Here is a 72,089-nt window from a genome sequence, read left to right as displayed (position 1 = left end):
GAGAAAAAGGAGACACACCAAAATACAAACGCTTAACAATAGAGAACAAATGGATGGTTACCAGAGAGGAGGTGGATAGAGGGAAATAGATGAAGGGGATTAAGAGGACACTTTTCTTGATGACCACTGAGTAATATAGAGAATTACTGAATCACTCTATTGTACATCTGAAAGGAATGCAACACTGTATGTTAGCTCTAGTGGAATTAAAATAAATTTTTAAAAAAGATTTTTCATTCTGGAACCTCTTTGAAAAAGCTTTTCCTGTGCAATGTGCATAAGCCCTACTTGGGAGGATTCACTCCACAATAATTATTCACTCCATGCTTCAAATTCAGATTTCACTGAGTTCTTAATGTGGATCCCAGCCCACGGGAGCCATGGTCCTTTTCTGTCCAGGCTCAGCACCTATGCATTCAAGATTGGAAGTAGAGACACATGTCACTTCACAGTCCAGAAAGCTATTATTGTTTCTGTTTCAGTGTGAGAGAGTCCCAGACTTTGGGAAAGGTTTCAGAGAAGGTTTATTATGGATCCTGGATCTCTACTTCAATGTTCATTGCCTGGATCCATTTGGCTAATAGGTTCCCTGTGGATGGGCTTGATTCCAAGCACATACATGGAAGATGCAAAGGTGGGTGGGCTTGGTGCTGGACAGGAAGAAGATCAAAAACAGACAAGGGTCCGACCCCTCCCCTGATCCAGGAACTGCTACGGGAGAGGGTACGGGAGGTAGAATCCATGCGAAACTCCAAGGTCACCAGCTGAACACAGGAGGCATAGGTCAAGGGGTCTGGAGATGCAGGGGTTGAAGGCTGCTCTGAGCTACCTCTGGGAGGAAGGGAGGGAAGGAATGAGAAGGAGAAACTGCCTTACCCTGGCCCATGCCAGCTGCCCACAGCTCCGACACGCATCAGTCTATGAGCTGACACAGCCTGGGCTCAGGATGGGCTGGCTCGGGTCCCTCAATCCTCAGTGGGACAGCTGGACCCAGGGCTCAGAGACATGCTGAGGGAGATGAGAGGGAAAGCTGCCCCACCAAGGTCATCCCATCGTTGAGCAGACAGCCCTTCAGAACTTCTAAAAAAACCCCACTAACGGGGTTGAAAGACATGCCATGGATGAACTAAGGCATAGAGATATGTAAAATGACATTCATTTTTAAGTTCAGAGCTGCCATCTCAGGGAGTGGGGAGAGCTTCCCTAAGAAGACTGAGGGGAGGGCAGGCCATGCTGAAAAGGGAGACATGGCTGTCCTGATTGGGGACCTGCAGCCCCCTTCCGGGGCAGGGCATCACCCTCGCATTACACAAGATCCATGGAAGTGTTCCATCAGGGCCAGATGTTTGTCTCGAGAAGGCTACCCTGGCATCAGACTGCACAGGGCACCAGGGACGAGGGCCAGATGGAGGACGGACAATGCCCCGGAGGCCATGGGGCAAGAGCAGAGGCACATGACCTTGAAGATGATGACGAAAAGCAGGAGGTGGCAGCATGGAGCCGGCACAAAAGTACCATGGCAGCAGTGTCCACAGCTACACTGACTGGGTGCCTTCTGTGCCAGGTGTGGCTGACTTCAGTGGACTCCAGACTAGTCCTGACCACAAGTCTAGGAAGTGTGCACCACCCCCGCCTCCTCTCCCCTTGCAGGTGCTAGGAATCAGGGTCACAGACCCTAGACAGGAAGTGTGCACCACCCCCGGCCTCCTCTCCCCTTGCAGCTGCTAGGAATCACGGTCACAGACCCAGGTCAGGAAAATAAGATAACAGATTCCTGTCTCATATCAAAATCAAAAGAACTCTTCAACTTTGGCCACAACAACTTCTTGCAAGCCAGATCTCTAAAGGCAAAGGAAATAAAAGCAAAAATGAATTATTGGCACTTCATCAGGATAAAAAGCCTCCGCTCGGCAAAGGAAACGATCAACAAAACAAAAAGGCAACTTATGGAATCGAAGAAGATATCTGCAAATGATATTACAGATAAAGGGCTGGTATCCAAGATCTATAAAGAACTCCTCAAACTCGACACCCAAGAAATGGGCAGAAGACACAAGGAGATACTTCTCCGGAGAAGACATACAAATGGCCAACAGACACATGAAAAAAGGCTCCATTCACTTGCCATCAGGCAAATACAAATCAAAACGACAATGAGATACCACCTTACACCAGTTAGAATGGTTAAAATTAACAAGGCAGGGGGCACCTGGGTGGCACAGTGGTTCAGTGCCTGCCTTCGGCTCAGGGCGTGATCCTGGCATTATGGGATCGAGCCCCACATCAGGCTCCTCCGCTATGAGCCTGCTTCTTCCTCTTCCACTCCCCCTGCTTGTGTTCCCTCTCTCACTGGCTGTCTCTATCTCTGTGGAATAAATAGATAAAATCTAGAAAAAAAATTAACAAGACAGGAAATTACAAAAAGTCAGAGAGGATGTGGAGAATGGGGAGCCCTCTTACACTACTCGTGAGAATTCAAGCTGGTACAGCCACTTTTGAAAACAATATGGAGGTTCCTCAAGACGTTAAACACAGAGCTATCCTACAACCCACCAATTGAACTACTGGGTATTTACCCCATAGACACAGAGTAATGAAAAGAAGGGGCACCTGTATCCCAATGTTCATAGCAGCAATGTCCATAATAGCCAAACTGTGGAAGGAACCAAGATGTCCTTCAGCAGATGAATGGACAAAGAAGATGTGGTTCATCTATACAATGGAATATTATTCAGTCATCAGAAAGGATGAATACCCACCATTTGCACCAACGTGGATGGACCAGGAGGGGATTATGCTAAGTGAAATTAAGTCAGGCAGAGAAAGACAATTATCATATGGTTTCTCTCCTATGTGGAATGGAAGGAATAGCATGGAGGAAATTAGAAGAAGGAAGGGAAAAGTGAAGGGGGGAATGAGAGGGGGACATGAACCATGAGAGACTACTGACACTGGGAAACAATCTGAAGGTTGCAGAAAGGGAGGGGAAGGGGAATGGGTTATCCTGGTGATGGGTATTAAGGAGGGCACGTGTTGGGGTGCCTGGGTGGCACAGTGGTTAAGCTTCTGCCTTCGGCTCAGGGCGTGATCCAGGCCTTATGGGATCGAGCCCCACAACAGGCTCCTCCGCGGTGAGCCTGCTTCTTCCTCTCCCACTCCCCCTGCTTGTTTTCCCTCTCTCGCTGGCTGTCTCTATATCTGTCGAATAAATAAATAAATTGTTTCTAAAAAAAGGAGGGTACATGTCATAAAGAGCACTAGGTATTATATGCAAACAATGAAGCATGGAACACTACATCTAAAACAAATGAAGTACTGCAGGATGACTAACATCATTTTAAAAAAAGAAAAGTTATGAAATCCATACAGGAAAACTGTCACTATTTGCAAATGACATGAAATCCCAAAGGATTCCAAACACACACACACACAAATACTGTTAGAATAAACAAATTCAAGAAAGCTGCAGCATATAAAGTCAATATAAAGACCTGTTGTCTTTATTTTTTTCAGATTTTATTTATTTATTTGACAGGAAGAGAAAAAGCATGAGCAGGGGGAGTGTCAGAAAGAGGGAAAAGCAGACCCTCGCTAAGCAGGGAGACCAACACAGGGCTCGATCCCAGAACTCTGGGATCATGACCTGAGCTAAAGGTAGACGCTTCACCTATGGGGCCACCCAGATGACCCAACTTCTTGCATTTCTTTATACTGATGACCCACTTTCGTACTGAGAAATTGAAAACGCAACGCCATTTACAATTGCATAAAAATCTAGAAATAAAAGTAACCAAGAATGAGAAAGACACAGTACACTCAACACATGGCAGAAAAGAAATGAAAAATATGTGTGTCGAGGGGGGGCAGAATGTATGGGTCAAAGACTTGGAAGGCAACACAAACAAATGGAAACATACGCCATGCTCCTTAACTTGAAGAGATAATTATGTGAACATGTCCATCGTACCCAAAGCAATTGACAGATGTGATGAAATCCCTATCTGAATTCCAGTGGCATTATTCCAGGAAATAGAAAACAGTCCTCAAACTTGTATGGAATCACAAAAGACCCCAAATACCCAAAGCAACCTGGACAAAGAAAGGTGCAGACAACACACTCCTGGATTTCAAGCTAGATTACAAAGCTGTTGTCATCAAAACAGGACGGTAATGGCATAAACACAGACACCAGGTCAGTGGAACAGAACAGAAAGCTCAGAAACTTACCCACACGTAGATGATCCTAACTTACGACACAGCAGCAGAAGATATGCCATGAGGGAAGGACTGCCTCTTCAGTGAGCGGTAACAGGCAAACTGGACACTAAATGCAGAAGAATATAACTGGGTCACTTTCTTACACCACACACAAAAGTTTTAATGGATGAATGATTTGAACATAAGACCTGAATCCATAAACCTCCAAGAAGGCACAGGTACTAAGTCTCTCGACATTGCTTTTGGCAAAGAGTCTTCAGATCAGACACCAAATGCAAAGGCAACAAAAGCAAAAATAAAGAAGTGGAACAACATCAAACTGAAATCTTCCACACGGCAAAAGAAACCAGCAAAAACTTAAAAGGCCACTGACCCAATAAGAAAAAAATATCTGCGAATCATACGTGTGAGAAGAGGCTAATATCCAAAACACACACAACACTCATACAAATCAAAACAAAAACAAAAACAACAACAACAACAACAACAACAAATATATATATATATATATATATAAAATGGGGGGAATATGTGAATAGATACTTTCCAAAGATGGCACACAGGTGCCAACAGACAGAAAAAGTTGTTCGACTTCACTAATCATCGTCAGGGAAACATCAGTCAAACCCACAATCGGCTATCCTCTCACAACTGTTGGAATAGCAATTGTCCGAGAGACAGACACCAAGTGGGGTCAAGGGTGTGCAGACGAGGAGACACTGTGCACTGTTGGTGGGAATGGAAATTGGTGCAGCCACTGTGACAAACAGTATGGAGGTTCCTGAAAAAATAAATACAACTACCCTATGATCCAGTAATGGCTCTACTGAGTATTGATTTGGAGAACACAAAAATACTGCCTCAAAAAGACAGATGCACTCCCACGTTCACTGCAGCATTATTCTCAAGAACCAGACATGGAAACATAGACCTTGGGGGCCTTATGCCAAGTAACTCAGACACAGAAAGACCAATACCAGATGCTCTCATGTATATTCCACGTGGAATAAGCAAATACTGAATGCATAGATAATGAGAGCAGATTGGTAGGTGCCTGATTTTGGGATGGGGTGGTAGAAACGGGTGAAGGTGGTCAAAGTCTCAATGTTTGAGTGAGAAAATCCGACAGTCATGAAATGTTCTATACAGCATGGAGACTAAAACTAACCCTGCAGCATGGAGACTAAAACTAACCCTGCAGCATGGGGTATAGGTTTCCCTGCTCTTTGAAAGTACAGGGCTTCTGAGAAACCTTGCACAGCAGAAATGGTGTCAAGAAGGAATGGCCATTAATTTACACGAACAATTAGACAGTTTGTTCAGACTCCAAAATTCCTTCTCTTTGGCTTTTCATAGGCCTCAGCACACAAGTTTCTAACTGAGGCCCAGCATAAATGAAGATAAAGCACTGCAGAGGCTCACAGACACAATTCAAAGTGCTGGTGGCTGGATGCGGAGAGCAGTTCCCAGCGGAAGGAGCTGGCTGGGGTGCACGTCGCCTCTGTCGTGCTTCTCCCCAAAACAGATGCTGAACACCATTCTCACTGTTCACCTTTTTTTCATAAGAGGGAAATCCTCTTCAGGTCTCTTCCTCTTACTGAAGATGGGTAATAACGTAGTTCTTTCAAGAAAGCCCAGTGTCTTACTGTGAACGTTTAAAAACTGGGGGATACTTGTACCTGAGCATTGCTGAGGGAGGAGATGTGAAAGGTCCTCCCAGACACAAACCTCAGCAGATCCACTGGGAAAGGCACCTTCCTCAGCATGCAGAACACGGACTACCTCCTACCCCCTGAGAAACCCTCTCCTTCCCCTTGATCAGGACAACCCACAACAGTTGGGAGTTACCCCAACTCCTCCGTTCTCCTGCTCTTAATAGCTAACCCATCAGCAAATCCTGTGAGCTCCATCTTCAAAATGGACCCAGAATAAGTCTAACCACTCCATCCAAGGCCACCTGTCTGGTCCACAGTGCCTGAGTTCCTGGAAAAGCTTCGTCATTGACCTGCCTTGCCATCTTCAACCCTCTGTCATCTGTTCTCAACGCTGTAGCCACGATGGCCCAGTGAAACAGGGTCTCATGGGGTTATAGCCCTGGAATGGCTTTCTGTCACCCTCTGTCACCTCTCTGAGCTCATGTCCTAAGCTGTCTCCTGTGGCCACAAGGCCTTCTTGCTGCTCCTGGATATACCTGGAATTCTCCTGCCCAGAACCTTTGCACATGCTTTTCCTTCTGTTTTGAATGCTCTTGATGTGTTCTCACTCACCTTCGGAGAAGTCTGAATTGGAGTGACAGGGACAGAAGATGAGGCTGTGTGTGTTGGGTGAGGCTGGTGGCCCAGAAGAAGGTGCTCTGCCAGCTCTCCACCTGTGCCTCACTTGACCTCAGCCGGGAACTTGCACACAGCCCTCACCTGTGACAACTCTCACCCAGGAGACCAAAGCCACCCATGGAGCACACCCTGCCCACACCTTGCTGCAGAACGCATTCAGCTCTCCTCTGCGACCCCTGTCAGCTTTACCCAGTCCTCGAACTTCCCCGTCTCCTGCAAAGCTCCCAGATTCCTCCTCTTCCTCCAAAATCACACTGGCGCAAGGCTTTCATGAGAAAGCTATAACGCTAACTAATGAAAGGTTCACACCTACTTTCCCCTTCTGTTGCCTTTTTCTCCACCGTTCTTTCCTACCTGTGCAAACTGTAACATATCATTGGAACATGAACATGCTCTGAGACCTGAATCTTTCATTGCAGCTTTCTGAGGACTCCTTATGTGATAAGAAACCAGTGTATCCTACAACAGGGTGTTTTACAACTCTCATCTATAGAATAGTACAGCCCAATTCACTACAATTTTACCTCACTCTTCATGAAGCAGAACACTTTTTCCTTTCTTCTTTTACTTAAATTCCAGTTAGTTCACATGCCATGGAATATTCGCTTCAGGGGTAGGATTTAGTGATTCCTCACCTGCATACAGTACCCGGTGCTCATCACAAGTGCCCTCCTTAATACCCCTCACCGTTTTAATTCTTCCCCCCACAACTTTGTACTGCAGCAACACTCAGTTTGTTCTCCAAGGTTGAGTCTATTTCCTTGTTTGCCTCTCTCATCACCCCTCCACTCTGTTCATCTGTTTTCTTTCTGAAATTCCTCAAGCGTGAGAGCATAGGATATTTGTCTTTCCTCACTGATTTTGCTTAGCTTAATACACTCTAGATCCATGCACATCCTTGCGAATGGTAAGATTTCATTCTTTTTGAAGCTGGGTCATATTCCGTTATATATATGTATCCCACATCTGCTTTATCCGTTCATCAGTGTATGGATTTTGGGGTTCTCTCCATAGTTTGGCTACTGTAGACATTACCGCCATAAACATCATGGTGCATGGACCCACTTCAAATCTGCATTTCTGTATCCTTTGGGTAAGTACCTAGGAGAGCAATTGCTGGATCATGTGGTTGTTCAATGTTTAACTTTTTGAGGAACCCCCACGATGTTTCCCAGACTGGCTGCACCACTTTGCGTTCCCACCAACAGGATGGGAGGGTTCCCCTTTAAGCAGAACATTATCTACCGGCAATTTCATAAGAGGAAACAAAACCTCTGGGAGATGCACCCAGGGTCAGGCAAGCAGTTGCAGACTTCACCCCAAGGCTCCTGACGCCAAGCCCCTTGAAGCCACCAGCATGCCACTATCCAAAAGAGTTCTCAGACTCTCCTTCTGACTCCACCACCAAAGAAACTACAGAGAGAATATGGCACCTCAAAATATCGAGATAATACATTTAGTAAAACTAGAAAGTCAAGCTCAACTTTTAAACAGGAACAGGCCGCTTTGGATAATTTTCAATTTTCCCTCCACCCTAATTTTAACTCTTCTGATGAATAAACTAATCAATGATGAAACATCACCTTTGTCAAATGACATCATCCAAGTCTGTATCAGATGAAAAAAAAGCCACCTAACTCTAGATGCTGGCCACTCAACCATATCTTAGGCCCAATTGAATAAACACTGTTAGATGAAGGAACAAATTAGATGTTACAAACAGGCACAGAGTGCATCTCACCTTCCCTTTCTAATAAAAGAGTGTTCCTAGGAAACAGATAGTCAAAATACATTTGTAAGCAATAAATCGACAGAGAAATTGTGATCCCCTGCAAAGTTCTACTTGCAGGTAACTAAGTAATTCTTGCACCAAACCCAGAATGCTGACAGCTACTTCAATTTTACTTTGTGGCTCAACTAGAGAAAAGAGAAAAGCCCAGGAGGTTTTGGGATAATGAGAGGTTTTACCTCCAGCCCTGAAATAGATAGGACATTTTGCCAAACATACCTCTGCTTTCTCTGAACACTGGCGTCCTGTGACAAACTGCCTCGCTGACTCCAATGCTGACATTCAAAACCTCGGGTGTCTTGGAGGCAGAGCAGAGAAGTGCTGTCAGTTGTGGAGAAGAAGGCACCGCTGACCTAAAGCTTGCACACCTGCTTCGGTTTCTGGGTGAAGGGGTAACACATACTTGTTGTTTAGCAGTAATTATCTTCATTCTCAATAGACCAATGACCTTGCCTTTTCTGGAAGGCAGACTTACTCTTCTAAAGAAACCCTCAATTCGTCTATTCCCAATGCAACTAGAGTGGAACATTTATTTCTCACTTAAATAGAAAACACTGTTATTGTCGACATTGCGTGAATGAACTTTTAAAAACATTTTAGAGAGAAAGGAAGAGACCTTTATTCAAACCCAAGTCAGGACAGCTGCCTGGGAGACACAATCTTCACCAAGAAGCGAGTGCTCCGGGGAAGGAACATTTGGGGCAGGGTTATATACTTTTTTTCTGTTTTGTTTTACCTACAGAGTTACACACCACAATGAGGATCTTCTTAGATTCCAGAAAGTGACAGACTCTTATATTTTCAGTATGTACATGTCAGTATGATTTTAATCTTATGGGAGCCAAAGATGTTCTTTATTTTTTCTTATATATATTTTGGCATTTTTTGGTTATTGTTTTCTTCTCAAAGCAGATGTACAACATGCGCTTGGGGCAGAAGTAGGACCCATGCTTTGAGGTTTTGCCCAGTCATTTTGAGCTGGGTAAAATGTTAAAGGATAGCTTCCCTGGGAGCCCAGGATCAGGGCCCACAGATGATATAAGTTAAAAAATTCCTTTTATCATCATAATTACTCCTAAATGGAGGAATTTGAGACAAAAGCACCTTTCACAAGAGTACCAAGAAATCAAAATGATGCCCACGGAAGGCTGCCTGCTCCATGGTCAGCACAGGTAACAGAAGTGTTCACAGTCTCTGGACTCCTGCCCTTCTCCTGCCCAAATCGCTGAAGCACACAGACCACTTAAAATCAGAATTGTAGAACTGCTAGATACCTCAGAGATGTCTGGCACCATTCTCTTGGACTGCAGAATAAAACACAGTAGCTCGTTGTCAACAACTAATTTCAACATGAAGTGCCCCCTGGATGCACTAAGTTCGTTCTCTGCAAATGTTGACTAATGTAAGTCACAGTCATAGCATATAAACACTACGATGGCTGGGAAGTCATCGTAGGTAAGGGAATATTTTAGCGATGTTTATAAGCATTGGTTCACGTTGTAGAAGAGGCTGAGCTGAGTGTTTTTAAATACTATTTCAGACCTGTTTTACAGCACCCTCTGAACATACCAGAGCCTGAATCGACTAAAAGAGATAGTTGGTTTCAGTAACTTTAATACCAGGTAAATATTATACTGTCTGTATTCCTAAGGATCTTTGAGTATCTTACCCAGAGGTCCTCCACTGAGATAATGATCTTAATGATCACCATGGGCAGATGTGAAAAGGCCCGCTGAATTCGTTCCAGTTTTCCACATGACAAGAAAATCCTGATACTTGATAGGTTTCCAGATCGAGACGACCAGAGATAAGAGGGAAATAGTACCCTGTATGGAACAACAAGGGATTTGGAGTCAATTTGGGGATCCCACTTAGGTTTCTGACACTAAAATCCTCTGTGACTCATATCATCTGAGTCCCTGTCTAACCACCTGAACATGTGCCTAAAAATATCTACACCCTAGTTGAGAAGTTTAAGAGGCAGAATGCTGCAAAGAGCCAGTATGATGTCTCTCAGGAACAGGCGCTCAGGAAGCCATAATTGCTATTGGGTCTATTTCTTTTCCAGAAGAAAGAACACATGTTGAATCCATATTCCTAAAAGATGACTCACCAGATGATTTTCAAACCTGAAGGAAGGCCAAGAAGTCGCTCTTGTGTCATATTTCACTCAGAAATCATGTTGTTGGACTGGTGAGGACGATACGATAGCAACGTCATCACTAAGAGTGGGGAGCTTCGAATTTCCATATGGCCATGTTGACCACCTTAGCTCAGGGTCACCATAAAGGACAGCTGAGGGGGACCACAGGCCAAGGCTGACAAGTATGGCTGGGGCAGGCAGAACTCTGACTTAAGGCTCAACCCCTGTCTAGGTTATTATAATGCTCTTCACAAAGAAAGTGCCATTGTGTGTGAGCCCTCATGTAGAAAAGGTTCAGAATTTCCATTGAGATTCCCTCTCTGACCTTTAGGATATGTAGCAAGTTCCATTTAATTTTTAAACATTGAAAGACTTCCTGGTTTTCTTTTCGCTATGACTGTGGCTCAATTCCCCTGTGGTCTAAGAATAGAATCTAGTTAATTTCAGGGTTTAACATTTGTAGCCTTCATTCGTGGCCTCACCTATCATCTATTTGGGTAAAGAGACTATGACCACTTGAAAATAATGTATTCTGCACTTATTATGGAATGTTCCCTATATGTAAATTAGGTCATATTTGTTACCAATGTTTTGTCTGCTTTTTCTGTCAGATATTGAGAAAGGTATATTAAAATCTTCAAACAATGCTGCTCTATTCAACGTGGCATCAGAGAATCTACCAGTGTTAGAAGGCAAGAGAAACAAAAACTATCAGAATTGAGGGGATAATTGTGACTATTCACAGATAATACGATTGTGTACATAGAAAATCCAAACCAGTCTATAAATACCCTATTAGAATTAAAAATGTAATTTATAAATTTGAGATGGATTGTAGCTTCCCATTGGGCAGTTTCTGAAAGAAAACGTAGAACCTGTCAATCTTGGGGTAGGACATAGGGTGCACTAACCATTTAAAAGAATTCAGTGGGACTTCATACAAATGTGACATTTCTCCTTATCTTATGACCATAAGAAAATGAAAAAGTGAACCGCAGGCTGGGAAGTAAAGATTTGCAATACAAACACTGACAAAGACTTGTCCATAAAGAATTCCTGCTCTTCAACCATAAAAAGTCTATTTATAAACAAATACTTCAGAAAAGATTGACTGATGGTTAATAAGAACAGGAAAGGGTGGTCTACAGTATTATTTTCAGGCACAGCAAGGCCTTTGCTAAAATGAAAACATACACACAAACCAGTATTCCCTAGATGGATGGCGTCCTTATTTCTGAGGACAGCTTGAAGAACAGACTAGCATCAAAGTAAAGTGATGGAATTCCTGACACTCAGAAGATGGACAATTGACCTCAAACTGCAGTACAATTTCTAGGCATCATTCGGTCCTCTGAAGGCAGACAACTACCACACCACTTCCTACACCACACAGGTTGCTTCCCAACCCCTACCATAAAAGAAGAAGATGAGAAACAGGACTAATAGGAAATAGCAAAAATCACATGTGGGGATTATCCTGAAACACACTGATCACATAACTAGTGTAAGGAAGTGTAGGGAACTGACAAGGACAGAGCCTCAAGAGGTACCTCTTTGGGAAATGCTGTCTGAAATCGTCACACCTTGGTACCAGCTAATGAGGGCTCTGAGCATACCGTAGGGTTTGCTCACAAGGGTCTGCAACACCAAGGCTGAGGACTGAAACTCTTCAAGACCTCAAAGCTTGCCTGATTGACTATTGGACTAAGAGATTCCCATGTTCTGAAAACAGATACCAACTCATTGAAAGGTTCCCCTGGGCTCTCTTGGAGGCCCTACAAGAAGCTGAACCATTCACTGAAAATCAATTACACACACACAAACACACACACACACACACACACACACACACACACACACATACACACACACACACACCTGTCACTTCAGCAATTACTTAAACATTCAAGGTTCTTCCTACCTTTTCTTTTTCACATTGATATTTATACTCACATGAAATGTCATCATTTCTAATGAACACTGATGTCAAAATAGAGATCCATTGACACAATATTCACAAAATGGAACTTCCCTGCTCTAATTTTCAATATAGTGTTTTTTTAAAGTTCATACATATTTTAGGTTTTTGGTAACTGATACAGGAGAAGATCAGCATTGACAAACTCTAAATACTGACAATGAGTTTTAAGCCTAGAGAACAAAAATTGTCCCATTTCATAGATAATAAGGAACCAAAGGGAAAGCATGGAAGCTGTAGTCGAATAATTTTACACATGTGCATCCTCTATTATTCTACTACTGACGGGCGTGTTTTATTACCACTATACATGCATCAGTTATTTTCCACACGCACCTGCCCAGGTATAATGAATTACTACAGTAGAATGAAATGTCTGGGAACTACTTAGCGGCATCTATAATGAACAATTCAATTTCGATCTTATATTTGGTGAACTTCCACTTTTTGTCTCGTTAGACAATGGACCCTAAACAGAAGGGGGAATGAACCACGAGATACTATGGACTCTGGGAAACAAACTGAGGGCTTCAGAGGGGAGAGGGGTGGGGGATTGGGATGGGCCAGTGATGGGTATTAAGGAAGGTACATATTGAATGGAGCACTGGGTGTTATATGCAAATAATGAATCACGGAACACTACATCAAAAACTAAGGAAATACTGTATAGTGACTAACATATCATAATAAAAAATTGTTATTAGAAAAAAATTAAAGGTAAAAAAAAAACCAATACAGCTTTTCTGTTTCAAGAACAATCACAATTGAGAAAAAACTAACTTCCAAACCCTAAAGCAAAACACAGACCAAGTTCCATTTCACTCCCCTTTATTCACATTCTCTGTGGGTTCTAAGCTATTTCCCTACCTCCTTTTCTGCTGAGCAGGGAGCCCGGGCTCGATCCCAGAACCCTGCGATCATAACCTGAGCCAAAGGCACGTGTTTAACTGGCTGAGACAGCCAGGAGTCCCAGCCATGTTTTTCTTAAGCAAAAGGACACTTTCTCTCAATGCCTTCACATGATTTCACATGGTACCAGAGACCTGCATTTGCCTCTAGGAGGTTGCAGATGAAGGCAATTGCAAACTCTTACAGTGGTTTATCAAATACAATGACCTGCCTGGTGACAGTGAAACTCTTATGAGCCCACGAGAGGGTGCTGTGACACTCAGCTGTGGCTGGGCTGGCACAGAGAACCAAATCCATTTCCCTGCCTGATGTCTGTGAGGAACAGATGCCCTCACTGTGAATGAGACCCTGCCACGGAGCTGTCCAGAGATGGCCATCCTCACGGAGGATGAGGATAAAGGACAATGCCTGAGGAGACCTCATCTGTCTCTTTTATCTTTTCATATTTTTGACAGTGGACAAATCACTGCCTAGAAGTCCCCAACTACCTTAGTCTCATCTGTGAATGGCCAAGAGGTTTTACAAAACACTTCAGATTTTGACCTCACAAATGCCCACAACCACTTACCATAGGGATTCAACATTAAGCAAAGATACTGTTCATTGGAAGAGAGGTCCTGCCCACTGTTGTTTCTCACTTATATGCTCATCTTCCTTACCTCATGGTAACATAACCACCTTGATTCCTGCTTCCGTCTTCAGGAAGGCTGATGTGACTTGAAGGGCATTACCCTGACATCGTTCTTTCTTAGCAATAAGATGTGGACATTTCCCTAGTCCTACACCCCCAAAGTTGAATCGGAATCAGGATTGAGGAGGCTGATGAGAGTTGAAGGTGTTTTCCTGTACAGGGTGGTTTATTACCAATAAGGATGGGTCAGAGTCCTCGAAATTCCAGAACCTTTTCATTAATGCTTCCTACTCGTGAAAGATGATGTACATTGGTCTTTCCCTGTATAGTGTGGTGACTCAGAGAAAAGTGCTTAGCCCTTTCGTCAGACTTCCACGACCACTTTGGGGCTGCCTTCCATATTCACAAAGGATGATGTTAGGGCTAAGAGGGTTCCTGTACACTGTTATTTCTTACAGATAAGTGTATGGCATTTTTGTTACATTGCCAGAACCACTTAGCGCGGGCTTGCCGGCCTCCTGGGGACGAACCCTAACCCTAGGTCGGACACCGAGGGGCCCCTCCCAAGGGGCCTGGCGCCACAACGCCGGAGATTGGGGACCCCCGAGCCCAGCGCTGGAGTCACCCTGCCGCCCCGCAGCAACCCAGGCTGCTAGCGGCGCCGCCAGTCTTTCAGGGTGAGAGAGCGGGCAGGGCCCTCCAAGCACCTGGCAACTTTCGAAAGCCCCCCGCGCCAAAACGCTTGGGGCCACACTCCCTCTCGCCAGTGCCCTCACCTCGGGCTGCCCCTCCTCCTGCCGCAGAGCTGGCGGAACAGGCCTGCTGGACTCCTGGGGGCTAACACTTACCCTAGGTCGGCCCCCGAGGGGCCCCTCCCAATGAGCCTGGCACTGCAATGCAGGGGATTTGGGACCCCCGAGCCCCAGTGCTGGACTCACTCTGCCACCCCACAAGCACCCAGGGCGCTAGGGGCTTTGCAGTCATTCAGGAAGGGAGAATGGGCAGGGCCCTCCGATCCCCCTGTGACCTTCGAAGGCCCCCCATGCAAAAACTCTGGCTCCCACGCTCCTGCTCGCCAGCTCCCTAACCTCGGCCCACCCCTCCGCTCGCTGCAGAGCCTGCGGATTGGGCCTGCTGGCTTCCTGGGGACTAACCCTATCCCTAGGTCGCCCCGAAGGGGCCCCTCCCAAGTGGCCTGGCGCCGCATGCCAGGGATTGGGGACCCCCAAGTCCCAGCGCCGGACGCACCCTGCCGCCCCACTGCCACATGGGGTGTTAGGGGCGTTGCCAGTCCTTCAGGGCGACAGAACAGGCAGGACCCTCCGAGCCACCTGCGACCTTCGAAGGCACCCCGAGCCAAAGCCAAATGCTCTGGCCCACGCTCCCGATCGCCAGCTACCTCACCTCGACCCAAACATCCATTCACTGCACATGGGCGGAATGAGCCTGCCAGTGTTCTGGGGGCTAACCCTAACCCTAGGTCAGCCCCTGAGGGGCCCGCCCCAAGGGCCTGGTGCCGCAACCCCGGGTATTAGGGACCCCTGAGCCCCAGCGCCGGACTCATCCTGCTGCCCCGCCGCCAGCCGGGCCGCTAGGGATGCCCCTGGTCATTCAGTGCGGGAGAACGGGCAGGGCCCTCCGAGCCCAAGGCGACCTTTGAAGGCCCCCCATGAAAAACGCTTGAGCCCACGCTCCCGCTCCTCAGCGCCCTCACCTCGGCTCGCTCCTCCGCTCGCTGCAGAGCTGGTTGATGAGGCCTGCCCTTCTCCTGGGGCTACCCATAACCCGAGGTTGGCCCCTGAGGGGCCCCGCCAAAGGGGCCTGGCACCGCAATGCCTGGGATTGGGCACCCCCGAGCCCCAGCGCCGGACTCACCGTGTTGTCCCGCCACCACCCGGGCCACTAGGAACACTGTTGGTCATTCAGGGAGGGAGAAGGCGCAGATCCCTCCAATCCCCTGGCGACCTTCGAAGGCCCCCCACGCCAAAACGCTTGGGCCCATGCTCCCGCTCGCCTGTGCCCTCACCTCGGTCCGCCCCTCCGCTCGCTGCACAGCCTGTGGATCTGGACTGCCAGCCTCCTGGGTGTTACCCTAACCTTTGGTGGGCCCCCGAGGGGCCCATCCCAGGTTCCTATTGCCGCAACACCGGGGATTGGGGACTCCCGAGCTCCAGGGCCCAACTCACCCTCCCACCCTACCGCCACCTGGGCTGCTAGGGGCGCCGCCATTCATTCAGGGAGGGAGAATGGCAAGGGCCCTCCAAGTCACCAGCCACCTTCGAAGGCCCCCCGCACCAAAACGCTTGGGCCAACGCTCCCGCTGGCTAGCGCCCTTACCTCAGCCCTCCCCTCCACTCCCGCACAGCTGGCGGATCTTGACTGCTGGCCTTCTGGGGGCTAAGCCAAATGCTAGGTCGGCCCCCTAGTGGCCCCTCCCTAGGGGCCTGGCGCCTCAACGACAGGGATTGGGGACTCCTGAGCCCCAGCGGTGGACTCACCATGCCCCCCACCGCCACCCGGGCCACAAGGGGCACCCCCGGTCATTCAGGGCGGGAGAACGGGCAGGACCCTCTGAGCCCCTGGTGACCTTCGAAGGCCCCTCGCTCCAAAATTTTGGGGCCACGTTCCCGCACGCCATCGCCCTCATCTCAACCTGCCCCTCCGCTCACCGCACAGCCGGCAGATCGGGCCTACTGGCCTCCTGGGGGTAACCCTAACCCTAGGTCGGCACCCGAGGGGGCCCTCTCAAGGGGCCTGGGGCCGCAATGCCAGGGATTGGTGACCCCCGAGCCGCAGCGCCGGACTCACTTTGCTGCTCCACTGCCACTGGGGCCGCTAGGGGCCCCTATGGTCATTTAAAGTGGTAGAACGGGCAGGGCCCTCTGAGCCCCCGGCAACCTTCGAAAGCCCCCCAGGCAAAACGCTTCGGCCAACACTTCCGTTAACCAGTGCCCTCACCTTGGCCCGCCCCTCCGCTTGCCGCACAGCCTGCGGATCAGGCCTCCCAGCCTCCTGGGGGCTAACACTAACCCTAGGTAGGCCCCCTAGCGGCCCATCCCAAGGGGCCTGGCTCTGCAACGACGGGGATTGGGGACCCTGGAGCCCCAGTGCTGGACTCACACTGCCGCTACACTGCCCCCAGGGCTGCTAGGGGCACTGCCGGTCATTCAGAGCGGGAGAATGGGCAGTGCCCTCCGAGCCATGGCAACTTTCGAAGGGTTCCCTCGCCAAAACGCTTGGGCCCACGCTTCCACTCTCCAGCGCCCTCACCTCGGCCTGCCATTCTGCACGCCGCACAGCCTGCAGATCGGGCCTCCCAGCCTCCTGGGGGCTAACACTAACCCTAGGTAGGTCCCCTAGGGCCCCATCCCAAGTGGCCTGGCGCTGCAACGCCTGGGATTGGGGACCCCTGAGGAGCAGCGCCAGACTCACCCTGCCGCCCCGCCGCCACGTGGGCCGCTAGGGGCGCCGCCGGGCATTCAGGGCGGGATAACCGGCAGGGCCCTCCGAGCCTCCGGTGAAATAAGAAGGCCCCCCACGCCAAAACGCTGGGTACCACGCTATTGCTCGACTTCGCCCTACCACAGTCAATCCCTCCGCTCCCTGCGCAGCCGGAGGATCGGGACTGCTGGCCTCCTGGGGGTTAACCTAACCCTAGGACAGTCCCCGAGTGGCCCCTCCCAAGGGGCCTGGCGCCGCAACGCTGGGGATTGGGGAAACCCAAGCACCAGTGCCGGACTGACCCTGCCACCGCGCTGCCACCCAGGGAGCTAGGGGTGTCGCCGGTCCTTCATGGCGGGAGAATGAGCAGGGCCCTCCGAGCCCCCGGCGACCATCGAAGGCCCTAGCCCCAAAATGCTTGGGCCCACATACCCGCTCCCCAGCACCCTCACCTCGGCCCACCTCTCCACTCCCCACACAGTTGGCGGATCGGGCCTGCAGGCCTCCTGGGGACTAACCCTAACAGTAGGTCAGTCCCCGAGGGCCCCTCCAAAGGGGCCTGGCATTGCCACGCCAGGGATTGGGGACTCCCGAGCCCCAGCGCCGGACGCACCCTGCCGCCCCACCGCCACCCGGGCCACTAGGGACGCCGCCGGTCATTCAGGGCGGTAGAACGGGCAGGGCCCTCAGAGCTCCTGGCGACCTTCGAAGGCCCCCAGCGCCAAAACGCTTGGGCCCACGAACCCTGTCGCCAGCGCCCTCACCTCGGCCCGCCACTCCGCTCGCTGCACACCTGGCAGATCGGGCCTGCCGACCTCCTTTGGTCTAACCCTAACACCAGGTCGGCCCATGAAGGCCTCTCCCAAGGTGCCTGGCGCAAAACACGCCAGGATTTGGGGATCCCCTACCCCAGCACCGGAATCACCCTGCAGCCCCACCGCCACTCTGGCCGCTAGGGGTGCCGCCGGTCATTCAGGGCGGGAGAACGTGCAGTGCCCTCCGAGCCCCCAGCGAACATCGAAGGCCCACGCGCAAAAACTCTTGGGCCCACGCTCCCGCTCGTCAGCGTCCTCACCTCGGCCAGCACCTCCGTACGCCTGCAGGCCTCCTGGGGCTAACCCAAACCCTACTTCAGCACCCAAGGGGCCTGGCACCGCCACGCCGGGTTTTGGGGACCCCCGAGCACCAGCGCCGGATTCACCCTGTCGCCCCGCCGCGACCCGGACCGATAGGGGCACTGTCCTCATTCAGGATGGAAGAACGGGCATGGCCCTCCGAGCCCCCGGCGACATTTGAAGGCCCGCCACGCCAAAACGCTTGGGCTCTCGCTCCCGCTCGCCAGCACCCTCAACTTGGCCTGCCTCTCCGCTCGCCACACACCTGGCTGATCGGGCCTGCCGGCCACCTGGGACTAACCGTAACCCTAGGTCGGTCCTCGAGGGGCCCATCCCAAGGGGCCTGGAGCAGCAACGCCTGGGATTGGGGACCCCCAAGCTCCAGCACTGGACTCACCCGGCTGCCCCACTGCCACCCGGGGTGCTAGGGGTGCCGCCGGTTATTCAGGGCGGTAGAACGGGCAGGGCCCTCCAAGACTTCGACGACCTTCGAAGGCCCACTTTGCAAAATGCTTGGAGCCATGCTCCCACTCGCCAGCGGCCTCACCTCGGCCCACCCCACCGTATGCCACACAGCCTGCGGATTGGGCCTGCTGGCCTCCTGGGGCTAACCCTAAACCCAGGTCCCCCTCGAGGGGCCCCTTTCAAGGGGCCTAGCGCCACAACGCCAGGGATTGAGGACACCCAAGCCCCTGCGCGGGACTCACCCTGCCTTCCCGCCGCCACCTGGACCGCTAGGGGCACCGCGGTCATTCAGGGCGGGAGAACGGGCAGGGGCTTCCAAGCCCCCGGCAACATTCGAAGGCCCCCCGCACCAAAACGCTTGGGGTCACACTCCTGTTTGTCAGCGCCCTCTTCTCAGGCCGCCCTTCCGCTCGCCAAAAGCTAGCGGTTCGGGCCGGCCTGCTTCCTGGGGGCTAACCCTAACCCTAGGTCGGACCCCGAGGGGCCCCTTCCAAAGGCCTGGCGCCACAATGCCGGGGATTGGGAACCCCCGAGCCCTAGCGCTGGACTCACTCTACCGCCCCTCCCCTACCGGCCCCTAGGGGCGCCACCGGTCATTCAGGGCGGGATACCGGTAGGGCGCTCTGGGCCCCCAGCGACTTTCAAATGCCCCCAGCGCCAAAACGCTTAGGCCCACGCTCCCGCTCGCCAGTGCCATCACCTCTGTATGCCACTTCGCTCGCCGCACACCCGGCCGATCAGGCCTGCCAGCCTCCTGGGGGCTAACCCTAACCCAAGCTCGGCACCCAAGGGGCCCCTCCAAGTGGCCTGGCGCCGCAACGCCAGGGAATGGGGACCCCCAAGCCCCATTGCCAGTCTCATCCTGCTGCGGCACCACCACCCAGGCCTCTAGGGGTGCCGCTGGTCATTCAGGGAGGGAGAATGGGCACGGCCTCCAAGCCCCCGGTGACCTTCGAAGGCCCCCCACGGCAAAACCTTTGGGCCCATGCTCCCGCTCGCCAGGGCCCTCACCTCTGTCCGCCCCTCCGCTCACCTCACAGCCGGCAGTAAGGGCCTGCCGGCGTCCTGGGGGTTAACCCTAACCCTAGGTCGGCACCCAAGGGGCCCCTCCCAAAGGGCCTGGCACAGCAACCCCAGGGATTGGGGACCCCCGAGCCCCAAGGCCGGACTCAACCTGCCGACCTGCCGCCACCCGGGCCACTAGGGGAGCCGCCGGTCATTCAGGGTGGGAGAACAGGAAGGGCCCTCCGAACCCCTGATGACTTTTTAAGGCCCCCCGCGCCAAAACGCTTGAGCCCACGCTCTTGCTCTCAAGCGCCCTCACCTGGGCCCACGCCTCCACTCGCCGCACAGCTGGCGGATCGGGCCTACTGGCCTCCTGGGGGCTAACAATAACCCTTGGTTGGCCCCAGAGGGGCCCATCCCAAGGGCCCTGGATCCGCAACGCCTGGGATTGGGGACCCCCGAGCCCCAGCACCGGACTCACCCTGCCGCCCCTCTGCAACCCGCACCGCTAGGTGCGCCGTCGGGCATTCAGTGCGGTAGAACGGGAAGGGCGCTCTGAGCCCCCAGCGACTTTTGAATGCCCCCCACGCCAAAACTCTTGGGCCCACGATTCCGCTCAACAGCGCCCTCACCTTGGCCCGCCCCTCTGCTCGCCACACAGCTGGCAGATCGGGTCTGCTGGCCTCCTGGGGGCTAATAGTAATGCTTGGTCGGCCCCCTAGAGCCCTTCCGAAGGGGCCTGGTGCCCCAAAGCCGAGGATTGGGGACCCCGAGCCCCAGCGCCTGACTCACCATACCGCCCGTCCTCTACCAGGGCTGCTAGGGTAGCCGCCGGTCATTCAGGGCGGAAGAACGTGCAGGGCCCTCTGAGCATCCGGCGACTTTTGAAGGACCCCCACGCCAAAACGCCTGGGCCCATGCTCCCGCTCGCCAGTGGCCTCACCTCTGCCCGACCCTCCGTTCGCCATACAACTGGTGGATCGGGCCTGCCGGCCTCCTGGAGGCTAACCCAAACCCTATGTCAGCCCCCGAGGGGCCCCTCCCAAGGGGTCTGGTGCTGCAATGCTGGGGATTAGGGATCCCCGAACCCCAGCACCGTACTCACCCTGCCGCCCCTCCGCAACCCGAGCCGCTAGGTACGCTGTCGGGCTTTCAGTGAGGTAGAACGGGAAGTGCGCTCTTAACCCCCGGTGACTTTCGAATGCCCCCACGCCAAAATGCTTGGGCCCACGCTCCCGCTCGACAGCGCCCTCACCTCGGCCTGTCCCTCTGCTCGCTACACAGCTGGCGGATCAGGCCTGCCAGCTTCCTGGGGGCTAACCCTAAACCTAGGTCGGCCCCCGATGGGCCCCTCCCAACGAGCCTGGAGCTGAAAGGCCTGGGATTGGGGACCCCTGAGCCCCAGTGCCGGACTCATACAGCCGCCCCACCGCAACCCGGGGCGCTAGGGGCGCCGCCGGTTATTCAGGGCAGAACGGGCAGGGCCCTCCAAGCCCCCGCCGACTTTTGAAGGCCCCCCACACCAAAACGCTTGGGCCCACGCTCCCGCTCCCCAGCGCCCCCACCTTGGCCCGCCCCTCCGCTCGCTGCACAGCTGGCAGATAGGGCCTGCCGGCCGCCTGGAGCAAACCATAACCCTAGCTTGGCTCCTGAGGGGCCCATCCCAAGGGACCTGGCGCCGCCACGCCGGAGATTGGGGACCCCCAAAGCAAACTTCCAGACGCACCTTGATGCCCCGCCGCCACCCGCGCCGCTAGGGGCGCCGCCGGTCATCTGGGTTGGAGAATGGGCAGGGCCCTCCGAGCCTCCGGTGACATTTGAAGTCCTCCCATGCCAAAATGCTTTCGCCCACGCTTCCGCTCACCAGCGCCCTCACCTCGGCCAGCCCCTCCGCAAGCCGCAGAACCGGCGGATTGGGCCTGCCAGGCTCCTGGGGTCTAACAGTAGGTTGGCTGTCGAGGGGCCCCTCCCAGGGGTCTGGCACCACCATGCCAGGGATTGGGGACCCCCGAGCACCAGCGCCGGACTCACTCTGCCGCCCTGCCACGACCCGGCCCGCTAGGGGCGCCGTCCTCATTCACAGTGGTAGAACGGGCAGGGCCCTCCGAGTCCCCTGAGACCTTCGAAGGCAACCCGCACCAAAACGCTAGGTCCCACGCTCCCGCTCACCATTGCCCTCACCTCGGTCCACCCCTCCGTTCACCACACAGCTGGCGGATCAGGCCTGCCAGCCTCCTGGGGGCTAACCCTAACCCTAGGTCGGTCCCTGAGGAGCCCCTCCCAAGGGGACTGGCACCGCCATGCCGGGGATTGGGGACCCTCGAGCCCCAGCGCCGGACTTACACTGCCACACCGCCGCCAACTGGGTGGCTAGGGACACGGCCGGTCCTTCGGGGCGGGAGAACGGACAGGGATCTCCGAGCCCCCGGAGACCTTCGAAGGCCCCCCGCGCCAAAACGCTTGGGCCCACGCTCCCGATCACCAGCGCCCTAACCTTGGCCCACCACTCTGCTCGCTGCACAGCCGGCGGATCTGGCCTGCCGGCCTCCTTTGGGCTAACCATAACTGTACGTCAGCCGAGAGGGACCCCTCCCAAGGGGCCTGGTGATGCCACGCCGGGGATTGGGGATCCCTGAGCCCCAGCTCCGGGCTCACCCTACTGCCCCGCCGCCACGCGGGCCGCTAGGGCACCGCTGGTCATTCAGGGTGGGAGAACTTGCTGGGCCCTCTGAGTCCCCGGTGACTTTCGAAGGCACCCCGCGCCAAAACGCTTGTGCTCACCTTCCCACTCGCCAGCGCCCTCAACTCAGCGAGCCCCTCCGCACACCGCATAGCCGCGGATCAGGCCCACCTGCCTCCTGGGGGTTAAACCAAACCCTAAGTCAGCCCCCGAGGAGCCCCTCACCTCGGCCCAACTCGCCGCTCGACGCACAGGTGGTGTATCGGACCTACCGGACTCCTGGGGGCTAACCCTAACCATAGGTCGGCCCCCCTGGGGCCCTTCCCAAGGGGCCTGGCGTCGCAATGCTGGTGATGGGGACACCGAGCCCAAGTGCCGGACTCACCCTGCTGCCCATCAGCCACCCGAGCCGCTAGGGGCCCACCGTTCAATCAGGGCAAGAAAACGGTTAGGGCCCTCCGAGCACCCGCTGACATTCAAAGGCCCCCCATGCTAAAACGCTTGGGCTCATGCTCAGGCTCGCCAGTGCCCTCACCTCGGCCCAACCCTTCGCGTGTTGCACAGCCGCTGATCGGGTCCACTGGCCTTCTGGGGGCTAACCGTAACCCTAGATTGACCCCCGAGGGGCCCCTCCCAAGGGGCCTGGCGCTCCAACGCCGGAGATTGGGGATCCTGAGCCTCAGCACCTGACTCACCCTGCCACCCAGCCGCCACCCGGTGGCTTGGGGTGCTGCCGTTCATTCAGGGCGGGAGAATGGGCAGGGCCCTCCAAGACACGGCAACCTTCAAAAGCCCCCCGCGCCAAAACACCCGAGCCCACGCTCCCGCTCACCAGCGCCCTCACCTCGGTCCGACACTCCAGTCTCCACACAGCTGGCAAATAGGGCCTACTGGCCTCCTAGGGGCTAAACCTAACCCTAGGTTGGCCCCCGAGGGGCCCATCCCAAGGGGCCTGGCACCGCAACACCGGGGATTGGGGATACCCGAGCCGCAGCACCTGACTCACCCTCCCACCCCGCCACCACCTGGGCAGCTAGGGGCACTGCCGGTCACTCAGGGAGGAGAATGGGCACAGCCCGCCGAGTCCCCGGAAACATTCGAAGGCCCCTGGAGCCAAAACGCTTGGGCCCAAGCTCCCTCTCGACAGAGACCTCACCTCTACCCACCCCTCCATTCGCCGCACAGCTGGCGGATTGAGCCTGCTGGCATCCTGGGGGCTGACCCTAACCTAGGTCAGCCCCCGAGGGGCCCCTCCCCAAGGGCCTGGAGCCGCAACACGGTGGATTGGGGACCACTGAACCCTAGCGCCGGACTCACCTGCTGCCACGTCACCACCCGGGCCGCTAGGGGCGCCGCGAGTCATTCAGGGTGGGAGAACTGGCAGGGCGTTCTGTTTCCCCTGTGACCTTCGAAGGACCCTTGCGCAAAAAGGTGGCTCCCACGCTCCTGCTCCCCAGCGCCCTCACCTTGGCCCGCCCCTCCGGTTGCTGCAGAGATGGTGGATAAGACCTGCTGGGCTCCTGGGGGCTAACCGAAACCCTAGGTCGGCCCTATCGGGGACATCCCAAGGGGCCTGGATCTGCAACGCTGGGGTTTGGTGACTCAGAGCCTTAGAGCCAGACTCACCCTGCCACACTGTCGCCACCCGGGCCGCTAGGGACGCCACAGGTCATTCAGGGCGAGAGAAGGGGCAGGGCCTTCCGAGCCCCTGGTGACTTTCAAGGGCTCCCTGGGCCAAAACGCTGGTGCCCAGGCTCCTGCTCCCCATGCCCTCACCTTGGCTTGCCCCTCAGCTCTCAGCACAGCAGGCGGATCGGGCCTGCGGCCTCCTGGGTCTTAACCCTAACCCTAGGTCGGCCCCTCAGGAGCCCCTCCCAAGGGTCCTTGTGCTGCTACACTGGGGATCGGGGACCCCAAGCCCCAGAGCCAGACTCACCCTGCCTCAACGCCGCCACCCGGGCCGATAGGGGCGCCGCCGGTCATTCAGGGCGGGAGAACGACAGGGCCCTGGAGAAACCAGCAACATTTGAAGCCTCCCACACCAAAATGCAGGGGCCCACACTCCCGCTCAGCAGCGCCTTTACCTCTGCCCGCCCACCTCTCGCCACCCAGCCAGAGGATTGGGCCTGCCAGCCTCCTGGGGGCTAACTCTAACCCTAGGTCAGCCCACGAGGAGCTCCTCCCAAGGGGCCTGCCCCCGCAATGCCGGGGATTGGGGATCCCCGAGCCGCAGTGCAGGACTCACCCTGCTGCCCCACCGCCAACAGAGCCACTAGGGGCGCCGCTGGTTATTCAGGGCAGGAGAAAGGGCAGGGCCCTCCGAGCCATGACAACATTGCAAGGCCCAGGGCGCCAAAACCCTGGGGCCCACGCTCCCGCTCGCCATTGCCCTCAACTCGGCCCGCACCTCTGCCCATCTCACAGCCAGCAGATCTGTCCTGCCGGCCTCCTGGGCGCTAACCCTAACCCTAGGACAGCCCCTGAGGGTCCCTTCCTAAACGTGCCGCTAGGGGCGCCACCATTCATTCAGTGTTGGAGAACTGGCAGGGCCCTCCGAACTCCCTCCAGCCTTCGAAGGCGCCAGGAACCAAAACGCTTCAGCCCAGGCTCATGTTCACCAGCACCCCCTCCTTGGCCCACCACTCTGCTCGCCACACATGTGGTGTATCGGGCCTGCCGGCCTCCTGGGGACTAACCCTAATTGTAGGTCAGCCCCCGAGAGGCACTTCCCGTGTGGCGTGGCTCTGCAACACCGAGGATGGGGACCCGGAGCCCATGTGCCGGACTCACCCTGCTGCCCATCAGCAACCCGAGCCGCTAGGGGCCCCGCTACTCATTCAGAGCGGGAGAACGGGCAAGGCACTCTGAGCCCCCGGTGACTTTCTAAGGCCCTCCTGCACAAAATGGTTGGGCCCATGCTGTCGCTCACCAACGCCTTCACATCGGCCCACTCCTCCGCTCGCCGCACAGCCGTCGCATCGGTCCTGCTGGCCTACTGGGGTCTAATCTTAACCCTAAACACTAACCCCTAACCTTAAACCCTAAACCTTAACCCCTAACCCCAACCCTAACCCTATCACTAACCCCTAACCCTTACCCTAACCCTAACCCTACCCTTAACCTAACAATAAACCCTAATCCTTAAATCCTAATCCCTAACATTAACACTAAACCCTAAATCCTAACCCCTAACCCTAATCCCGAAACCCTAAACACTAAACTGTAACCTTAACCACTAACCCAAACCCCAAACCCTAACCCTAAACTCTAACCCTACCCCGACCCCTACCATATCCCTAACACTACCCCTAAACCTACCCCTTCAGCTAACCCTACCCCTAACCTGTAACCTAACCCTAAACCTTACCCTAACCCATACTCTAACCCTAACTCTAACCCGTACCCTAACCCGAACCCTAACCTGTACCCTAACCCTAACACGTACTCTAACGCATACCCTAACCTGTACCCTAACCCTAACCCTAAACTGTACCCTAACCCGTAACTTAAACCGTACCCTAAACCAAACCTTAACCCTAACAAGTACCCTAACCCATACCCTAACCTTAACCCTAAACCCTGACCCTAACCCATAGCCTAACTCGTACCATAACCCGTACCCTAACCTTACCCGTACCCTAACCCTAACCCATACACTAACCGTAACCCTAAACCTTAAACCGTAACCCGTACCCTAACCCTAACCAGTACCCTTACCTTAACCTTAACCCATACCCTAACCTGTACCCTATCCCTAACCCGGACCCTAACCCATTCCCTAACCCATACCTGCCCTAACCTGTACCCTAACCCATACTGTAACCCATACCCTAACCCTAAACCGTACCCTATCCCTATCCCTAACCCGTTCCCTAACCCGTACCCTAACCCTAACCCTAAACCGTAACCTAACCTGTACCATAACCCTAAACTGTACCCTAACCCTAACCCGTACCCTAACCCTAACCCGTACCCTAAACCGTACCCTAATGCGTACCCTAACCCGTACCCTAACCCTAACCCATACCCTAAACCTAACACGTACTCCAACCCTAACCCTAACCCTAAACCCAAACCCTAAACCCTAACCCATACCCTAAACCCTAATCTGTACACTAACCCATAACCTCTAACCTGTAACCCCTAAACCCAACCCTAACCCATACCCTCTCATTACCCTAACCCTAACCCCTACCCTCCCCCATACCCTAACCGTAACCCATACCCTAACCTTAACCCGTACCCTAATCCGTACCCTAACCCCGGGGATTGGCTACCCCTGGACCCCACCACGGGACTCAGCTTGCCACCCCTCAGGAAACCATGCCCCTTGGGACGCCGCAGAGCATCCCGTGCAGGAGAACTGGTAGGGCCCCCCTGAGCCCCCAGCGATCCTCGGCGGCCCCCTACACCCCAACCCTGAGGCCCACGCTCATCCCGCCCCACGCCTTCCCTTCAGCTTGCCACCGAGCTCGTCGCAGAGCCGGCAGATCAGGCCTGCCGGGTTCCTGCGGCCTAGACCTGACCCTAGGTCGGCTGGGTAGGGCCCCTCCCCTGGGGCCCGGTGCTGCAGCCCCAGGGACTGGGGACACCTGAGCCACACTGCAGGATAAAGCCTACCAGGCCTCAGGAAACCGTGCCCCTTGGGAGGCTGTAGAGCATTCAGGGCGGGAGAACCAGGAGGGCCCACAGAGCCCCCGGCGAAATTCAGCAATCCCTAAACCCAAGCTTGAAGCCCATGCTCACCCCACCCCGCACCTTCACCTCAGCCCTCGGCGGAGCTTGCCACATAGTGGGCAGATCTGGCCTGCGGGTTTCCTGGGCCCCAACACTAACCCTAGTTCATCTGTGGAGGGGCCCCTCCCCAGGAGCCTGGAGCCACAGCTGTGGGGATTCGGAACACCTGAGCCCCACAGCAGGATTCAGTCTGCCACCCCGCAGGAAACCGTGCGCCTTGGGAGGCCATAGAGCATTCAGGGCGGGAGAACCAGGAGGGCCCTCCTGAGCCACCAGTGAAAGTCGGCGGCCTCCCGCACCCCAACCCTGAAGCCCACGCTCACCCTCCTGACACCCTCACCTCAGCCCGTGTAGCTCGCCATACAGCCAGCAGATAGGGCCTGCGGGGCTCCTGGGGCCTAACCCTAGCCCTAGGTCGGCCGCAGGTGTGGGGGACTCCCCAGGAGCCTTACACCACAGCCCCGGGGAATTGGGATACCTGTGCCCCACCGCAGGACTCAGCTTGCCACCCGAAAGGAAACTGGGCCACTTGGGGCTCTACGGAGCCTACAGGGCACGAGAACATGGGGAGGCCCCCGGGGCCCATCCCCACCTTTGGCAGCACCCCGTGCCCCAACCCTGAGGCCCATGTTCACCCTCCCCCATGGCCTCCTCTCAGCCCTCCACGGAGCTCGCTGAACAGCCTGCCGATTGTCCCTGCCGGGCTCCTGGACCCTAACCCTTACACTAGGTTAGCCACAGAGGGGGCCCTCCCCAGGGTCCTGGACCCTACTCCGGGGGATTTGGGACACCCAAGCCCCACCGTAGGACTCAGCCTGCAGCCCACAGGAAACTGTACCGTTTTGGGGCACAACACAGCATTCAGGGCAAGAGAATTGGGGCACCCCTGAGAGCCCCTTCTGCTGAACCCCGACCTTTGTGGGCCCTTCCGGATGAAACCCCAAGGCTCACACTCACCCGCCCTTGTGCCCTCATCTCACTCGGCCTGGGAGTTCTCTGAGCACTGGGGAGTTCAGACCTGCTGTCTCTTGAGGCCTAACCTAACCCTGGGTCTTCTGCTGAGGGTCCCTCCCTGTTTGCCTGCCTCCAAGGCACCAGGCATTGGGCTCACCTCTGCACGACTAGAGGACTCAGCCTGCCCCACAGCAGGAAACTGTCATTTGGGGCTGCAGCAAGGATTCATAGGAAAATCGGAGGGCCCTCCTCAGCCCATTGCAGGCAACCCCCACTTTCAGAGATGTCCTCGGATCCAATTAGAAGCTTCACACTGACCTTTAAACTTGCTCTCCACGGAGATCTTTTGAAATTCTCCACACTTCCAACCGATGGCATCATCCAGCTTCAGTGCCTTACCCAGCTTTAGGTCCTGAGATGGATTAAAATGGGAAGTCACTTCACTGATGACGACGTACTGGTGACCAAAAGATACATGCATAAATGCTTCATATCACTTGGCTTCAGGGAAATGCAAATCTAAAACCCTATAGATGCCATATCACACGAGGCCGAGTATCTACAAATAAGAAGACATGAAACTATACATGTTGGAGAGGATGTGGAGAAATGGGAACCCTCTTACACCCCTGTACAAATGCAGTCCGGCACAGCCACTCTTGAAAATGGTACGGAGTTTCCTCAAGAAGTTATAAATAAAGCTACCCTATGTCCCAGCAATTGCACTACTGAGTATTTACCCCAAAGAGACAGAGGTAGTGAAGACGGGACAAATACACCACAGTGTTCATAGCAGCAATATCCATAATAGACAAGCTGTGGAAGGAGTGCAGATGACCATGGATAGATGAATGGATAAAGAAGATGTGGATGATATATATAATGGAATATTACGCAGCCATCACAAAGGATGAATACTTACCATCACACCTATCTGGGAGGAGCTCGAGGGTATTATGACGAGTGGAATAAGTCAATGCAAGAAAGACAATGATCATATGCTTTCACTCCTATGTAGAATATCACAAACAAGGAAGAAGACCATACGGGAAGGAAGGGAAAATAGAATGGGAAGTCATTAGAGAGGGAGAAAACCCATAATGGAATCTTAACTATCGCAAGAAACTGATGATTGCTGGAGGAGAAGTTTGGTGGGGGCTAACTGGGTGAGTAGCATTAAGGAGGTTACAGGATACAATGAGCCCTGGGTGTTACACACAACTGAAAATTCATTGAAGACTACATCTGAAACTAATGATGTACTGTAAGTTGGCTAACTGAATTTAAATTAAAGAACAGAAGACATCGAATACACAATCCTAAACATTTGTATGGAACCACTAAAGATTCTGAACAGACAGTGCAATGTGGAAAAGAAAAACAAAGCTGGAGGACTCACATTTTCGGATTTCAGGTTATACTACAAAGCTGCAGTCATCCTAACAAGACAGTACGGCACAAAAATAGACACAGCGAGCAAAGGAACAGGATACAAGTCCAGACAGAAACCCACAATTATGTGGTCCATGAATCTTCCACAAAGCAAGCAACGATATCAAAAGGGAAAAGGACAGTCTCTACAACAAATGGTGTTGGGAAAACTAGACAGCTACGCACAAAAGAATGAAATTAGACTGCTTTCATACACAATACAGACAAACACAAAACAGTTTCAAGACCTCAATATGAGACCTGAATCCATAAAAATCCTACAGGAGGGAAGACAGTAACTTCTTGACATGGACCATATTAACGTTTTTCTAGACTGTCTTCCGAGGCAAAGGAAATGAAAGCAAAAATAAACTTTTGGGAATACAGCAAAATAAAAAGTTTCCACATGGCAGAAGAACAATGAAAACGTAAAAATAATAAGACAACTTACTCAAAGGGAGAAGATATTTGCAAAGATCATATGCAATAAAGGGATAGTGTCCAAAATATATACAACTGATACTACTCGACCCCCAAAAAACAAATAATCCAGTTAAAAAGTAGGCAGAAGACATGGACAGACATTTCCCCAAAGAAGAAATACAAATGGCCAACAGTCCCGTGAAAAGATGTTCACCATCACCCATCATCAGGAAAATGTAAATCCAAAGGACAATGAGGTAATACCTCAAACCTGTCAGAATGGCTAACATCAAAAGCACAACAAAGAGCAGGTGTTGAGAGGATGTGGATAAAGGGGAATCCTCCCGAACGGTGGGTGGGAATGCAAACTGTGGTGGCCACCGTGGAAAACAGTATGAAGGTTATTCAAAAAATTAAATATAAAACTACCCTACGATCCAACAATCACACTACTCATATTTACCCAAAGAATAGGAAAACAGTAACGTAAAAGGATACGTGCACCCCTATGTTTCTTGCACCATTATTTACAATATCACAATATGGAAGCAACCCAAGTGTCTGTAGAACAATTGACAAATGAGATTATAGATGTGTGTATTCACACACACACACACACACACACACACACACATACACACACACAATGGAGTATTACTCGGCTTGAAAAAGAATGAAACCTTGCCATTTGCAGCCACATGGATGGAGCTAGAGAGTATTATCCTAACTAAAATCAGGCATTCAGAGAAAGACAAATCCCATACGATGTCACATTAATGGGGAATTTAAGAAACAAACAAAAATAAATAACTAAAAGAAAAATGGAGACACACCAAAATACAAACTCTTAACAATAGAGAACAAACGGATGGTTACCAGAGAGGAGGAGGTGGATAGAGGGATGAGTGAAATAGATGAAAGGGATTAAGAGGACACTTTTCTTGATGACCACTGAGTAATATATAGAATTACTGAATCACTCTATTGTACACCTGAAACGAATGTAACACTGTATGTTAGCTCTACTGGAATTAAAATAAATTTTTAAAAAAGATTTTTCTTTCAGGAAGCTCTTTGAAAAAGCTTTTCCTGTGCACTGTGCATAAGCCCTACTTGGGAGGATTCACTCTACAATAATTATTCACTCCATGCCTCAAATTCAGATTTCACTGAGTTCTTACCGTGGATCCCAGCCCACGGGAGCCATGGTCCTTTTCTGTCCGGGCTCAGCACCAATGAATTCAAGATTGGAAGTAGAGACACATGTCACTTCACAGTCCAGAAAGGTATTATTGTTTCTGTTTCAGTGTGAGAGAGTCACAGACTTTGGGACAAGTTTCAGAGCAGGTTTATTATGGATCCTGGATCTCTACATCAATGTTCATTGCCTGGATCCATTTGTGTAATAGGTTCCCTGTGGATGGGCTTGCTTCCAAGCCATACATGGAAAATGCAAAGGTGGGTGGGCTTGGTGCGGGATAGGAAGAAGACCAAAAGCAGACAAGGGTCCGACCCCTCCCCTGATCCAGGAATTGCTACGGGAGAGGGTACGTGAGGTAGAATCCATGCGAAACTCCAAGGTCACCAGCTGAACACAGGAGGCACAGGTCAAGGGGTCTGGAGATGCAGGGGTTGAAGGCTGCTCTGAGCTACCTCTGGGAGGAAGGGAGGGAAGGAATGAGAAGGAGAAACTGCCTTCCCCTGGCCCATGCCAGCTGCCCACAGCTCCGACACGCATCAGTCTATGAGCTGACACAGCCTGGGCTCAGGATGGGCTGGCTCGGGTCCCTCAATCCTCAGTGGGACAGCTGGACCCAGGGCTCAGAGACATGCTGAGGGAGATGAGAGGGAAAGCTGCCCCACCAAGGTCATCCCATCGTTGAGCAGACAGCCCTTCAGAACTTCTAAAAAAACCCCACTAACGGGGTTGAAAGACATGCCATGGATGAACTAAGGCATAGAGATATGTAAAATGACATTCATTTTTAAGTTCAGAGCTGCCATCTCAGGGAGTGGGGAGAGCTTCCCTAAGAAGACTGAGGGGAGGGCAGGCCATGCTGAAAAGGGAGACATGGCTGTCCTGATTGGGGACCTGCAGCCACCTTCCGGGGCAGGGCATCACCCTCGCATTACACAAGATCCATGGAAGTGTTCCATCAGGGCCAGATGTTTGTCTCGAGAAGGCTACCCTGGCATCAGACTGCACAGGGCACCAGGGACGAGGGCCAGATGGAGGACGGACAATGCCCCGGAGGCCATGGGGCAAGAGCAGAGGCACATGACCTTGAAGATGATGACGAAAAGCAGGAGGTGGCAGCATGGAGACGGCCCAAAAGTACCATGGGAGCAGTGCCCACAGCTACACTGACTGGGTGCCATCTGTGCCAGGTGTGGCTGACTTCAGTGGGCTGCAGACTAGTCCTAAGCACAAGTCTTGGAAGTGTGCACCACCGCGGCCTCCTCTCCCCTTGCAGCTGCTAGGAATCACGGTCACAGACCCTGGTCAGCTTTCGTGGAAACCAAGCAGTGGCTCCCACGCACGCTGCACCTCTGGTGGTGGTCCAGTGTGACCCTCGTGCCTGGCCAGACACTGATGTCTACCTGGCTCCACACAAATCCACAGACAGGAGGGTGTCCCTGAATTCCACAGCACCTGATGAGACAGATCCACAGAACCCAACACCAGGTGGGTCACTAGGGACCTCACCTATGGTCATGGAGCTCACCATACCCTATTTCTGTCACTTCCCACAGAAAGCCTGGTTCTGATCCCCCACAATACCAAACATCCTGGTTGCTGACCTGGGGTCATGCCATGAACCCACATGGCACCTTTCTTTAAGAGAAGGCTATGCCTACACCTCCTAGAAAATATTCCTAATGAAGTACAAGTCCATCAGGAATACGGTGTGAACTGTAGCACACAGTCTGCATGGTAGTAGTCAGTAATTCTAACAAGGGTTAACCCCACCCCCATCTCACAAAACCTTCCTCCATCCCCACTGAACTCATGGTCTGCCCTCAGAAAACCCTCCAGGAAACAAACCTTTCATCTGAATGCTCGCTTCACCTTCTGCTTCAAATCTTGTCCAACCACAATGATATGAAACTAGAAATCAGTCTCAAGAAAAAAATTGGACAGTCAAAAATAGGTGGAGATTGGGGGGACTGGGTGGCTCAGTCGTTAAGGATCTGCTTTCAGCTCAGGTCGTGATCCCATGATCCTGGGATCTAGCCCCGAATCAGGCTCCTTGCTCAGTGGGAAGCCCGCTTCTCCCTCTCCCACCACTCTGTTTGCGCTCCCTCTCTTGCTGTCTCACTCTCTGTCAGATACTTAAATAATCTTAAATAAATATGTGGAGATTTAACAACATGCTACTGAACAACCAACAGTCAAAGAAGAAATCAAAAAAATTTTAGGAGTACCTTGACACTGATGAAAAAGACAACCTACAAAAACTTATGGGATGCAGCAAAAGTAGCTTTATGGGAGACATTCATAGAAATTCAAATCTTCATCAATCCATGAGAATGCTCTCCAATAAACAACCTGATTTATGTGGTAAAGAAGTAGAAAAAAAAAAGAAGAAACAAAGCCCCAAATTAGTAGAAATAAGGAAATAACAAAAAGGAATGCATTAATAAATCCAACGGAGACTAAAAAGACAAAAAAAAAAAACAATGAAAATGAGAGCTGCCTTTTTTGGAAAGATAAACAAAACTGACAAACTTAGCCAGACTCACCAAGAAAGACAGAGGACTCCAATACAATCAGGAAAAAAGATAATGGATTCCTGTCTCATATCAAAATCAAAAGAACTCTTCAACCTTGGACACAACAACTTCTTGCAAGCCACGTCTCTAAGGGCAAAGGAAATAAAAGCAAAAATGAACTATTGGCACTTCATCAGGATAAAAAGCTTCTGCTCGGCAAAGCAAATGATCAACAAAACAAAAAGGCAACCTATGGAATCGAAGAAGATATCTGCAAATAATATTACAGATAAAGGGCTGGTATCCAAGATCTATAAAGAACTCCTCAAACTCGAGACCCAAAAATGTGCAGAAGACACAAAGAGATACTTCTCCAGAGAAGACATACAAATGGCCAACAGACACATGAAAAAATGCTCCACATCACTTGCCATCAGGCAAATACAAATCAAAACGACAATGAGATACCACCTCACACCAGTTAGAATGGTTAAAATTAACAAGGCAGGGGGCACCTTGGTGGCACAGTGGTTAAGCGTCTGCCTTCGGCTCAGGGTGTGATCCCGGCATTATGGGATCGAGCCCCACATCAGGCTCCTCCGTTATGAGCCTTCTTCTTCCTCTCCCACTCCCCCTGCTTGTGTTCCCTCTCTCGCTGGCTATCTCTATCTCTGTGGAATCAATAAATAAAATCTTGAAAAAATTAACAAGACAGGAAATTAAAAAAAGTCAGAGAGGATGTGGAGAAAGGGGAACCATCTTACACTACTCGTGAGGATTCAAGCTGGTATAGCCACTTTTGAACAATATGGAGGTACCTCAAGATGTTAAACACAGAGCTATCCTATGACCCACCAATTGCACTACTGGGTACCTACCGCATAGACACAGAGTAATGAAAAGAAGGGGGACCTCTATCCCAATGTTCATAGCAGCAATGTCCATAATAGCCAAACTGTGGAAGGAGCCAAGATGTCCTTCAGAAGATGAATGGACAAAGAAGATGTGGTTCATCTATACAATGGAATATTAGTCATCAGAAAGGATGAATACCCCCCATTTGCACCAACGTGGATGGACCAGGAGGGGATTATGCTAAGTGAAATTAAGTCAAGCAGAGAAAGACAATTATCATATGGTTTCACTCCTATGTGGAATGGAAGGAATAGCATGGAGGACATTAGAAGATGGAAGGGAAAAGTGAAGAGGGGAATGAGAGGGGGAGATGAATCATGAGAGACTACTGACACTGGGAAACAAACTGAGGGTTGCAGAAAGGGAGGGGAAGAGGAATGGTTTATCTTGGTGATGGCTATTAAGGAGGGCACGTATTGGGGCGCCTGGGTGGCACAGTGGTAAAGCGTCTGCCTTCGGCTCAGGGTTATGGGATCGAGCCCCACATCAGGCTCCTCCGCTGTGAGCCTGCTTCTTCCTCTCCCACTCCCCCTGCTTGTGTTCCGTCTCTCGCTGGCTGTCTCTTTCTCTGTCGAATAAATAAATAAATTCTTTAAAAAAAAAAAGGAGGGCACGTGTCATAATGAGCACTAGGTGTTATATGCAAACAATGAATCATGGAACACTACATCAAAAACAAATGAAGTACTCTAGGGTGACTGACATCATTTTAAAAATGAGAAAGATATGAAATCCACACAGGAAAACTGTCACTATTTGCAAATGTCATGAAATCCCGAAAGATTCCACACAAAAAAACTGTTAGAATAAACAAATTCAAGAAAGCTGCAGGGTATAAAGTCGATATACAGAGACCTGTTGTCTTTATTTTTTTCAGATTTTATTTATTTATTTGACAGGAAGAGAAAAAGCACGAGCAGGGGGAGTGTCAGAAAGAGGGAAAAGCAGACCCTCGTTAAGCAGGGAGCCCAACACGGGGCTCGATCCCAGAACTCTGGGTTCATGACCTGAGCTGAAGGCAGACGCTTCACCTATGGAGCCACACAGATGACCCAACTTCTTGCATTTCTGTATACTGATGACACAATTTTGCAAAGAGAAATTAAAAAAGCAATGCCATTTACAATTGCATCAAAAAATAATCTACGAATAAAAGTAACCAAGAATGAGAAAGACATAGTACACTCAACACATGGCAGAAGAGAAATGAAAAACATGAGTGTCGAGGGGGGCAGAATGTATGGGTCAAAGATTTGGAAGGCAACACAAACAAATGGAAGCTTACGCCATGCTCCTTAAATGGAAAAGTTAATTATGTGAACATGGCCATCGTACCCAAAGCAATCGACACATGTGATGAAATCCCTATCTGAATTCCAGGTGCATCATTCAAGCAAATACAAAACAGTCCTCAAACTTGTATGGAATCACAAAAGACCCCAAATACCCAAAGCAACCTGGACAAAGAAAGGTGCAGTCAACACACACCTGGATTTCAAGCTAGATTACAAAGCTGTTGTCATCAAAACAGGATGGTAATGGCATAAACACAGACACCAGGTCAGTGGAACAGTAGAGAAAGCTCAGAAACTTACCCACACGTAAATGATCCTAACTTACGACACAGCAGCAGAATATATGCCATGAGGGAAGGACTGTCCCTTCAGTGAGCGGTAACAGGCAAACTGGACAGTAAATGCAGAAGAAGATAACTGGGTCACTTTCTTACACCATACACAAAATTTTTAATGGATGAATGATTTGAACATAAGACCTGAATCCATAAACCTCCAAGAAGACACAGGTACTAAGTCTCTTGACATTGGTTTTGGCAAAGAGTCTTCAGATCAGACACCAAATGCAAAGCAACAAAAGCAAAAATAAACAAGTGGAACAACATCAAACTGAAATCTTCCACATGGCAAAAGAAACCATCAAAAACTTAAAAGGCCACTGACCCAATAAGAAAAAAATATCTGCGAATCATATGTGTGAGAAGAGGATAATATCCAAAATACACACAAAACTCGTACAAATCAAAACAAAAAAAAAGTATAAAAATGGGAGGAATATGTGAATAGATACTTTCCAAAGATGGCACACAGGTGCCAACAGACAGAAAAAGTTGTTCGGCATCACTGATCATTGTCAGGGAAACATCAGTCAAACCCACAATCGGCTATCCCCTCACAACTGTTGGAACAACAATTGTCCCAGAGACAGACACCAAGTGGGGTCAAGGGTGTGCAGACGAGGAGACACTGTGCACTGTTGGTGGGAATGGAAATTGGTGTACCCACTATCACAAACGGTATGGAGGTTCCTGAAAAAATAAATGCAACTACCACATGACCCAGTAATGTCTCTACTGAGTATTGATTCGGAGAACACAAAAATACTGCCTCAAAAAGACAGATGCACTCCCACATTCACTACAGCATTATTCACAAGAACCAGACTTGGAAACATAGACGTTGGGGGCCTTATGCCAAGTAACTCAGACACAGAAAGACCAATACCAGATGCTCTCATGTACATTCCAAGTGGAATAAACAAATACTGAACGCATAGATACTGAGAGCAGATTGGTAGGTGCCTGATTTTGGGATGGGGTGGTAGAAATGGGTGAAGGTGGTCAAACTCAATGTTTGAGTGAGAAAATCCGACAGTCATGAAATGTTTGGTCCAGCATGGAGACTAAAACTAACCCCACAGCATGGGGTATAGGTTTCCCTAATCTTTGAAAGTACAGGGCTTCTGAGAAACCTTGCACAGCAGAAATGGTGTCAAGACGAATGGCCATTAATTTACATGGAACAATTAGACAGTGTGCTCAGACTCCAAAATTCCTTCTCTTTGGCTTTTCTTAGGCCTCAGCACACAAGTTTCCAATGGAGGCCCAGCATAAATGAAGATAAAGCACAGCAGAGGCTCACAAACACAATTCAAAGTGCTGGTGGCTGGATGCGGAGAGCAGTTCCCAGCGGAAGGAGCTGGTTGGGGTGCACGCCGCCTCTGTCGTGTTTCTCCCCAAAACAGATGCTGAACGCCATTCTCACTGTTCGCCATTTTTCATAAGAGGGAAATCCTCTTCAGGTCTCTTCCTCTTACAGAAGCTGGGTAATAACATAGTTTTTCAAGAAAACCAAGTGTCTTACTTTGAACGTTGAAAAAGTGGGGGATACTTGTACTTGAGCATTGCTGAGGGAGGAGATGTGAAAGGTTCTCCCAGACACAAACCTCAGCAGATCCACCGGGAAAGGCACCTTCCTAAGCATGTGGGACACTGACTACCTCCTACCCCCCGAGAAACCCTCTCCTTCCCCTTGATCAGGAAAACTCCACAAAAGCTGAGAGTTACCCTAATTCCTCAGTTCTCCTGCTCCTAATAGCTAACCCATCAGCAAATCCTGTGAGCTCCATCTTCAAAATGGACCCAGAACAGGTCTAACCACTCCATCTAAGGCCACCTGTCTGGTCCACAGTGCCTGAGTTCCTGGAAAAGCTTCGTCATTGACCTGCCTTGCCAACTTCAACCCTCTGTCATCTGTTCTCAACACTGTAGCCAGGATGGCCCAGTGAAACAGGGTCTCATGGGGTTATAGCCCTGGAATGGCTTTCTGTCACCCTCTGTCACCTCTCTGAGCTCATGTCCTAAGCTGTCTCCTGTGGCCACAGGGCCTTCTTGCTGCTCCTGGACATACCTGGAATTCTCATGCCCCTGAGCCATTGCACATGCTTTCCCTTCTGTTTCCAATGCTCTTGATGTGTTCTCACTCACCTTCTGAGAAGTCTGAATTGGAGTGTCAGGGACAGAAGATGAGGCTGTGTGTGTTGGGTGAGGCTGGTGGCCCAGAAAAAGGTTCTCTGCCAGGTCTACACCTGTGCCTCACTTGTCCTCAGCCAGGAACTTGCACACAGCACTCACCTGTCACAACTCTCACCCAGGAGACCCATAGCCACACCTGGAGCCCACCCTGCCCACATCCTGCTGCAGAATGCATTCAGCTCTCCTCTGGGACCCCTGTCAGCTTTACACAGACCTAGAACTCCCCCATCTCCTGCAAAGCTCCCGGATTCCCCATCTGCTTCCAAAATCACACTGGCGCAAGGCTTTCATGAGAAAGCTATAACGCTAAGTAATGAAAGGTTCACACCTACTTTCCCCTTCTGTTGCCTTTCTCTCCACCTTCTTTCCTACCTGTGCAAACTGTAACATATCAGTGGAACATGAACATGCTCTGAGACCTGAATCTTTCATTGCAGCTTTCTGAGGACTCCTTATGTGATAAGCAACTAGTGTATCCTACAACGGGGTGTTCTACAACTCTCATCTATAGAATAGTACAGCCCAAATCACTACAATTTTACCTCACTCTTCATGAAGCAAAACACTTTTTCCTTTCATCTTTTACTTAAATTCCAGTTAGTTCACATGCCATGGAATATTCGCTCCAGGGGTAAGATTTAGTGATTCCTCACCTGTGTACAGAACCCGGTGCTCATCACAAGAGCCCTCCTTAATACCCCTCACTCATTTAACCCTTCCCTCCACGCCCCTTTCCTGCAGCCACACTCAGTTTGTTCTCCAAGGTTGAGTCTATTTCCTTGTTTGCCTCTCTCATCACCCCTCCACTCTGTTCATCTGTTTTCTTTCTGAAATTCCTCAAGCGTGAGAGCATAGGATATTTGTCTTTCCTCACTGATTTTGCTTAGCTTAATACACTCTAGGTCCATCCACATCATTGCAAATGGTAAGATTTCATTCTTTTTGAAGCTGGGTCATATTCCATTATATCCCACATCTGCTTTATCCATTGATCAGTGCATGGACTTTAGGATTCTCTCCATAGTTTGGCTACTGTGGACGTTGCTGCTATAAACATCATGGTGCATGGACCCCTTCGAATCTGCATTTTTGTATCCTTTGGGTAAATACCTAGGAGAGCAATTGCTGGATCATGTGGTTGTTCAATGTTTAAATTTTGAGGAACCCTCACACTGTTTCCCAGACTGGCTGCACAACTTTGCATTCCCACCAACAGGATGGGAGGGTTCCCCTTTAAGCAGAACATTATCTGCCGGCAATTTCATAAGAGGAAACAAAACATCTGTGAGATGCACCCAGGGTCAGGCAAGCAGTTGTAGAATTCACCCCAAGGCTCCTGACGCCAAGCCCCTTGAAGCAACCAGCATGCCACTATCCAAAGAATTCCCAGACTCTCCTTCTGACTCCACCACCAAAGAAACTACAGAGAGAATATGGCACCTCAAAATATCGAGATAATACATTTAGTAAAACTAGAAAGTCAAGCTCAACTATTAAACAGGAACAGGCCGCTTTGGATAATTTTGAATTTTCCCTCCACCCTAATTTTAACTCTTCCGATGAAAAAACTAATCAATGATGAAACATCACCTTTGTCAGATGACATCATCCAAGTCTGTATCAGATGACAAAAGCCACCTAACTCTAGATACTGGCCACTCAACCATATCTTAGGCCCAATTGAATAAACACTGTTAGATGAAGGAACAAATTAGATGTTACAAATAGGCACAGTGTGAATCTCACCTTCCCTTTCTAATAAAAGAGGGTTCCTAGGAAACAGATGGTCAAAATACATTTGTAAGCAATAAATGGACAGAGAAATTGTGATGCCCTGCAAAGTTCTACCAGCAGGGAAACTAAGTAATTCTTGCACCAAACCCAGAATGCTGACAGGTACTTCAATTTTACTTTGTGGCTCAACTAGAGAAAAGAGAAAAGCCCAGGAGGTTTGGGATAATGAGAGGTTTTACCTCCAGCCCTGACATAGATAGGACATTTTGTCAAACATACCTGTGCTTTCTCTGAACACTGGCGTCCTGTGACAATCTGCCTCCCTGACTCCGATGCTGACGTTCAAAACCTCGGGTGTCTTGGAGCCAGAGCAGAGAAGTGCTGTCAGCTGGGGAGAAGAAGACTCCTCTGACCTATAGCCTGAACACCTGCTTCGGTTTCTGGGTGCAGGGGCAACACATACTTGTTGTTTATCAGTAATTATCTTCATTCTCAATAGACCAATGACCTTGCCTTTTCTGGAAAGCAGACTTACTCTTCTAAAGAAATCCTCAATTCGTCTATTCCCAATGCAATTAGAGTGGGGTCTGGTTTAGGCCTTCCTTCAGGCCCCCACCTGGAGGATTTTCCTGCATGATTCTAACAGCAAATTACCACTAACCTGGGGGCACATGGGGCATAATACTGAAGTTGGGGGACGGCTCTGGGGCTTGCTACTGCCACACCTGTGCCTGGGGGACCAGGGCACACCCTGCTGAACTTGGGGTCCTGCTCAAGATGCATCACCTGCACTGTGTCAGAGAACCGGGGGACACATCACTAAAGGTGGGGACTCTGTGAGGTCCTTACCCGCACTCTTCCTGGGGAACAGGGGAAACCCTGAAATTCTGCAACCAATCCCACAAAAGCCAAGATGATTGGGCGCCCTGGAGTTCACGGGTATGGGGAATAAGGCCAGTTGAGGACATGGGGCAGAAGAGACTTTAAAGAGAAAAAGAAAACTCACCTGAGTTTCCACAATGAACCCTCGCCAGGTGCCCTTCCAGAACCCTGCCTCCCACCTGGGGCGTACCCTACCCCCGGACCCCCCCACCCACGGTGCACGCTGCTCACTAACCAGCCGGGACCTCCACAGGGCAACTCTCTCTCTCCCAGTTCCCCTTCTTCTGTCCCAGGTTTGCACCCCACTGCAACTCTGGAACAGCCCACAGAGACGTAGCTCCACCCCCAAGTGGTGATTTGTCAGGGAGGGTGGTGCCCCAGCCCCTGGGAAGCCAGGTAACCCGCCCTCAAGCCCCTGGATCCCTGAAAGTGCAGGGTGTCCAAGAGGTGCCTCCTCTACCCAACACCCAGCACAGGCATAGGTGGGGTCTTGGGCCGGTCTCCCCCCACACACCTGGCCGCTTCCAGGGACCCCTCTAGCTGCAGACCACCCTCAGAGTCCTGTCCCTTCCCTTTCTGCACCAGCCCTCCCTGCTGGGATGTGCCTGGTTCTGGGCAAGGTCAGTGGCTCTCAGACCCTCCAAGGCTTGGGCTTTAGGAAATGCAATGATTTCATGCATTTTCAGTATGTACATGTCAGTATGACTTTAATCTTATGGGAGCCAAAGAGGTTCTTTATTTTTTCTTATCTTTATGTTGGCATTTTTGGTTATTGTTTTCTTCTCGAAGCAGATGTACAACATGTGCTTGGGGCAGAAATAGGGCCCATGTTGTGAGTATTTGCCCAATCATTTTGAGCAGGGTAAAATGTTAAAGGATAGCTTCCCTGGGATCCCAGGATCAGGGCCCACAGATGATATAAGATAAAAATTACTTTCATCATTATAATTACTACTAAATGGAGGAATTTGAGACAAAAGCACCTTTCACAAGAGTACCAAGAAATCAAAATGATGCCCACAGAAGGCTACCTGCTCCATGGTCAGCACAGGTAACAGAAGTGTTCACAGTCTCTGGACTCCTGCCCTTCTCCTGCCCAAATCTCTGAAGCACACAGACCACTTAAAATCAGAACTGTAGAACTGCTAGACACCTTAGAGATGTCTGGCACCATTCCCTTGGACTGCAGAATAAAACACAGTAGCTCGTTGTCACCAACTAATTTCAACATGAAGTGCCCCCTGGATGCACTAAGTTCTTTCTCTGCAAATGTTGACTAATGTAAGTCACAGTCACACCATATAAACACTACGATGGCGGGGAGTCATCATAGGGAAGGGAATATTTTAGCCATGTTTATAAGCATTGGCTCACTTTGTAGAACAGGCTGAGCTGAGTGTTTTTAAATACTATTTCAGACCTGTTTTACAGCACCCTCTGAACATACCAGAGCCTGAATGGACTAAAAATGATAGTTGGTTTCAGTAACTTTAATACCAGAAAAATATTATACTGTCTGTATTCCTAAGGATCTTTGAGTATCTTACCCAGAGGTCCTCCACTGAGATAATGATCTTAATGATCACGATGGGCAGAGGTGAAAAGACCCGCTGAATTCGTTCCAATTGTCCACATAAGAAGAAAATCCTGATACGTGATAGTTTTCCAGATCGAGAAGACCAGAGATAAGAGGGAAATAGTACCCTGTATGGAACAACAAGGGATTTGGAGTCAATTTGGGGATCCCACTTAGGTTTCTGACACTAAAATCCTCTGTGACTCATATCATCTGAGTCCCTGTCTAACCACCTGAACATGTGCCTAAAAATATCTACACCCTAGTTGAGAAGTTTGAGAGGCAAAATGCTACAAAGAGTCAGTATGATGTCTCTCAAGAACAGGTGCTCAGGAAGCCATAATTGCTATTGGGTCTATTTCTTTTCCAGAAGAAAGAACACATGTTGAATCCATATTTCTAATAGATGACTCACCAGATGATCTTCAAACCTGAAGGAAGGCCAAGAAGTCGCTCTTGTGTCATATTTCACTCAGAAATCATGTTGTTGGACTGGTGAGGACGATACGATAGCAACGTCATCACTAAGAGTGGGGAGCTTCTAATTTCCATACGGCCATGTTGACCCCCTTAGCTCAGAGCCACCAGAAAGGGCAGCTAGGGAGGGGGCACCACCATCACTATGAGAGGGGAGCTTCCCATTTCCATATGGCCATGTTGACCCCCTTAGCTCAGGGCCACCAGAAAGGACAGCTGAGGGGGACCACAGGCCAAGGCTGCCAGGTGTGGCTAGGGCAGGCAGAATTCTGACTTAAGGCTCAACTCCTGTCTAGGTTATTATAATGCTCTTCACAAAGAAAGTGCCATTGTGTGTGAGCCCTCATGTAGAAAAGGTTCAGAATTTCCATTGAGATTCCCTCTCTGACCTTTAGGATATGTAGCAAAGTTCCATTTAATTTTTAAACATTGAAGGACTCCCTGGTTTTCTTTTCGCTATGACTCTGGCTCAATTCCCCTGTGGTCTAAGAATAGAATCTAGTTAATTTCAGGGTTTAACATTTGTAGACTTGATTCATGGCCCCACCTAACATCTATTTGGGTAAAGAGTCTATGACCACTTGAAAATAATGTATTCTGCACTTATTATGGAATGTTCTCTATATGTCAATTAGGTCACATTTTTACCAATGTTTTGTCTGCTTTTCTGTCAGATATTCAGAAAGGTATATTAAAATCTTCAAACAATGCTGCTCTATTCAACATGGCATCGGAGAATCTACCAGTGTTAGAAGGCAAGAGAAACAAAAAGTATAAGAATTGAGGGGAAAATTGTGACCATTCACAGATAATACGATTGTGTACATAGAAAATCCAAACCAGTCTATAAATACCCTATTAGAATTAAAAATGCAATTTATAAATTTGAGATGGATTGTAGCTTCCCATTGGACAGTTTCTGAAAGAAAACGTAGAACCTGTCAATCTTGGGGTAGGACATAGGGTGCACTAACCATTTAAAAGAATTCAGTGGGACTTCATAAAAATGTGACATTTCCCCTTATCTTATGACCATAAGAAAATGAAGTGAACCGCAGGCTGGGAAGTAAAGATTTGCAATACACACACTGACAAAGACTTGTCCATAAAGAATTCCTGCTCATCAAGCATAAAAAGTGTATTTATAAACGAATACTTAACAAAAGATTGACTGATGGCCAATAAGAACAGGAAAGGGTGCTCTACAGTATTATTTTCAGGAACAGCAAGGCCTTTCCTAAAATGAAAACATACACACAAACCAGTATTCCCTAGATGGATGACGTCCTCATTTCTGAGGACAGCTTGAAGAACAGACTAGCATCAAAGTAAAGTGATGGAATTCCTGACACTCAGAGGATGGACAATTGACCTCAAACTACAGTACCATTTCTAGGCATCATTCGGTCCTCTGAAGGCAGACAACTACCACACCCCTTCCTACACCACACAGGTTGCTTCCCAACCGCTACCATAAAAGAAGAAGTTGAGAAACATTTAGGACTAGTAGGAAATAGCAAAAATCACATGTGGGGATTATCCTGAAACACACTGATCACATATCTAGTGTAAGGAAGTGTAGGGAACTGACAGGGACAGAGACTCAAGAGGTACTTCTTTGGGAAATGCTGTCTGAAATCGTCACACCTTGGTACCAGCTAATGAGGGCTCTGAGCATACCCTCGGGTTTGCTCACAAGGGTCTGCAACACCATCGCTGAGTATTGAAACTCTTCAAGACCTAAAAGCTTGCCTGATTGACTATTGGACTAAGAGATTCCCATGTTCTGAAAACAGATACCAACTAATTGAAAGGTTCACCTGGGCTCTCTCGGAGGCCCTACAAGAAGCTGAACCATTCACTGAAAATCAATTACACACACACACACACACACACACACACACACACACACACACACCTGTCATTTCAGCAATTACTTAAACATTCAAGGTTCTTCCTACCTTTTCTTTTTCACATTGATATTTATAGTCACATGCAATGTTATCATTTCTAATGAATACTGATGTCAAAATAGAGATCCATTGACACAATATTCACAAAATGCAACTTCCCTGCTGTAATTTTCAATATAGCGTTTTTTAAAGTTCATGCATATTTTAGGTTATTGGTAACTTATACAGGAGAAGATCAGCATTGAAAAACTCTAAATACTGACAATGAGTTTTAAGCCTAGAGAACAAAAATTGTCCAATTTCATAGATAATAAGGAACCAAAGGGAAAGCATGGAAGCTGTAGTCGAATAATTTTACACATATGCATCCTCTATTATTATACTACTGAGCGGCATGTTTTATTACCACTATGCATGCATCAATTGTCTTCCACGTGCACCTGCACAGGTATAATGAATTAGTACAGTAGAATGAAATGTCTGGGAACTACTTGGCGGCATCTATAATGAACAATTCAATTTCGATCTTATATTTGGTGAACTTCCACTGTCTGTCCCTTTAGACAATGGACCCTAAACAGAAGGGGGAATGAACCACGAGAGACTATGGACTCTGGGAAACAGAGGGCTTCAGAGGGGAGAGGGGTGGGGGATTGGGATGGGCCAGTGATGGGTATTAAGGAAGGTACATATTGCATGGAGCACTGGGTGTTATATGCAAATAATGAATCACGTAACACTACATCAAAATCTAAGGAAATACTGTATAGTGACTAACATATCATAATAAAAAAATATTATTAGAAAAAAATTAAAGGAAAAAAAAAACAATACAGCTTTTCTGTTTCAAGAACAATCACAATTGAGAAAAAAACTAACTTCCAATCCCTAAAGCAAAACAAAGACCAAGTTCCATTTCACTCCCCTTTATTCACATTCTCTGTGGGTTCTAAGCTATTGCCCTACTTCCTTTCCAGCTGAGCAGGGAGCCCGGGCTCAATCCCAGAACCCTGAGATCATAACCTGAGCCAACGGCACATGCTTAACTGGCTGAGCCAGCCAGGTGCCCCAGCCATGTTTTTCTTAAGCAAAAGGACACTTTCTCACAATGCCTTCACATGACTTCACATGGTACCAGAGACCTGCATTTGCCTCTAGGAGGTTGCAGATGAAGGCAATTGCAAACTCTGACAGTGGTTTATCAAATACAATGACCTGCCTGCTGACAGTGAAACTCTTATGAGCCCACGAGAGGGTGCTGTGACACTCAGCTGTGGCTGGGCTGGCAAAGAGAACCAAATCCACTTCCCTGCCTGATGTCTGTGAGGAACAGATGCCCCCACTGTGAATGAGACCCTGCCACTGAGCTGTCCAGAGATGGCCATCCTCACGGAGGATGAGGATAAAGGACAATGCCTGAGGAGACCTCATCTGTCTCTTTTATCTTTTCATATTTTTGACAGTGGACAAATCACTGCCTAGGAGTCCCCAACTACCTTAGTCCCATCTGTGAATGGCCAAGAGGTTTTACAAAACACTTCAGATTTTGACCTCACAAATGCCCACAACCACTTACCATAGGGATTCAACATTAAGCAAAGATACTGTTCCTTGGAAGAGAGGTCGTGCCCACTGTTTTTTCTCTCTTATATGCTCATCTTCCTTACCTCATGGTAACATAACCACCTTGATTCCTGCTTCCGTCTTCAGGAAGGCTGATGTGACTTGAAGGGCATTACCCTGACATCGTTCTTTCTTAGCAATAAGATGTGGACATTTCCCTAGTCCTACACCCCCAAAGTTGAATCGGAATCAGGATTGAGGAGGCTGATGAGAGTTGAAGGTGTTTTCCTGTACAGGGTGGTTTATTACCAATAAGGATGGGTCAGAGTCCTCGAAATTCCAGAACCTTTTCATTAATGCTTCCTACTCATGAAAGATGATGTACATTGGTCTTTCCCTGTATAGTGTGGTGACTCAGAGAAAAGTGCTTAGCCCTTTCATCAGACTTCCACGACCACTTTGGGGCTGGCTTCCATATTCACAAAGGATGATGTTAGGGCTAAGATGGTTCCTGTACACTGTTATTTCTTACAGATAAGTGTATGGCATTTTTGTTACATTGCCAGAGCCACTTAGCGCCGGGCTTGCCGGCCTCCTGGGGACGAACCCTAACCCAAGGTCGGACCCCGAGGGGCCCCTCCCAAGAGGCCTTGTGCCACAGCGCCGGGGACTGGGGCCCCTGAGCCCAGCACCGGAGTCAGCCTGCGGCCCTGCAGCAACCCGGGCTGCTAGGGGCACCGCCAGTCTTTCAGGGCGAGAGAACGGGCAAGGCCCTCCAAGCCCCTGGCAACCTTCGAAGGCCCTTGCGCCAAAACGCTTGGGCCCACACTCCCTCTCGCCAGGGCCCTCACCTCGGTCTGCCTCTCCGCCTGCCGCAGAGCTGGCGGAATGGGCCTGCTGGACTCCTGGGGGCTAACACTTACCCTAAGTCGCCCCCGAGGGCCCCTCGCAAGGAGCCTGGCACCGCAATGCCATGGAATTGGGACCCCCGAGCCCCAGTGCTGTAGTCACTCTGCCACCCCATAGGCACCGAGGGCACTAGAGGCGTGGGCAGTCATTCAGGAAGGGAGAACGGGCAGGGCCCTCCGATCCCCCTGTGACCTTCGAAGGCCCCCCCACGCAAAAACTCTGGCTCCCACGCTCCTGCACGCCAGCGCCCTAACCTCGGCCCACCCCTCCACTCGCTGCAGAGCTGGCGGATCGGGCCTGCTGGCTTCCTGGGGGCTAACCCTATCCTTAGGTCGCCCCCGAGGGGCCCCTCCCAAGTGGCCTGGCGCCGCATGCCAGGGATTGGGGACCCCCAAGTCCCAGCGCCCGGTGCACCCTGCCACCCCACCGCCACATGGGGAACTAGGGGCGTCGCCAGTCCTTCAGGGCGACAGAACGGGCAGCACACTCCGAGCCACCTGGGACCTTCGAAGGCACCCTGAGCCAAAGCCAAAATGCTCTGGCCCACACTCCCACTCGCCAGCTACCTCACCTTGACCCACACCTCCATTCACCGCACATGGCGGAACGAGCCTGCCAGCCTCCTGCGGGCTAACCCTAACCCTAGGTCCGCCCCCGAGGGGCCCACCCAAGGGGCCTGGCGCCGCAATGGCGGGTATTAGGGACCCCCGAGCCCCAGCGCTGGACTCACCCTGCCGCCCCGCTGCCACCCGGGCCGCTAGGGGTGCCGCTGATCATTCAGGGCGGGAGAACGGGCAGGGCCCTCTGAGCCCATGGCGACCTTCGAAGGCCCCCCCATCCAAAACGCTTTTGCCCATGCTCCTGCTCCTCAGCGCCCTCACCTTGGCCCGCCCCTCTGCTCGCTGCAGAGCCGGTGGATGAGGCCTGCCCTCCTCCTGGAGGCTACCCATAATCCTAGGTGGGCCCGAGGGCCCCTCCGAAGGGGCCTGACACCACAATGCCTGAGATTGGGGACCCCCGAGCCCCAGCGCCGGACTCACCGTGTCGCCCCGCCGCCACCCGGGCCGCTAGGAGCACTGTCGGTCATTTAGGGAGGGAGAACGGGCAGATCCCTCCAAGCCCCTGGCAACATTCGAAGGCCCCCCGTGCCAAAACGCTTGGGCCCATGCTCCCGCTCGACAGCGCCCTCACCTCGGCCTGCCCCTCTGCTCGACACACAGGCGGCAGATCGGGTCTGCCAGGCTCCTGGGGGCTAACAGTAATGCTTGGTCGGCCCCCTAGAGCCCATCCGAAGGGGCCTGGTACTCCAACGCCGAGGACTGGGGACCCCGAGCCCCAGCGCCAGACTCACCCTACCGCCCCTCCTCTAACCGGGCCGCTAGGGTAGCCGCCTGTCATTCAGGGCAGAAGAATGTGCACGGCCCTCTGAGCACCTGGCGACCTTCGAAGGACCCCCCCCCCCCCGCGAAAACTCCTGGGCCCATGCTCCCGCTCGCCAGCGGCCTCACCTCCGCCCGACCCTCCACTCGCCGCACAGGTGGCGAATCGGGCCTGCCGGCCTCCTGGGGGCTAACCCTAACACTAGGTCGCACCCGAGGGGTCCCTCCCAAGGGGCCTGGCGCTGCAACACCGGGGATTGGGGACCCCTGAGTCCCAGCGCCGGACTCACACTGCTGCCCTTCTGCAACCCGGGCCGCTAGGTGTGCCGTCTGGCATTCAGGGCGGAAGAATGTGCAGGGCCCTCCGAGCCCCCGGCAACCTTCGAAGGCCCCCCGCACCAAAATGCTTGGGCCCACGCTCCTGCTCGCCAGCGCCCTCATTTCGTCCCACCCCTCCGCTCCTTGCAGAGCGGGCGGATCGGGACTGCGGGCCTCCTGGGGTCAAACTCTAACCCTAGGTCGGCCACAGAGGTGCCCATCCCAAATCGCCTATCGCTGCAACACCTGGGATTGGGGACCCCCGAGCCCCAGTGCCAGACTCTACCCTGCTGCCCTGCCGCAACCCGGGCTACTAGGCGTGCTGCCGGTCTTTCAGGGCGGGAGAACGGGCAGGGCCCTCTGAGCCCCCAGCGACCTTCGAAGGCCGTCCGCGCCAGAACGCTTGGGCCCACGCTCCCGCTCGCCAGCGCCCTCACCTCGGCCCGCCCCTCCGGTCACCGCACAGCCGGCGCAAAGGGCCTGTCCGCCTCCTGGGGGCTAACACTACCCCTAGGGCGGCCTATGAGGGGCCCTTACGAAGGGGTCTGGCGCCTCAGCGCCAGGGATTGGCGAACCCCAAGCCCAAGCCAGGACTCACTTTGCCGTCCCGCTGCCACCTGGGCTGCTAGGTGCGCCGCCGGTCATTCAGGGCGGTACAACGGGCAGGGCCCTCCGAGTCCCGGTGAACTTCTAAGGCCCCATGCGCCAATATGCTTGGGCCCATGCTCCTGCTCACCAGCGCCCTGACCTCGGCCCGCCCCTCTGCTCACGCACAGCCAGCGGATCAGGCCTGCCAGCCTCCTGGGGGCTAACCCTAACCCTAGGTTGGCCCCCGAGGGGAACCTCACAAAGGGCCTGGTGCAACAACGCCAGGGATTGGGGACCCCCGAGCCCCAGCGCCGTACTCACCGGGCCGCCCTGCCACCACCCGGGCTGCTAAGGGCGCTTCTGGCCATTCAGGGCGGGAGAATCGGCAGGGCCCTCCAATCCCCTGGCGACCTTCCAAGGCCCCCCGCGCCAAAATGCTTGGGCCCACGCTCCAGCTCCCGGCGCCTTCACCTCGGCCTGGCCCTCCGCTACCGCACAGCTGGTGGATCATGCCTGCCGGACTCCTGGGTGCTAACACTAACCCTAGGATGGCCCCAGAGGGGCCACTCCCAAGGGGCCTTGTGCGGCAGCGCACGGCATTGGGGACCCTAAACTGCAGTGCCAGACTCACACTGCCACCCCGCCACCACACAGGTCGATAGGGGTGCCTCCGGTCATTCAGGGCGGGAGAACGGGCAGGGCCCTCCGAGCCTCTAGTGACGTTAAAAGGCCCCCGGCGCCAAAACACTGCATACCATTCCCTCGCTTGCCAGCGCCCTCACCTCGGCCCACTCCACTCGCCGCACAGCCGGCGCATCGGTCCTGCTGGCCTACTGGGGTCTAACACTAACCCTAAACCCTAACCCATAACCTTAAACCCTAAACCTTAAACCCTAATCGTAACCCTAACCCTAACCCCTAACCCTTACCCTAACCCTAACCCTACCCTAAACCTAACCCTAGACCTTAATCCTTAAACCCTAAACCCTAACATTAACACTAAACCCTAAACCCTAAGCCCTAACCCTAATCCTGAAACCCTAAACATGAAACCCTAACCTTAACCACTAACCCCAAACCCCAAACACTAACCCTAAACTCTAACGCTACCCCGACCCCTACCATACCACTAACCCTACCCCTAACCTTACCCCTTCAGCTAACTCTACCCCTAACCCGTAACCTAACCCTAAACCTAACCCTATCCCTTACCCTCACCCGTACTCTAACCCTAACTCTAACCCATACCCTAACCCTACCCTAACCTGTACCCTAACCCTAACCGTAACCCTAAAACGTACTCTAACCCATACCTTAACCCGTACCCTAACCTTAACCCTAAACTGTACCCTAAGCTGTAACTTAAACCGTACCCTAACCCTAACCGTACCCCTAACAAATACCCTAACCTGTACCCTAACCTTAACCCTAAACCCTAAACCCGGACTCTAACCCATACCCTAACTCGTACCATAGCCATATCCTAACCCTACCCGTACCCTAACCCTAACCCATACCCTAATCGTAACCCTAAACCCTAAACCGTAACCCGTACCTTAACCCTAACCAGTACCCTTACCTTAACCTTAACCCATACCCTAACCCTAACCCTAAACCTAAACCGTAACCTAACCTGTAACATAACCCTAAACTGTACCCTAACCCTAACGCGTACCATAACCCTAACCTGTACCCTAAACCGTACCCAAATCCGTACGCCAACACTTACCCTAAATCGTACACTAACCCGTACCCTAAACCGTACCCTAATGCGTACCCTAACCCGTACCCTAACCCTAACCCATACCCTAAACTTAACACGTACTCCAACCCTAACCCTAACCCTAAACCCAAACCCTAAACCCTAACCCATACGCTAAACCCTAATCTGTACCCTAACCCATAACCTCTAACCTGTAACCCCTAAACGCAACACTAACCCGTACCCTCTCCTTACCCTAACCCTAACCCCTACCCTCACCCATAACCTAACCGTAACCCATACCCTAACCTTAACCCGTACCCTAATCCGTACCCTAACCCCGGGGATTGGGTACACCTGAGTCCCACCATGGGAATCAGCCTGCCACCCCTCAGGAAACCATGCCCCTTGGGGTGCCACACAGCATCCTGTGCAAGAGAACTGGTAGGGCCCCCTGAGCCCCCAGCGATCCTCGGCGGCCCCCTACACCCCAACCCTGAGGCCCACGCTCATCCCGCCCCACGCCTTCCCTTCAGCTTGCCACCGAGCTCGTCGCAGAGCCGGCAGATCAGGCCTGCCGGGTTCCTGGGGCCTAGACCTGACCCTAGGTCGGCTGGGTAGGGCCCCTCCCCTGGGGCCCGGTGCCGCAGCCCCAAGGACTGGGGACACCTGAGCCCCACTGCAGGACAAAGCCTGCCAACTCACAGGAAACCGAGCCCCTTGGGAGGCTGTAGAGCATTCAGGGCGGGAGAACCAGGAGGGCCCCCAGAGCCCCAGGCGAACTTCCGCAATCCCTAAACCCAACCTTGAAGCCCATGCTCACCCCACCCCGCACCCTCACCTCAGCCCGCGGCGGAGCTCGCCACATAGTGGGCAGATCTGGCCTGCGGAGTTCCTGGGCGCCAACCCTAACCCTAGTTCATCTGTGGAGGGGCCCCTCCCCAGGAGCCTGGAGTCGCAGCCGCGGGGATTCGGGACACCTTAGCCCCACAGCAGGAATCAGTCTGCCACCGCGCAGGAAACCGTGCACCGTGGGAGGCCATAGAGCATTCAGGGTGGAAGAACCAGGAGGGCCCTCCTGAGCCACCAGCGAACTTCGGTGGCCTCCCGTACCCCAACCCTGAGGCCCACGCTCACCCTCCCCACACCCTCACCTCAGCCCGTGTAGCTCGCCATACAGCCAGCAGATCGGGCCGGTGGGGCTCCTAGGGCCTAACCCTAGCCCTAGGTCAGCAGTAGGTGTGGGGGCCTCCCCAGGAGGCTTACACCGCAGCCCCAGGGAATTGGGATACCTGTGCCCCACCGCAGCACTCAGCTTGCCACCCGACAGGAAACCGTGCCCCTTGGGGCTTACGGAGCCTACAGGGCACGAGAACTTGGGGAGGCCCCCAGAGCCCATCCCCACCTTTGGCAGTCCCCCGTGCCTCAACCCTGAGGCCCATGCTCAACCTCCCCCATGGCCTCCTCTCAGCCTTCCACAGAGCTCGCCGCACAGCCTGCAGTATGTCCCTGCCGGGCTCCTGGACCCTAACCCTTACCCTAGGTTGGCCACAGAAGGGTCCCTCCCCAGGGTCCTGGCACCCCACTCTGGGGGATTGGGGACACCCAAGCCCCACTGTAGGACTCAGCTTGCAGCCCACAGTAAACTGCACTATTTTGGGGAACAACAGAGCATTCAGGGCAAGAGAATTGGGGCAACCCCTGAGAGCCCCTTCTGGTGAACCCCGAACTTTGTGGGCACTTCCGGATGAAACCCCAAGGCTCACACTCACCTGCGCTTGTGCCCTCATCTCACTCGGCCTGGGAGTTCGCTGAGCACTGGGCAGTTCGGACCTGCTGTCTTGTGAGGCCAAACCTAACCATGGGTCCTCTGCTGAGGGTCCCTCCCCATTTGCCTGCCGCCAAGGCACCAGGCATTGGGCTCACCTCTGCAGGACTAGAGGACTCAGCCTGCCCCACAGCAGGAAAATGTCCATTTGGGGCTGCAACAAGGATTCATAGGAAAATCGGAGGGCCCCCCTCAGCCCATCCCAGGCAATCCCCACTTTCAGAGATCTCCCCAGATCCAATTAGTAGCTTCACACTGACCTTTAAACTTGCTCTCCACGGAGACTTTTGAAATTCTCCACACTTCCAACGGATGGCATCATCCAGCTTCAGTGCCTTACCCAGCTTTAGGTCTTGAGATGGATTAAAATGGGAAGTCATTTCACTGATGACGACACACTGGTGACCAAAAGATACATGCATAAATGCTTCATATCACTTGGCTTCAGGGAAATGCAAATCTAAACCCCTATAGATGCCATATCACACGAGGCCAAATATCTAAAAATAAGAAGACATGAAACTACACATCTTGGAGAGGATGTGGAGAAACGGGAACCCTCTTACACCCCTGTGCAAATGAAGTCCGGTACAGCCGCTCTTGAAAATGGTATGGAGTTTCCTCAAGAAGTTATAAATAAAGCTACCCTATGTCCCAGCAATTGCACTACTGGGTATTTACCCCAAAGAGACAGAGGTAGTGAAGATGGGACACATGCACCCCAGTGTTCATAGCAGCAATATCCATAATAGACAAATTGTGGACGGAGTGACCATGGATAGATGAATGGATAAAGAAGATGTGGATCATATATATACTGGAATATTACTCAGACATCAGAAAGGATGAGTACTTACCATCACACCGACCTGGGTGGAGCTGGAGGGTATTATGCTGAGTGGAATAAGTCAATGAAAGAAAGGCAATGATCATATGCTTTCACTCCTATGTAGAATATCAGAAACAAGGAAGAAGACCATAGGGGAAGGAAGGGAAAATAGAATGGGAAGTCATCAGAGAGGGAGAAAACCCATGATGGACTCTTAACTATCACAAGAAACTGATGATTGCTGGAAGAGAAGTTGGGGGGGGAGTAACTGGGTGAGTAGCATTAAGCAGTTCACACGATACAATGAGCACTGGGTGTTACACACAACTGGAAATTTATTGAAGACTACATCTGAAATGAATGATGTACTGTAAGTTGGCTAATTGAATTTAAATTAAAGAATAAAAGACCTCGAATAAACAATCCTAAAGATTTGTATGGAACCAGTAAAGATTCCGAACAGCCAGTGCAATGTGGAAAAGAAATACAAAGCTGGAGGACTCACAATTTCAGATTTCAGGTTATACTACAAAGCTGCAGTCATCCTAACAAGACAGTACGGCACAAAAATAGACACAGCAACCAAAGGAACAGGATACAAGTTCAGAAAGAAACCCACAATTATGTGGTCCATGAATCTTCCACAAAGCAAGCAACGATATCAAAAGGGAAAAGGACAGTCTCTACAAAAAATGGTGTTGGGAAAACTAGACAGCTACACACAAAAGAATGAAATTAGACTGCTTTCATACACAATACAGACAAACACAAAACAGTTTCAAGACCTCAATATGAGACCTGAATCCATAAAAATCCTACAGGATGGAAGACAGTAACTTCTTGACATGGACCATACCAACGTTTTTCTGGACTGTCTCCTGAGGCAAAGGAAATGAAAGCAAAAATAAACTATTGGGAATACAGCAAAATAAAAAGTTTCCACACGACAGAAGAACAATGAAAACGTAAAAATAATAAGACAACCTACTCAAAGGGAGAAGATATTTGCAAAGATCATGTGCAATAAAGGGATAGTGTCCAAAACATACACAACTGATACTACTCGACCCCCAAAAAACAAATAATCCAGTTAAAAAATAGGCAGAAGACATGGACAGACATTTCTCCAAAGAAGAAATACAATTGGCCAACAGTCCTGTGAAAAGATGTTCACCATCACCCATCATCAGGAAAATGTAAATCCAAAGGACAATGAGGTAATACCTCAAACGTGTCGGAATGGCTAACATCAAAAGCACAACAAAGAGCAGGTGTTGGGAGGATGTGGATAAAGGGGAATCCTCGCAAACTGTGGGTGGGAATGCAAACTGTGGTGGCCACTGTGGAAAATAGTATGAAGGTTCCTCAAAAAATTAAATATAGAACTAAACTACGATACAACAATCACACTCCTCATATTTACCCAAAGAATAGGAAAACAGTAACTTAAAAGTATACGTGCACCCCTATGTGTCTTGCACCATTATTTACAATATCACAATATGGAAGCAACCCAAGTGTCTGTAGAAAAATTGACAAATGAGATGACAGATGTGTGTATTCACACACACACACACACACACACACACACACACAGACACAGACACACACACATACACACAAACAATGGAGTATTACTCGGCTTGAAAAAGAATGAAACCTTGCCATTTGCAGCCACATGGATGGAGCTAGAGAGTATTATCCTAACTAAAATCAGTCAGTCAGAGAAAGACAAATCCCATACGATGTCACTCTAATAGGGAATTTAAGAAAAAAACAAAAATAAATAACTAAAAGAGAAAAAGGAGACACAACAAAATACAAACTCTTAACAATAGAGAACAAACGGATGGTTACCAGAGAGGAGGTGCATAGAGGGATGAGTGAAATAGATGAAGCGGATTAAGAGGACGCTTTTCTTGATGACCACTGTGTAATATATAGAATTACTGAATCACTCTATTGTACACCAGAAACGAATGTAACACTGTATGTTAGCTCTACTGGAATTAAAATAAATTTTAAAAAAAGATTTTTCTTTCAGGAACCTCTTTGAAAAATCTTTTCCTGTGCAATGTGCATAAGCCCTACTTGGGAGGATTCATTCTACAATAATTATTCACTCCATGCCTCCAATTCAAAGTTCACTGGGTTCTTACCGTGGATCCCAGCCCACGGGAGCCATGGTCCTTTTCTGTCCAGGCTCAGCACCTATGCATTCAAGATTGGAAGTAGAGACACATGTCACTTCACAGTCCAGAAAGCTATTATTGTTTCTGTTTCAGTGTGAGAGAGTCACAGACTTTGGGACAGGTTTCAGAGCAGGTTTATTATGGATCCTGTTCATTGCCTGGATCCATTTGGCTAATAGGTTCCCTGAGGATGGGCTTGCTTCCAAGCACATACATGGAAGATGCAAAGGTGGGTGGGCTTGGTGCAGGACAGGACGAAGACCAAAAACAGATAGGGTCCGAACCATCCCCTGATCCAGGAACTGCTACGGGAGATGGCATGGGAGGTAGAATCCATGCGAAATTCCACGGTCACCAGCTGAACACAGGAGGCACAGGTCAAGGGATCTGGAGATGCAGGGGTTGAAGGCTGCTCTGAGCTACCTCTAGGAGGAAGGAAGGGAAGGAATGAGAGGGAGACACTGCCTGCCCCTGGCCCATTGCAGCTGCCCACTGACACGCATCAGTCTATGAGCTGACACAGCCTGGGCTCAGGATGGGCTGGCTCGGGTCCCTCAATCCTCAGGGGGACAGCTGGCCCCAGGGCTCAGAGACATGCTGAGGGAGATGAGAGGGAAAGCTGCCCTGCCCAGGTCATCCCCTCCTTGAGCAGACAGCCCTTCAGAATTGCTTAAAAAAAACCACTAACGGGGTTGAAAGACATGCCATGTATGAACTAAGGCATAGAGATATGTAAAATAACATTCATTTTTAAGAGCACAGCTGTCATCTCAGGAAGTGGAGAGAGCTTCCCTGAAGAAGACTGAGGGGAGGGCAGGCCATGCTGAAAAGGGAGACATGGCTGTCCTGATTGGGGACCTGCAGCCCCCTTCCAGGGCAGGGCATCATCCTCGCATCACACAAGATCCATGGAAGTGTCCCATCAGGGCCAGATGTTTGTCTTGAGAAGGCTACCCTGGCATCGGACTGCACAGGGCACCAGGGACGAGGGCCAGATGGAGGACGGACAATACCCCGGAGGCCATGGGGCAAGAGCAGAGGCACATGACCTTGAAGATGATGATGAAAAGCAGGAGTTGGCAGCATGAAGCCGGCCCGAAAGTGCCATGGCAGCAGCGCCCACAGCTACATTGACTGGGTGCCTTCTGTGCCTGGTGTGGCTGACTTCAGTGTGCTCCAGACTAGTCCTGACCACAAGTCTAGGAAGTGTGCACCACCCCCGGCCTCCTCTCCCCTTGCAGCTGCTAGGAATCATGGTCACAGACCCAAGTCAGCTTTCGTGGAAACCAAGCAGTGGCTCCCCCGCACGCTGCACCTCTGGTGGTGGTCCAGTGCGACCCTCGTGCCTGGCCAGACACTGATGTCTACCTGTCTCCACACAAATCCACAGACAGGAGGGTGTCCCTGAATTCCACAGCACCTGATGAGACAGATCCACAGAACCCAACACCCAGTGGCTCACGTGGGACCTCAAGTATGGTCATGGAGCTCACCATACCCTATTTCTGTCACTTCCCACAGAAAGCCTGTTTCTGATCCCCCACAATACCAAACATCCTGGTTGCTGACCTGGGGTCATGCCATGAACCCACATGGCACCGTTCTTTAAGTGAAGGCTATGCCTACACCTCCTAGAAAATATTTCTAATAAAGTACAAGTCCATCAGGACTATGGTGTGAACGGTAGCACACAGCCTGCATGGTAGTAGTCAGTAATTCTAACAAGGGTTAACCCCACCCCCCGTCTCACAAAACCTTCCTCCGTCCCACGGAACTCATGGTCTGCCTTCAGAAAACCCTCCAGGAAACAAACTTTTCATCTGAATGCTCTCTTCCCCTACTGCTTCAAATCTTGTCCAACCACAATGAGATGAAACTAGAAATCAGTCTCAAGAAAAAAATGAGACAGTCAAAAATAGGTGGAGATTTTTGGGGCCTGAGTGGCTCAGTCATTAAGGATCTGCTTTCAGCTCAGGTCGTGATCCCAGGATCCTGGGATCTAGCCCCGAATCAGGCTCCTTGCTCAGTGGGAAGCCCGCTTCTCCCTCTCCCACCCCCATGCTTGCGTTCCCTCTCTCGCTGTCTCACTCTTTGTCATATACTTAAATAATCTTAAAAAAAATATGTGGAGATTTAACAACATGCTACAGAACAACCAACAGTCAATGAAGAAATAAAAAAAAATTTAGAAGTACCTTGACACTGATGAAAAAGACAACCTACAAAAACTTATGGGATGCAGCAAAAGTAGCTTTATGGGGGACATTCATAGAAACTCAAGTCTTCATCAATCCATATGATGCACTCCAATAAACAACCTGATTTATTTGGTAAAGAAGTAGAAAATAAAACAACAAACAAAGCCCCAAATTAGTAGAAATAAGGAAATAACAAAAAGGAATGCATTAATAAATCCAACGGAGACTAAAAAGACAAAAAAAAAAAAAAACCAATGAAAATGAGAGCTGCCTTTTTTGGAAAGATAAACAAAACTGACAAACTTAGCTAGACTCACCAAGAAAGACAGAGGACTCGAATACAATCAGGAAAGAAAGATAATGGATTCCTGTCTCATATCAAAATCAAAAGAACTCTTGAATCTTGGACACAACAACTTCTTGCAAGCCACGTCTCCAAAGGCAAAGGAAATAAAAGCAAAAATGAACTATTGGCACTTCATCAGGGTAAAAAGATTATGCTCAGCAAAGCAAACGATCAACAAAACAAAAAGGCAACCTATGGAATCGAAGAAGATATCTGCAAATGATATTACAGATAAAGGGCTGGTATCCAAGATCTATAAAGAACTCCTCAAACTCAACACACAAAAAATGGGCAGAAGACACAAGGAGATACAAATGGCCAACAGACACATGAAAAAAAGCTCCACATCACTTGCCATCAGGCAAAAACAAATCAAAACGACAATGAGATACCACCTTACACCAGTTAGAATGGTTAAAATTAACAAGACAGGGGGCACCTGGGTGGCACAGTGGTTAAGCGTCTGCCTTCGGCTCAGGGCATGATCCTGGCATTATGGGATCGAGCCCCACATCAGGCTCATCCATTATGAGCCTGCTTCTTCCTCTCCCACTCCCCCTGCTTGTGTTCCCTCTCTCGCTGGCTGTCTCTATCTCTGGAATAAATTAATAAAATCTTGAAAAAAAATTAACAAGACAGGAAATAAAAAAAAGTCAGAGAGGATGTGGAGAAAGGGGAGCCCTCTTACAGTACTCGTGAGAATTCAAGCTGGTACAGCCACTTTTGAAAACAATATGGAGGTTCCTCAAGACGTTAAACACAGAGCTATCCTACAACCCACCAATTGCACTACTGGGTATTTACCCCATAGACACAGAGTAATGAAAGGAAGGGGCACCTGTATCCCAATGTTCATAGCAGCAATGTCCATAATAGTCAAACTGTGGAAGGAGCCAAGATGTCCTTCAGCAGATGAATGGACAAAGAAGATGTGGTTCATCTATACAATGGAATATTACTCAGTCATCAGAAAGGATGAATACTCCCCATTTGCACCAACGTGGATGGACCAGGAGGGGATTATGCTAAGTGAAATTAAGTCAAGCAGAGAAATACAATTATCATATGGTTTCACTCCTATGTGGAATGGAAGGAATAGCATGGAGGAAATTAGAAGAAGGAAGGGAAAGTGAAGGGGCGGAATGAGAGGGGAGATGAACCATGAGAGACTACTGACACTGGGAAACAATCTGAAGGTTGCAGAAAGGGAGGGGAAGGGGAATGGGTTATCCTGGTGATGGGTATTAAGGAGGGCACGTGTTGGGGCGCCTGAGTGGCACAGCAGTTAAGCGTCTGCCTTCGGCTCAGGGTGTGATCCCGGCGTTATGGAATCGAGACCCACAACAGGCTCCTCCGCTGTGAGCCTGCTTCTTCCTTTCCCACTCCCCTGCTTGTGTTCCTTCTCTCGCTGGCTGTCTCTATCTCTGTCGAATAAATAAATAAATTCTTAAAAAAAAAAAAAAGGAGGGCACGTGTCATAATGAGAACTAGGTGTTATATGCAAACAATGAATCATGGAACACTACATCAAAAACAAATGAAGTACTGTAGGGTGAATAACAATTTTAAAGAAAGTGAAAGATATAAAATCCATAAGGAAACTGTCACAATTTGCAAATGACAGGAAATCCGGAAAGATTCCACACACACACAAAAAAAACTGTTAGAATAAACAAATTCAAGAAAGCTGCAGGATATAAAGTCAATATACAGAGATCTGTTGTCTTTATTTTTTTCAGATTTTATTTATTTGACAGGAAGAGAAAAAGCACGAGCAGGGGGAGTGTCAGAAAGAGGGAAAAGCAGACCCTCGCTAAGCGGGGAGCCCAACACGGGGCTCGATCCCAGAACTCTGGGATCATGACCTGAGCTGAAGGCAGACGCTTCACTTATGGAGCCACCCAGATGACCCAACTTCTTGCATTTCTGTATACTGATGACACACTTTCGCAAAGAGAAATTAAAAAAGCACTGCCATTTACAATTGCATAAAAAAATCTAGAAATAAAAGCAACCAAGAATGAGAAAGACAGTACACTCAACATGGCAGAAAAGAAAAGAAAAACATTAGTGTCGAGGGGGGCAGAATGTATGAGTCAAAGATTTGGAAGGCAACACAAACAAATGGTAGCATACGCCATACTCCTTAACTGGAAGAGTTAATTATGTGAACATGTCCATCGTACCCAAAGCAATCGACAGATGTGATGAAATGCCTCTCTGAATTCCAGTGGCATTATTCGAGGAAATAGAAAACAGTCCTCAAACTTGTATGGAATCACAAAAGACCCCAAATACCCAAAGCAACCTGGACAAAGAAAGGTGCAGTCAACACACTCCTGGATTTCAAGCTAGATTACAAAGCTGTTGTCATCAAAACAGGATGGTAATGGCATAAACACAGACACCAGGTCAGTGGAACAGTAGAGAAAGCTCAGAAAATTACCCACACGTAGATGATCCTAACTTAGGACACAGCAGCAGAAGATATGCCATGAGGGAAGGACTGTGTCTTCAGTGAGCGGTAACAGGCAAACTGGACACTAAATGCAGAAGAATATAACTGGGTCACTTTCTTACACCACACACAAAATTTTTAATGGATGAATGATTTGAACATAAGACCTGAATCCATAAACCTCCAAGAAGACACAGGTACTAAGTCTCTCGACATTGGTTTTGGCAAAGAGTCTTCAGATAGGACACCAAATGCAAAGGCAACAAAAGCACAAATAAACAGGTGGAACAACATCAAACTGAAATCTTCCACATGGCAAAAGAAACCATCAAAAACTTAAGAGGCCACTGACCCAATAAGAAAAAAATATCTGTGAATCATATGTGTGAGAAGAGGCTAATATCCAAAAGACACACAACACTCATACAAATCAAAACAAACAAAAAAACTATACAAGAAAAATGGGAGGAATATGTGAATAGATACTTTCCAAAGATGGCACACAGGTGCCAACAGACAGAATTAGTTGTTCGACATCACTAATCATCGTCAGGGAAACGTCAGTCAAACCCACAATCTGCTATCCTCTCACAACTGTTGGAAAAGCAATTGTCCCAGAGACAGACACCAGGTAGGGTCAAGGGTGTGCAGACGAGGAGACACTGTGCACTGTTGGTGGGAATGGAAATTGGTGCAGCCACTGTGACAAACAGTATGGAGGTTCCTGAAAAAATAAATGCAACTACCCCATGATCCAGTAATGGCTCTACTGAGAATTGATTGGAAGAACACAAAAATGCTGCCTCAAAAAGACAGATGTACTCCCACATTCATTGCATCATTATTCACAAGAACTAGACATGGAAACACAGACCTTGGGGGCCTTATGCCAAGTAACTCAGACACAGAAAGACCAATACCAGATGCTCTCATGTACATTCCATGTGTAATAAACAAATACTGAACACATAGATACTGACAGCAGATTGGTAGGTGCCAGATTTTGGGATGGGGTGGTAGAAACGGGTAAAGGTGGTCAACGTCTCAATGTTTGAGTGAGAAAATCCGACAGTCATGAAATGTTCTGTCCAGCATGGAGACTAAAACTAATCCCGCAGCATGGGATATAGGTTTCCCTGCTCTTTGAAAGTACAGGGCTTCTGAGAAACTTTGCACAGCAGAAATGGTGTCAAGAAGGAATGACCATTAATTTACACGAACAATTAGACAGTGTGCTCAGACTCCAAAATTACTTCTCTTTGGCTTTTCTTAGGCCTCAGCACACAAGTTTCTAACTGAGGCCCAGCATAAATGAAGATAAAGCACTGCAGAGGCTCACAGACACAATTCAAAGTGCTGGTGCCTGGATGCAGAGAGCAGTTCCCAGAGGAAGGAGCTGGTTGGGGTGCACACAGCCTCTGTCGTGCTTCTCCCTAAAACAGATGCTGAACGCGATTCTCACTGTTCACCTTTTTTCATAAGAGGGAAATCCTCTTCAGGTCTCTTCGTCTTACTGAAGCGGGGTAATAACGTAGTTCTTTCAAGAAAGCCCAGTGTCTTACTGTGAACGTTTAAAAACTGGGGGATACTTGTACTTGAGCACTGCTGAGGGAGGAGATGTGAAAGGTCCTCCGAGACACAAACCTCAGAAGATCCACTGGGAAAGGCACCTTCCTCAGCATGAAGAGCATGGACTACATCCTACCCCCCAAGAAACCCTCTCCTTCCCCTTGATCAGGACAACCCACAACAGCTGGGAGTTACCAAAACTCCTCCATTCTCCTGCTCCTAATAGCTAACCCATCAGCAAATCCTGTGAGCTCCGTCTTCAAAATGGACCCAGAATAGGTCTAACCACTCCATCCAAGGCCACCTGTCTGGTCCACAGTGCCTGAGTTCCTGGAAAAGCTTCGTCATTGACCTGCCTTGCCATCTTCAACCCTCTGTCATCTGTTCTCAACACTGTAGCCAGGATGGCCCAGTGAAACAGCCTCTCATGGGGTTATAGCCCTGGAATAGCTTTCCATCACCCTCTGTCACCTCTCTGAGCTAATGTCCTAAGCTGTCACCTGTGGCCACAGGGCCTTCTTGCTGCTCCTGGACATACCTGGAATTCTCCTGCCCCAGAGCCTTTGCACATGCTTTCCCTTCAGTTCAGAATGCTCTTGATGTGTTCTCACTCACATTTGGAGAAGTCTGAATTGGAGTGACAGGGACAGAAGATGAGGCTGTGTGTGTTGGGTGAGGCTGGTGGCCGAGAAGAAGGTTCTCTGCCAGCTCTCAGCCTGTGCCTCACTTATCCTCAGCCAGGAACTTGCACACAGCCCTCACCTGTCACAACTCTCACACAGGACACCCACAGCCACCCCTGGAGCCCACCGTGCCCACACCCTGCTGCAGAATGCATTCAGCTCTCCTCTGGGACCCCTATCAGCTTTACCTAGACCTGGAACTCCCCTTTCTCCTGCAAAGCTCCCGGATTCCGCCTCTTCTTCCAAAATCACACTTGTGCAAGTCTTTCATGAGAAAGCTATAACACTAACTAATGAAAGGTTCACACCTACTTTCCCCTTCTGTTGCCTTTCTCTCCACCTGCTTTCCTACCTGTGCAAACTGTAACATATCAGTGGAACACGAACATGCTCTGAGATCTGAATCTTTCATTGCAGCTTTCTGAGGACTCCTTATGTGATAAGCAACTAGTGTATCCTACAACAGGGTGTTTTACATCTATCCTCTATAGAATAGTACAGCCCAAATCACTACAATTTTACCTCATTCTTCATGAAGCAGAACACTTTTAGCTTTCTTCTTTTACTTAAAATCCAGTTAGTTCACATGCCATGGAATATTCGCTTCAGGGGTAGGATTTAGTGATTACTCACCTGCATACAGTGCCCGGTGCTCATTACAAGTACCCTCCTTAATACCCCTCACCCATTTAACTCTTCCCCCCACACCCTTGTTCTGCAGCCACACTCAGTTTGTTCTCCAAGTTTGAGTCTATTTCCTTGTTTGCCTCTCTCATCACCCCTCAACTCTGTTCATCTATTTTCTTTCTGAAATTCCACAAGTGTGAGAGCATAGGATATTTGTCTTTCCTCACTGATTTTGCTTAGATTAATATACTCCAGATCCATCCACATCCATGCAAATGGTAAGATTTCATTATTTTTGAAGCTGGGTCATATTCCATTATATATATATGTATCCCTCATCTGCTTTATCCATTCAAAAGTGCATGGACTTTGGGATTCTCTCCATAGTTTGGCTACTGTGGACATTGCTGCTATAAACATCATGGTGCATGGACCCCCTTCGAATCTGCATTTCTGTATCCTTTAGGTAAATACCTAGGAGAGCAATTGCTGGATCATGTGGTTGTTCAATGTTTAACTTTTTGAGGAACCCCCACACTGTTTCCCAGACTGACTGCACAACTTTGCATTCCCACCAAAAGGATGGGAGGGTTCCCCTTTAAGCAGAACATTATCTGTTGGCAATTTCATAAGAGGAAACAAAACCTCTGTGAGATGCACCCAGGGTCAGGCAAGCAGTAGCAGACTTCACCCCAAGGCTCCTGACGCCAAGCCCCTTGAAGCCACCAGCATGCCACTATCCAAAAGAATTCCCAGACTCTCCTTCTGACTCCACCACCAAAGAAACTACAGAGAGAATATGGCACCTCAAAATATCGAGATAATACATTTAGTAAAACTAGAAAGTCAAGCTCAAGTATTAAACAGGAACAGGCCGCTTTGGATAATTTTGAATTTTCCCTCCACCTAATTTTAGCTCTTCTGATGAATAAACTAATCAATGATGAAACATCACCTTTGTCAAATGACATCATCCAAGTCTGTATCAGATGAAAAAAAGCCACCTAACTCTAGATGCTGGCCACTCAACCATATCTTAGGCCCAATTGAGTAAACACTGTTAGATGAAGGAACAAATTAGATGTTACAAACAGGCACAGAGTGAATCTCACCTTCCCTTTCTAATAAAAGAGGGTTCCTAGGAAACAGATGGTCAAAATACATTTGTAAGCAATAAATGGACAGAGAAATTGTGATCCCCTGCAAAGTTCTACCAGCAGGGAAACTAAGTAATTCTTGCACCAAACCCAGAATATTGGCAGCTACTTCAATTTTACTTTGTGGCTCAACTAGAGAAAAGAGAAAAACCCAGGAGTTTTGGGATAATGAGAGGTTTTACCTCCAGGCCTGACATAGATAGGACATTTTGCCAAACATACCTGTGCTTTCTCTGAACACTGGTGTCCTGTTACAAGCTGCCTCGCTGACTCCGATGCTGACGTTCAAAACCTCGGGTGTCTTGGAGTCAGAGTAGGGAAGTGCTGTCGGTTGGGGAGATGAAGGCACCTCTGACTTAAAGCCTACACACCTGCTTCAGTTTCTGGGCAAAGGGGCAACACATACTTGTTGTTTAGCAGTAATTATCTTCATTCTCAATAGACCAATGACCTTGCCTTTTCTGGGAAGCAGACTTACTCTTCTAAAGTAACCCTCAATTCGTCTATTCCCAATGCAACTAGAGTGGAACATTTATTTCTCACTTAAACAGAAAACACTGTTATTGTCGACATTGTGTGAATGAACTTTTAAAAACATTTTAGAGAGAAAGGAAGAGACCTTTATTCAAACCCAAGTCAGGAGAGCTGCCTGGGAGACACAATCTTCACCAAGAAGGGAGTGCTCCGGGGAAGGAACATTTGGGGCAGGCTTATATATTTTTTTCTGTTTTGTTTCAGGTACAGAGTTACACACCACAATGAGGATCTTCTTAGATTCCAGAAAGTGACAGACTCTTTCTTATGTTTTCAGTATGTACTTGTCAGTATGACTTTAATCTTATGGGAGCCAAATAGGTTCTTTATTTTTTCTTATCTTCATGTTGGCATTTTTGGTTATTGTTTTCTTCTCGAAGGGGATGTACAACATGTGCTTGGGGCAGAAACAGGGCCCATGCTCTGAGGTTTTGCCCAGTCATTTTGAGCCGGGTACAATGTTAAAGGATAGCTTCCCTGGGAGCCCAGGATCAGGGCCCACAGATGATATAAGATAAAAATTCCATTTATCATTATAATTACTCCTAAATGGAGGAATTTGAGACAAAAGCACCTTTCAAAAGAGTACCAAGAAATCAAACTGATGCCCACAGAAGGCTACTGCTCCATGGTCAGCACAGGTGTGTTCACAGTCTCTGGACTCCTGCCCTTCTCCTGCCCAAATCTCTGAAGCACACAGACCACTTAAAATCAGAATTGTAGAACTGCTAGACACCTTAGAGATGTCTGGCACCATTCCCTTGGACTGCAGAATAAAACACAGTAGCTCGTTGTCACCAACTAATTTCAACAGGAAGTGCCCCCTGGATGCACTAAGTTCTTTCTCTGCAAATGTTGACTAATGTAAGTCACAGTCATACCATATAAACACTACGATGGCTGGGAAGTCATCGTAGGCAAGACAATATTTTAGACATGTTTATAAGCATTGGCTCACGTTGTAGAAGAGGCTGAGCTGAGTGTTTTTAAATACTATTTCAGACCTATTTTACAGCACCCTCTGAACATACCAGAGCCTGAATGGACTAAAAATGATAGTTGGTTTCAGTAACTTTAATACCAGGTAAGTATTATACTGTCTGTATTCCTAAGGATCTTTGAGTATCTTACCCAGATGTCCTCCACTGAGATAATGCTCTTAATGATCACGATGGGTAGATGTGAAAAGGCCCGCTGAATTCATTCCACTTGTCCACATGACAAGAAAATCCTGATACTTGATAGGTTTCCAGATCGAGAAGACCAGAGATAAGAGGGAAATAGTACCCTGTATGGAACAACAAGGTATTTGGAGTCAGTTTGGGGATCCCAATTAGGTTTCTGACACTAAAATCCTCTGTGACTCATATCATCTGAGTCCCTGTCTAACCACCTGAAAATGTGCCTAAAAATATCTACACCCTGTTTGAGAAGTTTAAGAGGCAGAATGTTACAAAGACCCAGTATGATGTCTCTCAAGAACAGGTGCTCAGGAAGCCATAATTGCTATTGGGTCTATTTCTTTTCCAGAAAAAAGAACACATGTTGAATCCATATTTCTAATAGATGACTCACCAGATGATTTTCAAACCTGAAGGAAGGCCAAGAAGTCGCTCCTGTGTCATATTTCACTCAAAAAACATGTTGTTGGACTGGTGAGGATGATATGATAGAAACATCACCACTAAGAGTGGGGAGCTTCTAATTTCCATACGGCCATGTTGACCCCCTTAGCTCAGAGCCACCAGAAAGGGCAGCTGGGGAGGGGGCACCACCATCACTATGAGTGGGGAGCTTCCGATTTCCATATGGCCATGTTGACCCCCTTAGCTCAGGGCCACCAGAAAGGACAGCTGAGGGGGACCACAGGCCAAGGCTGCCAGGTGTGGCTGGGGCAGGCAGAACTCTGACTTAAGGCTCAACTCCTGTCTAGGTTATTATAATGCTCTTCACAAAAAAAGTGCCATTGTGTGTGAGCCCTCATGTAGAAAAGGTTCAGAATTTCCATTGAGATTCCCTCTCTGACCTTTAGGATATGTAGCAAAGTTCCATTTAATTTTTAAACATTGAAGGACTTCCTGGTTTTCTTTTCGCTATGACTGTGGCTCAATGCCCCTGTGGTCTAAGAATGTAATCTAGTTAATTTCAGGGTTTAACATTTGTAGACTTGATTTGTGGCCCCACCTATCAACTATTTGGGTAAAGAGTCTATGACCTCTTGAAAATAATGTATTCTGCACTTATTATGGAATGTTCCCTATATGTCAATTAGGTCACATTTTTACCAATGTTTTGTCTGCTTTTTTTGTCAGATATTGAGAAAGGTATATTAAAATCTTCAAACAATGCTGCTCTATTCAAAGTGGCATCGGAGAATCTACCAGTGTTAGAAGGCAAGAGAAACAAAAAGTATAAAAATTGAGGGGATAATTGTGACTATTCACAGATAATACGATTGTGTACATAGAAAATCCAAACCAGTGTATAAATACCCTATTAAATTCAAAATGCAATTTACAAATTTGAGATGGATTGTAGCTTCCCATTGGACAGTTTCTGAAAGAAAACGTAGAACCTGTCAATCTTGGGGTAGGACATAGGGTGCACTAACCATTTAAAATAATTCAGTGGGACTTCATAAATATGTGACATTTCTCCTTAACTTATGACCATATGAAAATGAAAAAGTGAACCGCAGGCTGGGAAGTAAAGATTTGCAATACACACACTGACAAAGACTTGTCCATAAAGAATTCCTGCTCATCAACCATAAAAAGTCTATTTATAAACAAATACTTCAGAAAAGATTGACTGATGGCCAATAAGAACAGGAAAGGGTGCTCTACAGTATTATTTTCAGGAACAGCAAGGCCTTTCCTAAAATGAAAACATACACACAAACCAGTATTCCCTAGATGGATGATGTCCTTATTTCTGAGGACAGCTTGAAGAACAGACTAGCATCAAAGTAAAGTGATGGAATTCCTGACACTCAGAGGATGGACAATTGACCTCAAACTACAGTACAATTTCTAGGCATCATTAGGTCCTCTGAAGTCAGACAACTACCACACCCCTTCCTACACCACACACGTTGCTTCGCAACCCCTGCCATAAAAGAAGAAGATGAGAAACAGGACTAGTAGGAAATAGCAAAAATCACATGTGGGGATTATCCTGAAACACACTGATCACATAACTAGTGTAAGGAAGTGTAGGGAACTGACAAGGACAGAGACTCAAGAGGTACTTCTTTGGGAAATGCTGTCTGAAATCGTCACACCTTGGTACCAGCTAATGAGGGCTCTGAGCATACCCTCGGGTTTGCTCACAAGGGTCTGCAACACCATCGCTGAGGACTGAAACTCTTCAAGAACTCAAAGCTTGCCTGATTGACTATTGGAGTAAGGGATTCCCATGTTCTGAAAACAGATACCAACTCATTGAAAGGTTCACCTGGGCTCTCTTGGAGGCCCTACAAGAAGCTGAACCATTCACTGAAATTCAATTACACACACACACACACACACACACACACACACACACACCCGCCAATCCAGCAATTACTTAAACATTCAAGGTTCTTCCTACCTTTTCTTTTTCACATTGATATTTATACTCACATGAAATGTCATCATTTCTAATGAACACTGATGTCAAAATAGAGATCCATTGACACAATATTCACAAAATGGAACTTCCCTACTGTCATTTTCAATATAGCGTTTTTTAAAGTTCATACATATTTTAGGTTTTTGGTAACTTATACAGGAGAAGATCAGCATTGAAAAACTCTAAATACTGACAATGAGTTTTAAGCCTAGAGAACAAAAATTGTCCCATTTCATAGATAATAAGGAACCAAAGGTAAAGTATGGAAGCTGTAGTCGAATAATTTTACACATATGCATCCTCTCTTATTCTACTACTGAGGGGCATGTTTTATTACCACTATGCATGCATCAATTGTCTTCCACGTGCACCTGCACAGGTATAATGAATTAGTAGAGTAGAATGAAATGTCTGGGAACTACTTGGTGGCATCTATAATGAACAATGAAATTTCGATCTTATATTTGGTGAACTTCCACCGTCTGTCCCTTTAGACAATGGACCCTAAACAGAAGGGGGAATGAACCACGAGAGACTATGGACTCTGGGAAACAAACTGAGGGCTTCAGAGGGGAGAGGGGTGGGGGATTGGGATGGGCCAGTGATGGGTATTAAGGAAGATACATATTGCATGGAGCACTGGGTGTTATATGCAAATAATGAATCACGTAACACTACATCAAAATCTAAGGAAATATTGTATAGTGACTAACATATCATAATAAAAAATTATTACTAGAAAAAAAATTAAAGGTAAAAAACCAATACAGCTTTTCTGTTTCAAGAACAATCACAATTGAGAAAAAACTAACTTCCAATCCCTAAAGCAAAACACAGACCAAGTTCCATTTCACTCCCCTTTATTCACATTCTCTGTGGGTTCTAAGCTATTTCCCTACCTCCTTTTCTGCTGAGCAGGGAGCCCGGGCTCGATCCCAGAACCCTGCGATCATAACCTGAGCCAAAGCCACATGCTTAACTGGCTGAGACAGCCAGGAGCCCCAGCCATGTTTTTCTTAAGCAAAAGGACACTTTCTCACGATGCCTTCACATGACTTCACATGGTACCAGAGACCTGCATTTGCCTCTAGAAGGTTGCAGATGGAGGCAATTGCAATCTCTCCCAGTGGTTTATCAAATACAATGACCTGCCTGGTGACAGTGAAACTCTTATGAGCCCACGAGAGGGTGCTGTGACACTCAGCTGTGGCTGGGCTGGCACAGAGAACCAAATCCATTTACCTGCCTGATGTCTGTGAGGAACAGATGCCCTCACTGTGAATGAGACCCTGCCACTGAGCTGTCGAGAGATGGCCATTCTCACGGAGGATGAGGATAAAGGACAATGCCTGAGGAGACCTCATCTGTCTCTTTTATCTTTTCATATTTTTGACAGTGGACAAATCACTGCCTAGGAGTCCCCAACTACCTTAGTCTCATCTGTGAATGGCCAAGAGGTTTTACAAAACACTTCAGATTTTGACCTCACAAATGCCCACAACCGCTTACCATAGGGATTCAACATTAAGCTCAGATACTGTTCGTTGGAAGAGAGGTCCTGCCCACTGTTGTTTCTCACTTGTATGCTCATCTTCCTTACCTCATGGTAACATAACCACCTTGATTCCTGCTTCCGTCTTCAGGAAGGCTGATGTGACTTGAAGGGCATTACCCTGACATCGTTCTTTTTTAGCAATAAGATGTGGACATTTCCCTAGTCCTACACACCCAAAGTTGAATCGGAATCAGGATTGAGGAGGCTGATGAGAGTTGAAGGTGTTTTCCTGTACACGGTGGTTTATTACCAATAAGGATGGGTCAGAGTCCTCGAAATTCCAGAACCTTTTCATTAATGCTTCCTACTCGTGAAAGATGATGTACATTGGTCTTTCCCTGTATAGTGTGGTGACTCAGAGAAAAGTGCTTAGCCCTTTCGTCAGACTTCCACGACCACTTTGGGGCTGGCTTCCATATTCACAAAGGATGATGTTAGGGCTAAGAGGTTTCCTGTACACTGTTATTTCTTACAGATAAGTGTATGGCATTTTTGTTACATTGCCAGAACCACTTAGTGCCGGGTTTGCTGGCCTCCTAGGGACTAACCCTAACCCTAAGTGGACCCCCGAGGGGCCCCTCCCAAGGGGCCTTGTGCTTCAACGCCGGGGATTGGGGACCCTGGAGCCCAGCGCCGGAGTCACTCTGCTGCCCTGCAGGAACCCGGGCTGCTAGGGGCGCAGCCAGTGTTTCAGGGCGAGAGAATGGGCCGGGCCCTCCAAGCCCCTGGCGACTTTTGAAAGCTCTCTGA

The sequence above is a fragment of the Ursus arctos genome, unplaced genomic scaffold (assembly GCF_023065955.2).
Source record: "Ursus arctos isolate Adak ecotype North America unplaced genomic scaffold, UrsArc2.0 scaffold_33, whole genome shotgun sequence".
Taxonomy (NCBI): domain Eukaryota; kingdom Metazoa; phylum Chordata; class Mammalia; order Carnivora; family Ursidae; genus Ursus; species Ursus arctos.
This window is presented reverse-complemented; position numbering follows the sequence as displayed.